This window comes from Pseudorasbora parva, chromosome 20 (genome assembly GCF_024679245.1).
Source record: "Pseudorasbora parva isolate DD20220531a chromosome 20, ASM2467924v1, whole genome shotgun sequence".
Classification (NCBI taxonomy): Eukaryota; Metazoa; Chordata; class Actinopteri; order Cypriniformes; family Gobionidae; genus Pseudorasbora; species Pseudorasbora parva.
This window is the reverse complement of record NC_090191.1, coordinates 28,975,391-29,047,239: the sequence shown is the minus strand read 5'-3', so window position 1 is coordinate 29,047,239 and position 71,849 is coordinate 28,975,391. Positions and strand designations below refer to the sequence as shown.

Below are 71,849 nucleotides of genomic sequence, written 5' to 3'. Positions count from 1 at the left end.
TGAAATATTTGGACATTTAACACATAATCACATTAAAGGTGCTGTGTGTAAGATTTTCACTTTACTAAAGCATAAAAATAACTTATGCTTGCAGATATTTAGGAAACATGTTAAATTCATCTACTTGTTTCTCAGAAAACCAATGCTACAGCCAGTTATTCTACTTGTGAAATGTTAGAATGTCTGTTTATTTATTTTTTATCTGTGTGAAACCACACTCCGCCAATTTACCCAATAGTTCTTCATTGCAGCCGTGGAAGCCGACAAACAAAGAGATCACAGATTCTGCCCAACCTAAAAAGCCTCGGCATCCATCTAAAAATCTCGATGAGCGAGAGCATATCAAAACATGGATAAATCATTAACTTACTCTTGATGTGTGTAAGTCTCTCCAGCTTTCATTGTCAATCGCACTCACTCCTGTTGCGTGTCCTCAAACTGGCAACCTGTGCGAACGTCGAGCGGGACAGGGGAAACAACGATCTCCAATATTTAGAATTTGAACAGCAATACCTATTTCAACCACTAGCTGTCAATCCTACATATCGCACCTTTACAGATGATAGAGAATATATGTAGGGTAATTGCAAATGTGTGAACTAAGCTATCAGGCCAATTGCTTCTCTGTATGCTATGCTATAAGATAACTAATATAGACATAAATTGTCATTATAACATAGGTAAAACAGCATTTATCATAACATGATTTTGTAGGAACAGTAATCAGGCACTAAAGAGAGTGTCTATTAATAGCAATTTGAACCAGAATGCTTGGTCTTAGCCTGGATGCCAGCTCCAAAAAAAGAAAAGAAAAAAAAAGACATTTGGGGGGTCAAATTTGCTATTTTGGCAAGGTTGCCTGCAAAAATTTGCATTCCTGGGTCTATAACATAATTGAGGTCGCTTCAACCCATGGACATGGTAAACAACCCTCGGGAAAACCGCAGACTTGGCAACACAGCGCAGTTGAGCTCTGTTGACATTTGACAACTAACGTTATGCGTTGCTCCGTTGCTCTGATTGGTTGTAGCTCTATCTAATTGAGGTCTTTCCTGGTTCGGTTGAAACACACCTCATAATCAGAGCCCAATGGAGCAGTTTCAGACTCATATTCTGACTAGAATTGAGTATGACCACGTCAGGCTAGCTTGGTCCTAAAGGTGACCTGATTTCGAGGGGGACCCAGTTTGTCGGAGCAGACTGTGCAAATATGCACATGCTGTCACCGTTTTTACAGATTCACGTTTTTTTTTAGTTTATACAGAGACGATAAAGGTCTTGTTTACTGCATTTTTAAAGCCCCCAAAACAAATCGCCATATATCATTGGCGTTTACACTCGTCTGAGTGAATGAACTGCAAAAACGCTTTGAGTTTTTAAAGCCGCACTTGGCTACTTTTGCTCTCGGGGTCCCCCTATAGTTTGGAAAAAATAATGTCCTCAACTACTGTCGTAAGAGCTGTCATCCTACAACAGGGGATGCCATCGCGCGTGCATTTGTTGACATGACAGCCCTGATAACCCTGAACTAGTGATGCGCGGGTCGTCTCATAACCCGCGGACCCCGTATGTCTATTTAATGGTCGCGGGTGCGCGGTGGGTTGTAAAAATATATACAGTGGTGCGGTGCGGGCCAAATAACTCCATAAAAGTGGCGCCGCGGGTCGGTGCAGCGCTAACAGTTCCCCTAAACACTGCAGGAGGAGTTCAGAGTTCTTCTGGCGTCGCGTGTGAAATGTCTTCATCCCAGGTAACGTTACAGTCAGTGGCATATGTTTCAGCATGTCTTATGAATATAATTTCATGGGTTTTATTTTTTTCAAACGCCAAATAATCATGATGCTCACGTTTACAAGCCAGCGTCATTATAGTAGTCTATTGGTTAGCGTTTTACAGAATCTATATGATACTTCAGTTCAATGTTTGAGCGGTAGGTAATCACCATAACAAGCATGACAGCATCGGTCGGGCACGCCTCCTTCAGCTCACGCCGACGAGCAAACACTGGTCCAATGTTGAGCCTTGTTCTGCCTTTAATCCCATCACTTTCTCGTTTCCTCTTATTGCTTTCCTCCAACAAAACCTTTTCTTTCTTATTTGTCTGTGCTGCTTCGGACATGACTATATTATCCGACGAACAAAGTTGGGCTCGCACGTCCGAATTTAAGGAAGTGTGGGTGTTGGTGGAAGTGACGTATATGCCGTAAAGCAGTCGCATTTTGTAGTTCTTTTTTTTCTCGGGTTACTACCCGAAACCTGAAGTTTAAAAGTACGATTAAAAACGATACAGACCCCATCAGGCTATGGCAGACGTGTCATTCAACCTATTGTAAGTCGATTTATCATCACAAGAGTCTTAAAAAATATATTATGAAGGTTGAAAAGTTACCTAGCGCTGCTTTAAACAGTGTAGTGTAAACGACCCCTTATATGTTGTGAACGCCTACTGCACCATCGGAACAGACAAGTGTGCCACACAGGTCCTGAAAGGTGAAGCCAAAGCATCTCGATTGCCGGCAAGTGGCTGGATGCAGTATAGGTCATAAACCCTGCCCTCTCCATGTAATGCAATGGGACATCGACACACTAAACAATCACTTCAAATAAATGTTGTGCCTTTTCATTTTAGGCAGTTTTTATCACACAGATGTTAGTTCAAGTGTTCGTTCTTCAAATAAGTTTGGATTTAATTAGCTATTTGATGCAATAAAAATGGGGGTGTGATGTTATGATTGATGGCTGAGATTGACAGCTCCTCTGAGCAAAGTATTCACTGAGGCACCAACAGACTTTTTCCAAGAACGTCGCGAGGAGATTGGAGTTTTAACTTTAATTTCTACATTTCCATAACTGGACGCTGGTGGCTTTACTTACCTCAATGGAAGAGAGTGAAGATGCATCGTCCATCTTTTTTTACAGTCTATAGTACCAACATTAATCAACATATTATTGCATCTAAACCATCTAAAGGTTCAAGGCAAACTTGAAATGCTCCCCCTTCAGATCATTTGATATTATTCCTGAATGAAGCACCACCATCTCAACCTCTACTCAGCAGGCTAGGCAGGTTGAGCCAGACAGATAACACTGGCAGGCATTGTCTCTGTAGAGACTGAAGAAGAAAAAAAAAAAAATCCCCTGGTCAGTGGGTTCACACAGACAGGCAGGCAGACGGCTCCAAAGAAGAGCAAGTTGGCAGAGGTACAGTGAATTTAAGTGCTGCCCAGTGCGGAGCAAGGAGAGAGAGAAGGTCAGCCTACTGCATCAGACCCGCTCAGACACACAGCAAGGCATCAGCACAAAACCCACTGTATTACTTTACATGTAGCCATCTCACAGTACCAGGGGGTTTAATTCATTCATTCTGTAAACACGATCTTGTGGTTTGAACTCAGCTTACTGTTACTCTCCATTCACAGCTGTTGTGGAGAAGAACCGCAGTCAGAGGGTTTATCCTTAAGTACTTATAGAGATTGCGTGACTTCTCTCAAATGATACATGGCTGTGCATACAAAGTAGGCCTAGATTACTAAATAAAAAAAGGAAAAAAAAAAGATCTATCCAACTAAAAAAATGTTCAGTGACTGAGTCCATCTAAAATTTAAAGTTGGACCTTAAACCTGCACTCATTAATTTTTTGTTTGGTGTGCTGGCCAGTATAACATTCGTCTTCGGACTTATTTAGGCCTACTTGATACTGACACCTGGTGGCATGAATGTAGCAGTCACCCATGCCATTGCAGTAATGTTCTATCCAATATCAGCCACAAACTTTTTATTTTGTGAGCATAAGTGCCTAATAACAGGGGGTGACCATAATAGTATGCAAGTAGTATTCAGCTAGTCAAGTGATTTCAAAATGGTCACCTCCATAAAGTGACCGCTCCATGTGAAGTCAAATAGCTGTTTAACTTCTCAGGTTAATATACATGATTTTAATATTATTATTAAATAGTACTACATTATACTATACTTTAAAATACTTAAGTGCAAACTGAATGTAATGTGTTATTTATTTACAATTAAATTAAAATGTATTATAGTTTCAGTGAACCCAGTTTCAGTGTTTCAGTGTATTATAGTTTCAGTGAAAGTGTTTTTGACCCATTCGAGTAGAATTTTAGTACATCTTTAAATGATGTTTGATGCATTGATGATTATTCATGGTATTAAAAATTTACTTTAATGTATTTATATATATTTGTAGTTACACATTTGTAAATGTATGACAAAAAAATCTTAAAAGTTTTTTTTTAAATATACTTTTAAGATTTGAAGTACACTAGAAGTGCATATTCAACACCATTAAGTGCACTTCTTTGTCAGAAAGATGGGATTTGAACCCACGAACTTGCCATTGCTGGCACCATGCTGTTCCAGTTAAGCCACAGGAACACCATGGTACTGCAATGTCACCAACGTCAGCTTAGCTGAAAAGTCCTTTAAGGAACTTACCTTTCATTTGGATTTGCTGAAGAGTGCATCTCTAAAGAATTTTGTGAAGTTTTTTTCATCCCGTACATACTAATTAGATTCATTGTCCACTTTTGCTCAGCAAATATACAATCCGAGTTCTATTAAATAATGGCCTGACTCTTCCAAGCTTTATAATGGCAGTGAATGGAGGATGAGATTTTGAAACCTAAGTGCATCTATCCACCATAAAAGACATCCACACAGCTCCGGAGGGTTAGTAAACACCTCTTGAAGCGATGCGTTTGTGTAAGAAAATGATTTATATTTAAAATATAAATATTTAAAACCATATTTAAAACTTTAGAAAAGGATTTTTTTTCATATTTAAGTTTTAAATATGGATATTTTTGTATCAATTTATGGAGAAAGAGTAACCGTTGACCCGACGCACAACTTGATGAACGCAGAAGCGCAGCAGATAGCAAACACTGTGAAAATAAAAACAAAAACCCCAGTCATGAATTAGTCGTGAAAACAAAAACCCCAGTCATGAATTAGAAGTCTAAAATGTGAATTTTTCAACAACAAAAAAAAGTCTATATATTTCAATATAAGAAAAGAAAGTTGCCCAGCCCTATATATTTGAACCACGAGAGGCGTCAAAGCTTACGCTACTCCAACATTGCGTCAGGGGTTACTCTTGGTGTAAGTCGGCTTGCGTAAGCTGTCTGCCAGAGGCTAGTTATTTTAGTTTATAAAGTTGTAAATATGGATATTTTCACACACAAACGCATCACTTTTCTTCAGAGGGCTTTTATTGACCCACTTTCATTAGCCGTGTGGACGTTTATGATGGATGGATGGATGCACTGTTTAGGTTTCAAAATCTCGTCCTCCATTTACTGCCATTATGAAGTTTGAAAGAGCCAGGGCAGAACACCAATTGTATTTGTCTGAAAGACGAAAGTGTAAATCATGGAGTAATTTTCATTTTTTCTGCGAACTATCCCACTATACGGTGTCATTTCATTTTATGTCACATCCCATGGTTAAATCTACCTTGATTTCTTTTCTCCAGAAGTGTCAGATCAGCTCTCCATGTGCCATATTATAGCAATGGTCATTCAACGATATCGCTTACCACTAAATGAAGCCTTGTCCTGCTGGCCGACCCACTGCAGACACCATCAGTGAGCATTGTTCTTTGATGAACACAGCAAGAGAAAACATCACAGACATGTCTGTGCCAGTCTAACTCCTTTGCCCAGTGAACACTGACCACACACAGCAGGAGGTTGTTGGGTGGTTTCAAAAAGCTTCCAGAATCAGTAATTCCAGCCATTTATTAACATGTCCCCCCACATTGACTACTGTGTCCCCCCTAACCACTTTTCTGTAAGTGTGTGAGAGAGACTGTACTATGTAAGCACTTCTATTGGCTCATCTTGCAAACTATGAGATGGTATTAGTGGAGAGAAATCTTCTCCCAAGTCTCAGTGAAAGCACTGTCTGTTCATCGAAGCAATGAGAGAGCTCATTCCTCTGAGGTCAGCCAGACCATACTTTGACAAAACTTACTCAAGAAGCCAGGCTAAGCATCAATCATCTAGACAGGAATTATATCAAATAAATACTCGACAACCCCTTTTCCACGGATTATGTTATTGCAGTGTTTTACACATGTATGCGCTGATGAGTGTGGATAATGTGGTTCAGTTTCGAAATCAAATCAGATCATTTTATTGTCACATCACCGCAGTGATAAATAAAAGTCTTGGGTGCATATTCCAAAAATAATGCAGTGGTGGTAGTGACAGTTCAAACCAGAATATGCACAATGTGCAATGTAGCTACCGTATGCATAATAATAGGCATCTAGCCTATATAGACTACAATAAGTACAATATACTCACGTGTAGAGACCGATAATCGGTTTGAACTGATATTTTTTGTTGCTTTAGGGGATCTTTTTAGGGATTTTTGTTACCTTTATGGGATCATTTGAGCATTCCCATACAGTCTGTCCAGATCCGGCCCACATCTGGTAAACGTTGAATACACATGATGTGGGCAAACACTTATGTTGCTTTCTGGGTTACAGCATTACTTTGCGTTCTGCATAATACAACTGCCTCGAATTAAAGCTGCAGTCCATAACTATTTGCGCACTAGCGGTTAATACACAGAACTGCATGCGTCTTGCGGAAGAACATTGTAGCCGGAGCTACTTCTCTCTGTTTATGTCTATGCTAAGTCACGCAGGGACTGTGCTCCTCCGCAGCGGTTCCTACCAGACCATTCTGAGATAGTCCCAATATAAACACTTATAATTATTCAGGGTAAGACACAAACATGGTTTGGAAAATGGATTAATGTTGTACATTGTCATTATAACATTTTTGTAAATCTTGAACACAAAAAAGTTACGGACAGCAGCTTTAAACTTTATGTAGCCTAATGCCCAAAACAAATAAAACAATTCTATGTATTATTCATATTTTTATTATTGCAGTTGAATTACTTTGTTGAATTAAAATTTAGCAAAAATAAAATGACATTTAATGAAGAAATCGATTATGTATATCAGTTTATGGGAAATTGCATAAACTGACTGAGTTTTTTCACTGTGATATCTATCTGAGATCGATGGATATGAAGGAGCGATTTTCAATCAAATAAAATACTAGTTATAAGCTAGTCAGAGTTTTGGAAAAGAAATGGTGTTTGTCTGAAGGACATCAGTAGAGTTGAGGTGCTTGACTATCAGACTCAAATGGGACATTACCACTTTTAGATTTAGATTTGATAAAATATAGTAAATAACAAGAACTTTAAGTTTTAAAATATTTTTGCTAATGAGTAGGCTAGTAATTGAGAAATTCCTTTAAAAAAAGTTTGTCTCTTTAAATGTATAGCATAATGCATACACTGACATGTATGATGAAAAAGACACGCCTGGGAGTGTCTCTAAATTCAACTTCTGTCCCTTTCTAAAAACTCACCACTTTCTCTTACTCTCCTCTTCGTTTTCATTCTGCAATGCAATCTTTTCTGTTCTGTTAGTAAGTCCTAGAAAGATCCAAATTCAAGCCTATTCTAAGAAACAGATGACGTTATTTGACAGGGTGCCCAAAATCCTTAATGAGTAACTTAGCAAGAGGAGAAGGCAAATGCTGCCCCAGCTGTTTCCTGTTGAAAATGTCTCTGTAATGTAGATAAATGTGAGGGATTTTCTCTCCAAATCCGTCTCCCGTTCGCTAAATCTCACTTCTCCACAACGAGCCTGCGCAATGGAACAAAGTCGGAATATTGAGATGTGACATTGCCCGCATCTCATCCTCTTTCTCGCTTTTTAATGACTTCAAACAAGTTCATTTTTGCTGGGCTTTTGCTGGAGACCCATGGGGATGTCTAGCGGTCATTTCTTCCAGGGGCATTGGTGTGATGCCTTTAAGGTAACTTAACCTATTTCCTTTGAAAGCAAATAGGCAGCTTAGACTAACCATTATTGATTTCTCAATGAAGCAATAGCCTATAATACAGATCATATATATAGACTGAATTACAATTTTCACTCAATTTTAAACATGCATGATAAATGATCAATCTGCATCTTTACGTAATTTGCATGGCATTCGACTGCGCATGCAAAAAAGTATTTCACATTAAAGATCTGACAGCTGTATTATGGCAAACTTTTGAGACTTACAACAGATTGCATGATGCGTATGCGTCATATCATGATGCACCAGGGAGTTAATTTACGCAGTGCACAAGTCACCAACTTGTATATCACGACCCTTAAAAGTAAATATTGCTGAGTCGACAAGAATAAGGGCTTGGGCATAGGGTTTTGCAGCACACTTGTGCGTTGTGTGGTTGCGCGTTATATTCTCTTTATTATGCAAAGCGCTTCCTCTTTGGGTTTGGCGGCTTTGCAGCTTTCCAGTTCCACCTATGCATGTTCCAAATGCATGCTTTACAAAAGCGCTCTTCTTTTAGCGGACACTGCTCAAGCAGCAGTATCCTATTGGCACGGGCGAGAACTATGCGCTTCAAAGCGCGCGCTGGAGACATTTCCGCGCGCATTTGTGGAGAAGTGCCTCGAAATAACGCGCTCTGTTTTAGAGATTGTGTGCGGACAGAGGTAGGACATTGACTTGTAAAGCCACCACAGAAACGGAGTTATATATCTGGTTGGGAGACGCAGTTCAGTAAAAAGCAAGCGCGCAAAAGTACCCTAGATGTATGGACAGGTGCATTGATCAGCTCAACTTTTGTTTGCATTGAATCGTGTCTTTCTTTTTCTTTTTTGGGGGGCAATTCGTATGTGCAGTGAATGGATGATGCTTTTAGTATATCCAAGCACCTGTCTAAGCAGGATATTTGATATGCAACAGCAGATTTTAGAAACATGAATGATAGTAACCTTTGTGCAGATGTATAGATAGATAGGCGAAAAGAAAGAATACGAGGAATGAAGAAATCAAGGAATTCAATAAAATAAGAACAACAAAGAAATAAAAGGCTAATAAAATGCACATTAACCTCAATTATGTTTCAGTGCATAGATCTAATGTATTTCTGTTTCCCCTGTCTCTGGGATGCAGTGTACCATGCGCTGTCTCTCGTGCACCCACACCCTCTCACTGGTGCTGTGCGTCCTCGCGTTGACTCCCGCGACACTGGAGGCTGGGCCGGAGACGCTGTGCGGGGCGGAGCTTGTAGACACGCTGCAGTTTGTGTGTGGAGACCGGGGATTTTATTTCAGTAAGTGCACATTTTATTTATTCATCAACTGCTGCTCTTTCTCTTCCTCTCTCTCTCTCTTCCTCTCTTACTCTTTCTCCATGCACTAATGCGCCACTCATAAATAAGAAAATGTCTTGCTGTCCAATTTTCCAAAATTTTTCCTCCTTTCTGCTTATATGGATCCACTCTCAGAAAAAAGGTACCTGGTGCGGTACCATAAGGTACAAAAGTAAAAAGGTACATCTTTGTACCTTACTCACCCCTAAATGGTACATATTAGTAGCTTAAAATGTACATATCAGTACTTTAAGAGTGGGTATTAGTAGCTTAAAGGTACATAGTAGTACCTTTTCAGTTTTGTAACTTAGGGTACCGCACCAGTGACAGCAATGTACCTTTTGGATAGAAAGTTTGCAGCACTCTAAATGTACACTACATGTCAATATGTTTGCTTAATTAATCAGTGCATGTTATTCTAAATCTAAATGTTTATAAGCTTTTATTAAAATATAGGCTATTAACTGTAAATATATTGCTCCAACTCTAAAATGACAACATTATAAATCCCTCACGTTTCAAACATTCCCATCATCCGCATAGATGCAACCCGGTATGTAACATCCACTTTTCACGATCCATTAAATTCTCAAAGGAAAAGATATATGATTAAATATCCTTGTTCACTCTGAAATATGCCATTATGTCGAATGTAATGTGAATGCTTCACGTTAGATTGCTGTAAGGTGAGCAGTTGCAATTCCAAAAGAGGCAGCTGAAAGAAATCCTCTGACTGATGCTCGTGTATTACATTTAAAGAAGATCAGCCAGATGCTTTGCCCCCAAAATGAGGTTGCTGGAATTTTTGGCGGACACGAATAGGGAGGGCAAATAAATGTAGTGCACATATTATTTCCAGCTGAGTATGGTGGACTACCCAAAGAAAACCATTTTGAATCCTAGACTTAAATCTCTTTTTTTTCCACAACCCATGAGAGTTGCTGAGTCTTGAGTTGTCCCATTCAGCAGCAGGCAGACAGAGTTCTTGATGGGTCTTGCTTTACACTAATCATGCAATTATACATTTAATCTGTATTATTTATTTGTTTTATTTTAATTTATTTGTTTGATAGTGATCTATTCCGATTCCTATAAGTTTGTTTTGTGCTATAGCTTTAAAGGTATTTTCACCCCATTTAAAGGTGCACTGTGTCAATTTTAGCAGCATCTAGCGATTAGGTCCACTGCTCACCCCTCTCTTTCGAAGCACATAGAGAAGCTACGGTGGACAACACAGGACAAAGATGTCGTCGTCTGTGAGCTGAGGATAGCTAGCACTCTGTAGAGCAGCTTGTCCGTTTAGGGCTACTGTAGAAATATTGGTGGCGCAAAATGGTGACTTTACTATAAGGGGACCCGCGGTGTATGGAGATGGCTCATTCTAAGGTTATAAAAGCAAAATGTTTCATTTTGTAAGGTCTTTATACACCACTGAAAACATAGTTATATACATAACTATGTTTATTGCATTTCTGTCAATACATACTCATAAATATTACACACTGCACCTTTAAATTCATTCAAAACCCATGTTTAATGTTTGGTCACACTTTAGAATAGAGTTCAGTCTCACTATTAACTACAACTTTTGCCGCAATAAACTCCTAATTACTGTTCATTGTTATGTAGTAGGATTAGAGATGTAGAATAAGTCCATGCAGAATAAGGCATTAATATGTGCTTTATAAGTAGGCTACTAATGAACAGCCAATCTCCTAGTAATATGTATGCTAATAGCAACTAGATAACAGAGTGTTGGACCCTAAACTAAAGTGTTACCTAATTTTTTAAAAAGCGATTTGTATGTCAAGCTAAATTAGTTATTAACAGAAAATCTCATCTTCGGGCTAATCAAGATATGATACGCGGGAGAACTTTCCTAGCCATCCTTCCCATGTTTATTCAAGGGTGAATCAACATCATGGACCAATGTTGAATTACTGTGAATTTTGTTTAGACTTTTCCAAATCAACTGAACATTGCTATTGTGTTGATTTATATGCATTTTGTTAACCTTTTTACAACATTTAGCATCAAACATAATTTCAACATTGACAATTTTTTTAAATAATGTGTAATGCTACATAGTTGTCGACATCTACTTCAACCACATTTTAATGTTGAAGGTCAGTCACATGCCGGGCTGAGTTTTTTAGTTTTTGCATACCATTAAACAACATGGCATACGCAGAACAACATGACACAAGAACTTTCATTTTTGAGCGTACTCTTTAAGGTCAGTTAGCGTGAAAGCTCAAAATGGATAAGTATTTTGCAATGTCCACTCAGCAGTAACTAGATCAGAAAATGTTTCTTATTTTAGACATTTCCTGTTGTCCTGAAAAATCAATTGCCCTGTCTATGATATTTGAGCTGACCAAATGAGACCAGTTACATCACTGTGTGCAGCTATGCTGTGTTAAAGTTTTCCACATACATCGCTATCTGTTTGAATTACCCGATGAGATATTTACGATGTGCAAATGGGTCGAGGAAGTATGAGAGTCTCAGGGCACCGATGATAACGTATGAAGTGATTATTTTGACAAGTGGACAGAACCCACTGATTCTAAGGAGACACATTTTATTCACTTAAAGCAAAGCAAGATTGAACTTTAAGTTAGAGTTGACATTTTAAGTTTCCAGTCAACAACATTTGAGCTTTTAGTGGTCACAAAGGAGCTGGCTGGATGGATCGCTCATGGTTGTCAATGGCCATGTGTTTGTTTTGTCAGTACAGAGCCCAAAATAAATATGCTTATGCTAATCTGAACTTTCCGTGAAATTATTGCATCAGCGTGACAGATTCGATGAAGAGCAAATAGACGATTTTATACAGATCATTTGACTTTGACCTAGTAGTATAAAACTTAAAGAAATTTCTTGTGCACTCCAACTTTTTAACTCTTGTTATACTGGATATCATTATTAATATTATTAAAGTTACTTTTAATGGACTGGCATCAAACACATAAACCTATAAACAAACCGGTTTCAGTGAAAACGTGTATTTTATTGAAACAAAATGCGGTCTTTTGAAGACACCGAAAAGAGGAAGACGCAAGAAGATGAAACTGACAGTGTAGTCAGTTTTTCCAACTGTTAGCCTGACCTAGAAATGTCTTTGAAATGCCTCAGCAGCAGTCTCATCCCAGATTGTCTTTGGTTCTAAGGGGTTATTGGAGAGGAGCGGGACTCCGGAAAGAATCAGACAGAGCTGGGGCAAATCATCCTGCTTATTACAATGGGCACTTCGTGGCCAGGAGTGTTTGTGCTGACATAAAGCTGCCCTTTCCCTCCATGGTCATTCAACTGTGTAGTCTCTTGGCGTCTGCCAACAACCTGAGCGTGTACCTCATGATGCATTCCTGAGACACAAACACACCAGGAACGTGGAAAGTTTTGGCTCAGTTTATGCTGTAAAATCACAATTTGTCCAGAAGTGGGTGCACGTCTCCTCTTACTCATTTGCAAGAATCTCTCCAATGATCTGGCAAGTGAATCTCTGCTGAAAGTTGCCTCATTCAAAGTTATGTGTAGGAGTTATACAGCATTCAAGTCATTTTGGGAGGGTCCTACTTACGAATTATGACCTATTGTGCGTTCAAGTGATTTTGGTTGGAGTAAAATACACAGTAGGGCTTTTCACACTGCACTTAACCCCAGGTTATCATCTCTTATCTCTGCATTTACCGTAAAAGAAAGCAATCTGGAGCAGGGTTAGCACCGCTTTTGCAGTTTGAACTCTGCATTGCAGTGCCAAACTCGTACAGTGTGAAACAATGCAGTGTTGTTAGAATGTTACACAACTAAATGCTTAGCACCAACAACCAATCACATGCCTTATATTCACCTGCTTTGGGGAAGTCACGGAAACACTGCGCAATGTATACAAATGCGACAAGTGGAGTAAAGCAGAGACCATGTCATTCTTACATTTATAGTTAGAAAAGTTCACGCAGAAAAAAACTTGATATTACTGTCAGTAAGGAGTGTGAAATATGAAGCAAGATAACCAAGGAATCTGTTTACCCGGGGTTTAGAATGGCTCAGGGTTACCTATTTTAAGTTTAAAGCTACACTGTGTAATATTGTCCCCCATCTGGCGGTAAAAAGGTATATGACCATCCAGGGAATAATAGTTTCTGTTCCTCTCAATTCTGATTTCGTTTTAACTCCTGCGGTGGCCCATTTAGTCCAAGATTAACATGGCAATCCCCCTCTTCACATTCGAAACGGTGCCACCGAGTGTTAAAACAAGAAAGGCGAAGCTTGAATTTACGGGTATGTCCCTCTTTGGCTAATGTACTTTCAAGATGGAGGGGCAACATGGCGACCGGCATTTGAACCCCTCACCCGTATGTATTTTCAATGTCATATTATAAACTTACGAGAATACTTTATTACTTGAAAGAAGTAAATATACATTAATGAGCACATTTGTGAAAGAACTAAGTGTTTTTAACTAAGAATAAACTAAAAAAGTTACACAGTGTAGCTTTAAAAAGCCATTTTTTGTGATCAAAACCAACTCAGCTTAGAAAGTTGCAAACAATTCTGAACTTAAAAGATGTCCAACGCAGCCCTGACATCTAGACTTGGCAAAATGTGTGTTTTAATAGAAATCTAACCATAGCCCAAAAATAAACTAGCCATCTAGAACAGGAACATGTCAAAGAAATGAAACCAAAACAACTTGTAGTCACTTTGCGAACATGATGGAATATCATACATCTCGCAAGTTATTTAGGCAAAAACGACATGCTACCAAATTCAAGGTTATTGTGGCTAGAAGTGGGTTACTCATAGCCAGACTATATCGGGTCTATAGTTAACTGAGTTGGTGAAATGATGGCTATTGCTTGCTGGGAACATTAGGCATTTAAGCATAATATTAAGCATTGCTAATCAATCAGTGATGAAAGATTGCAGGTGACCATTCAGTAGCAAAGTTTTCAAAACAGAATGGAACATCACTGATATGACTACCGTTGAGTTTTCTTGGTCTGGTTTCATTATATTTGAAGCAGCTGGAGAGAAGAACCCATCAACAGCACACAGTCAGGCTTGGCTCTTGTCCTAGAGCAGCAGCGGATTATAAAGGATTACAGGATGATCAAGATGCCCCCTGCCCCCTCCTGTCCCGTTGTTCTACTGGCCACGAACGCGCTGCAGAGGGCACTGGCTATTCTAGGTCCAGCACTTTTTTGGATGAGGTGGTTTTTTTTTAACCACAAGGCCCAATATTCAAGCTTTGGCTGTGTTTGATTTACAAGACACAAACAAAGGACTTTTCACCAAAGCTAAGCATCCTATACATATGCTAACCCGTAACCCTTTTTTTGTTCAGGTCATTTATACTCGGAGAGGATTTTCTTTCACATGAGTACAAATATGAGGAGAAACAAAGGCCACATTCCCTTAATCGTTAATCGCAATGATTAAAAACAAAGAATATAGTTTGCCCAAAAGATGTTGACATTAACAGCAATACATTCCTTGGCGGTTGAAAACCTTTAAACAGTTCATATTCAATCCTTAATACCTGCAAGAGCTAGCATCTCTTTGTATAGTAAACAGTGGCAAAAAGAGCCAGGAGAAAAAAAAATTGGAAGGAAACTACTTGCTATAAACTCTTTGTGGTGCCATTGATAAAGAGGTAGTTTCCAGGACTATAGCAGCTTTCATAGTCTCCAGTGAACAGTAAACTTCCTGACACTATGCAGGCAGCATATGGCAGCAGCTCCAAGAACTCCCTGTTCTTCAATAACCGTAGCATAGCTATAAAAAGTCTGCTTCTTTCCAGCGGTGTTCCTCATTGGAATGTCCTGATGCGCCTGCTTAGTTGGAAGCAAAGGTGTCTACCCAGAAGTGTGGGAACACAAACATGTGTGCTGTGAAACAATGAAACAGACGGCATATTGATCTTAATCACCCTAACAGAGATGTGTTTTGCACAGGTCTCACAGCTCTCTCACAATGTTGTGAATAGGTTGATAGTTTTACTGGGGGAGGGGATAGAAGACTGTCAGCTGAGCCGATAGATAATCTATCCAACAATGCTACAATCTTCAATAAATCCATGACCTAATCTGTGGACAATGTATGTGGACAATGAAAAACACAAAAGACTCTTACTAATCTGCTCATCATACTGATAAAAAGAACAGAACATGAAAACAGGCTTGCAGATCATAGCTGATCTAACAATAATACCTTATTTTAGGATTACAACTTTGACCTCTTAAAATTAAGCATTTCAAATCTCTGAAAACCGATTACACTGCATTACAAGAGCTGCTTTTGTTGTTTATTGCACCTGTTAGACCGCCACTCAATGGATTTCATGAAGGGTCATATGAACTATTGTGAGGAAAACAGCAGATGTTAATTTTAGGAGGATTTTCTTTAGAAAATGACTAGAAGAAAACAATTTGACCAGTTTGAGATTATTTAGTGTGTGTGTGTGTGTGTGTGTGTGTGTGTGTGTGTGTGTGTGTGTGTGTGTGTGTGAAATATCAGGACACAAATGTGTATAATGACATGGATATGACATAGGTATTACAAGGAGAGCGTGAAATATGAGGACATTACCCATGTTCCCATTTTTCAAAATGTTTAAAAATCATACACATGAGTTTTTTTTGTTTTGGAGAAAGTAAAAATGCTTTAAAAATGTTTCCTGTGATGGGTAGGTTTAAGGGAAGGGGCATTGTAGGGGGATAGAACATACGGTTTGCATGGTATAAAAACCATTATGCCTATGGAATGTCCCCACATTTCACAAAAACAAACGTACGTGTGTGTGTGTCTTGTTTTATATGGCACTCACAAATATAAATGTAATATTAAGTTCAAGATGTCAATGATAACGAACAATAGGAGACTTAGGTGTGTTGCTTACAAGTCAAAAGCCTGGGTGTTCAAAAATAATCTGGACATTATACAGGCACAAAACACAAAAAAGGACACTGTTTCAATGCAGAAACATGATGGCCATCAAGTGTCCAATTGAGTGTGCAAACAATTTAAGTATACTGTAACAGCGCCCCCTAATCTCCCCAAAGTGTTCCACACCCAAGAGTCATGCAGTCTGCAGGGATGCATGTTTGTCAGAATTAGAGCACCTCTCTTTCCAAAACAACACTGTCAGAGTGCAGCAAGTGCAAAGCAGAAGTTAATGCATTTTGTCAGCACTGGCAGTCCTGCAAGCCAAGAGCTATTAACTCTGAAAGGGAAAGGCATTTCCTTCTTGTAAATGCCATATTAAATTATTATTATTATTTCATTTGGTAGCAGGGAAAAGCCTATCAGAGCTATATTGCCCTATGTAAGTGGTGACTTGTAAATGGAGAGTGGGATCTTGTATTAAGGCCACCGTGATTTGGCGACAGGGTGAAGAAAAATGTCTAAGTCAATGCTAACAATTATCCGTTGATTGGGATCGGACAACCCAAAACCCAAATTCTTCACATGTAAGTAGCCCAACCTCATAATGTTTAGGAGGACAATATATAATAGTGCATTGATCTTATTTGCAGCGCACAAAATGTACACCCATGAGGAAGTTTTATTTCACATGGGTAATTATCACCTTACGCAGCAACATTAACAAGCACACGGGTAGGTTCATGGTTCATCCTGGTCTTCTACGAACATCGTTATTCTCACGAGTTGTGCTGAGCGGGGAATTTTTCTCCTTAGGTTAATTTGACCCCACAAGGACCGAACTTGGCCTCCCAAACCAGTGGGCTTGTTTAAAGATATCAGGTTTGAAACTGCAAAACGTGATATCCTAAACATTTGGGGCAGTGTGACCTCCATTTAACTATAGGAGGCTTGCCAAGAAGGGTCCACTTTGTGCAAAGTGATACCCTGTAAATTTCACGCTGAAGAAATTCATGTCATTAACACGTCCATATATCTGAAGAGTCACAGCTACGGTCTGGCTGCTACACTGAGCTATTATAGCACTCATGACCGGGCTCTTAGCCACAGGTTACTACCGAAAGTTTTAGAGATTTAGCATTTCGGAGCATGACCTTGCGGGCCGTAGTTGTTCCTCATGAGCTAATGCCATGCCAAGAATAAAATAGATAAAGGGCTTCAACTCCATGTTGACAGGGTTTATTTAGCATACCTTAGATAGGACAGAATTTGAGCTCGCCATTAAGCGCAGGTCCTCCCTCGCAGGAAAGATTTACAGGAGTGCTTTTGCTTTCCGTATGTGTATCAGATGTTCTCGCTATACAGAACGCTATTTATTAAAGGGGCTCTTCAGTGCTGGGAAGATGAATCTGTATTTAAACTGGGTCATTAATGTAGTAGAAATGTGAAATTATTTTTTTAATTTGGTGCTTTCTAGACTGAGAAAATACAGAAAATGTATTTTTTGTCTCATGGGGATGAAAGACTACAATTCCCAGAATGCTTCGCTGCCCTGTGAGGCCACTCCCAAAGCCACCGCTACTGAATCACTGTGACTGGATCCCTTTCCCTTTCCCACTGCAACCGCGTTCATTTTCATAAAATCAGCTCAGTTAGAGAGCAGAAACTACAATTAAAAACTAAACGTGTGTGTTCAATATGTGATTTAGCCACTGAGGGAGTTTCACACAGCACAAACACTGCAGGAGTCAATTTACATACATTCCTATTGAGCTGGGGTAAGAGGTCTCATGATGAGAGCTGAGGTAAACGTGACGGCACTCCACTCGCGGCATAGATTCACAGCGCGTGTTCAGTCTGGCGCGTTTTCAGTTCATGGCTTTGGAAGCTTAACTTTCATAGGAATTAATTAGAGAAGTTAAAATGCTTACATTGCTCTGCCGGCCACACCGTGTCCTTGAATGCCTGAGGCTGCGAGCTGAGTGCTGTAAGTGCGATCTCCCATACCCCATGTACGAGTTGAAAACATGTGGAAATGGCTCCCTCTGCTGACTGTAGTCTTTAGCCTCTGGCCAAAAATTCCTCAGGTAACGGGGGGGGGGGGGGGGGGGGGGGGGGGGGGGCGCATACAAAGCCATATGCTAATCGCTGAAGTAACCCTTTCATTTTATTCCTGTGCCTCCAACAGGCAAACCAACAGGATATGGGCCTAGTTCGAGGCGGTCGCACAACCGCGGCATTGTGGACGAATGCTGCTTTCAGAGCTGCGAACTGCGGCGCCTCGAGATGTACTGTGCACCCGTGAAAACTGGCAAAACTCCGCGATCCCTACGAGCGCAACGGCACACAGACATCACCAGGACAGCAAAGGTGTGCAACCACACTGATGATGTCACAAGTGACCCTCTGCTAAGCTCCGCCCACTTGGTTATTGTAATTTGTACCATTATTGTAACATTTTTTTAAGGTGGGGGCAAAATTGTATTTGATACAATCTTACATTTCTTGGGATAAATATGAGCAATTTATGAATGTATTCAATGCTGATGCAACATTAGTTGACTAATTTGGTTTATATTAGTTAATCATTGTACTGATTGTGTTCACCTGCAGAAACCTCTATCTGGACATAGCCACTCTTCCTGTAAGGTAAGTCTTCCCTCAGTCTTAGAGCGAACTATAATTAACAGTGCTGCGCATGTGCATTACAGTGAATTATAACAACATTAAAGGGTTAGTTCACCCAAAAAATGAAGATAATGTCATTAATGACTCACCCTAATGTCATTCCACACCCGTAAGACCTCCGTTCATCTTCAGAGCACAGTTTAAGATATTTTAGATTTAGTCCGAGAGCGTATGCAAGTGTATGCAAACTATACTGTCCATGTCCAGAAAGGGAATAAAAACATCATCAAAGTAGTCCATATGTGACATCAGTCAGTTAGTTAGAATCTCTTGAAGCATCGAAAATACATTTTAGTCCAAAAATAGCAAAACCTACGACTTTATTCAGCATTGTCTTCTCTTCCAAGTTTGTTTTCAAACCTCAAATTAAGATTCAAATGATCATGAATCAGCGGACTGATTCATGATTCGGATTGCCAATGTCACGTGATTTCAGCAGTTTAACACACGATCCAAATCATGAACCAATCCGCTGATTCATTACCATCACTCTGGGTTCTGGGTTCCAAAATTCCGAGCCCGGAGCCCTCCCCTGGACAGCACGCCAAATACGCATAATCTTTACCCTATTTAATTAGATGCAAGTGTGAATAAGTTAATTGAAAATACACAGGCCAGTGTGCTGAAGCAGGTTGGAAATAAACTTTGCAGGACAGTGAAGCAGGGTTGAAGACCTCTGCAATAGTGTTGAGTGAAAAATAGACCAAAATGTAAGTTATTCTTTGCTGATAATCTTGACATCCACTTTAAATATTACGCAAAGGAAATGACGATGTCCAAACTAATTATTTTGTTTCACATATTAATCAAATTCAGTCTTTCTGCAAGACATCATCCAGTTCAAGTTCAACTCATTGACTCAATGATACAGTTGTAGTTATCCAGCTTTTACCATCTCACTGGCAGGAACGTTAAGTGACTAATGACTTAACCTTTGCTAGTATATGGTTTCAAAAGACTTTTTGAAGCCGCTTTTATGATGCTTTTTCTGTTTGAAGCGTGAGAGTTTCAGTCCCAATTTATTGCAATTTCTTTACATGGAAAAGAGCAACCGATGCATTCTTAAAAATGTCTCTTTTTTTGTGGTCCACTCAAGAAAGATGTCTTGAAACGGATGTTTAAATGATGACAGAATTAGTATTTTTTTGATGCGCTGTGCCTTTACGTCATCTCAGAACAGAGCGAATAATGCCGGTACGTACATTGTGCTGCGATACATCTTCCTTCACCCCCACTGCCCAAATGTGGGCCATCCTTTTAAGTGCTCTCAGTCGTCCTCTCGAAAAAGAAAACCATTAGCAAGTGAACTGCCTAAGTGGTTTTTGTGGTAGACCTGCATACGCTCTCCGCAGACATATTTCTGCACCCATACGTCATGCGCTGGAAGCCGAATCTAAGGTCACCTTAGATGTCTGCACGCTGAGTCGAGAGTCTGGCCCCCTCACGCCGGCCTTTCTCCTCCACTTCCTGCATGCGGTTTCATTCCCAGCTTAGCTTTCGTGAATTACACGTATTAATCTTTCTGCAGTGAAACCTTTGATGTGTTGCTTTGACAGTAGATTTCGGCATTATGAAATAACACTCCATTCACCAAACAGCTGTGTTGTTATGGGCAGCGACAGCCGTTCTGCTCTCCTTGGTTCGGCTTTCTGCTTTACTTCTCATCATCTGAACCGACATTTACTGCCTTTCTCTTTCTTTCTTTTTTTCAGGAGGTTCATCAGAAGAACTCAAGCCGAGGAAACACAGGGGGCAGAAACTATCGCATGTAGAGGACAGCGGGGGGAACGGCTGAGAGAGACCAGCGAAACTGTTGGACAGTGGAAAAAAGGGGATGAAAGAAAGACTGGTCTTCCAGGGATGTGATCCACTGTAAAAGAAAAAAAAGAAAAAAGAAAAAAAGAGAGATACTGGATGTTTAAGCCCCATGATCAGACAAACAAACTTAGTGAAGAAAATCTGATGAATTCCATGCACTGCACCATTTCATACTGGGGGAAAATATTAAATTAGCTGCTATAAAGAGTCAAATGATAACTGTTTATCCTCCTTGTGTGAAAGGCTGCATGTAATGGATGCCGAAAGCTTTTTATAGTAGCAAAAAAAAATGTCAGAGCCCAAATATTGGCCCTACTCTAGTTCGCAGCACCAATTTATGGTCCATATTCCACTGAATTCTGATGGATGGCCACTGTAACAGAGGTAATAGCTGACTATTGGTGCCCCACACACATTGAATTACTTATAATTCGTATCACAAATTTGGATCTAGTGGAAGAAAGTTGCAATATTTTATCTCAAAAACAAATTTTGCAGGCAAATGTGCTGCCTTTATGCACAACGTTACTGCCAAGAGAGGAGTTCGCAGTGAGATCACGGACAAGAAGTGTTGACAAGAAAGGCTGTCTAGACAGTTTATACCAGATGGGACCCTTGCGAAACTGAACTACGGCTGCACAGAAAGATGACGTTTAAAATACAAATCAATCTTTTCTTATTTGATTCATTGCGCAAGTCCAGATCGCGGGAGATTATACAAAAGACTTATGCAGATGTGCTCCAAAGAACACATTTAGGATTGATGGAACATGACGTACATCCTGCAAAACACCTTTTGTGTGTTTTTTTAATTTTTATTGTGTGCGAGCGATCTTTGCTTCTTTTAAAAAAAAAATGTAACTGCATGGTTTACCTTCTTCAGAAAATGGGAGGTGAAAGCCATTCACTCGAACAGTTATCCGCATGCATTTACACCAGTGTATCAGCACACACAGGAAAGACAGAGGGAAGACAACAGAAACCACAACAGAAACAGAAAGAAAATTACTAGCAATTGTATGGCGTAAACGTCAATAAGAACATAATCTGGTTCGGCAACTACTTTTTATCCAACAGGAAGTTGCAGATTTGCATTTTTATAGTGAAAGACTGGTGACATGAGCCGGACTGCAACTCACTAGCTGTATTACAGGGATATTTCACCCCCAAAATAAAATTCTGTCATTATTTATACTCATTTTACTTTGCCTTCTCATGGGTTAACTTCCAATGTAACTTCCAAAATTCCAATTTGCTTTTTACTGCTCGTATAAAATAAAAAGGCAATTGCAACTTATTCGCGCAATACGACTTTATGGCCCACAATGTGACCGTTTCTCATTTTAAAATTTCTTACAATTAACTTTAATAGGCATGTATAAAGGTAAAAATGATTAGTGAACAATTACATGGGTTCCTGCATTTTACACTTAAAAATAAAATACAGGAATTGTGTTTTATCACGTTTGTTTTGTCCTTTTGGAGCTTTATAGAGTGCACCCGTCGGGTTCCAGAAGTAAAAACTCTTTAAAGACTGTGAGCTATGAGGCTGTTAATCGATAGCATTTGCTTCTCTTGAAGTCGTTGGCCTGCATTATTTCAACTTAGTTTTAAAATAATCATGCCTAACAGCTGAATTTGTGGTGAAAAGGATAAGCCATGATGCTGTACAGAAAACTCTACCAATCAGAGAGCCCAAAGAAGTAAAACACGCAAAAAGATCTCTTTAAACCTTTAACAGACACTCGCTACATATTTAAAAATATATGGATATTTAGCAGTACACTTCAAAAATATATATGCTGTTCGCAATGCTTCGTGGGATTGTGGTTCTTTCCCTCACTAAAACCCTTAAGTATTTTTACTTTTACTTTTGTATTTGTACTTTGTATTTTTGTCCCATTTTCAAATACTCTTTTTGTTTCTAAGTTTGTAATGTTATTATGATCCACCTTGTTGCTGGTTTGCTTGGTTCATGGCTTATAATGCTTAAAAAAAGACTTTAATGAAATGAAATTAATGGAAAAAATACTTCTGGAACCAACGCCACTAAAAAAAGTGGATGGGACCTGTTGCACTCTATAGACATGGTCACTGTCATTATAAAGAAAATGTTCTCCTTCTGAAAAAGAAACAACAAACAGGTTGCCGATGACCGTATACAAATGACAGAATTTGTGTTTTTGAGTGAACTATCAACACACCACTTTAAGTGACTGTCAGAGGGGTCTCTTCAAGGCGCTTTCCTCTTTCCTGAACCCATCGGATCATGTCATCCCACACTGTTTACTCTGTATCTATATTCAACCTATATTAACCTTTGCATTCTCTAACCATAATCGTATGTGATGGCATCATATAGCGGAACCATATAAAAGATCAACCCACTGTATAATGGTGCTATTTTGTAGTTTGTTACTTGCAGGGGTTGGCTGAAAACATAGGTGAAGGCTTGAGAAGCTCAATGTTGGAAGTCTTCGCTTTTGCACAGCCTTGTGGCCACCATTGTTATAATATTCTTTTATTTTTAAGCTATTTCAATAAGGTAACAGTGTAAGCGAGCGAAAGTATTTTTGTGAGAGCTGTGAATGCATGGGAGAAAAAAAGGTGGCCCGAGATGGTTAATTGCCGTTTTTTGTTTTCGCTACATTTTTTTTAAATTATTCATATTTTTGAAACAATAATGTCCCTATGCCAAATAACTTGACAGAGTACTGTGAACTGCAAATCTCCAACATTACCAAGATTCCGACCATCACAATGTAGCTTTTCATGCACACGACATTCATTTTGACATCTTGGCACTGAGTCTACAACTCAAGTAATTGTAACTGGCAAGGAAATGGGGCGAGACAGTCTTCAGTGTAATACAGAGATGAGAAAGACTCTCTCCCCTTGAGTAATAATAGAGTTACAGTACAGTTCTAGCAACAGTGTAATTTGGCTAACACTGTGCAAGTCTATTCAGGACCGTTGGTTTTCTTCTCACCTGCCTGTGTTTTTACTTATTGATATGTCTAGGGAAGCTAATAGGGACATTTCACAAAAAAATTTAATTACACCAGTGCAAATAACAAAAGGTATTTATGTTTTACATAACAGCACATTAGCCATCCGAAGATAAATCATCTACAGTATAAACAAGATGGATGCCATTTTCAAAAAGGCAACTATCCATTTTTTGACAACCTACATTTGTGTCTTAAAGTATTTGTTTGTAAAAGTGTGCATTTCTTCTCAGTTAGCATTACGAAACAATAAAACTATGTAGAGTCATATGCAATAGCCACCCAGAATATCTATGTAATGTGCACAAGTTATCTGATTGTAATAAACCTCCAGCAAAAGGTCCTCACAAAATACCAAAGATTTGGTTTGTTGGTTATAGCTTTGTAGCTAATATCATGGGCAGCACTAAAGATACTTTAATTTTCAATTAGACATATTAAGGAACATATTGTTACAGAAATAGTATGGTTATTTTGAAGTGGTTCTGTTTCCTTTTAAATTGAATGTAGGATTTAAGATCGCTGCGGAGATGTGTGGCACTATACTTGTGTTTGATAGTTTTCATCAGGACATGTCTACAGAAATCCAGAGACAGAAACGACATGGAATGACAAATAATAGAGGATTCTGGGCATTGATCATTAAAGCATTTTTTTTTTTTTTTTTTGATTGATTGATTGTGAGGCTTTCATTACTGGTGCTCAATTGCTTTCTGTACGAAATATGAAAATACTGACAGATTGTTCACCATTCCTGCTGAATAAACCACTTGTCAATACCTGAAGTCTCCGAGTGATTGTAATGACAGGAACTATACATTTGCATTTCCTTCTAAATAACATAACCACAAATGAAAATTAGCTGCTTGCTGAACAGTTTCATGGGGAATGGGCCTTCTAGAGAGCATTTGATTGGACAAAAATTGTTAGTGCAAGATGAGTCATCAATTTGAAGTTTGTTTTCCCAGAAGAGAAAGATGTTTTTTTTTACTCACAAGATAACAAAAATCTAAAAGCTTCAAAACATTTCAAAAGAGTCTTTCAAGCAGAGAAAGCAATGTTCTTGCCCCTTGCAAAGCACGTCGGATAAGCTACTAAAAGGTAATAAAGGTAAAGCATCTACCAAATCATACATTAATGCCCTAAAACTGCACATTTGCAGCATGACAAAGTGATACTTCCTAAAATATGACGTTCCGGCAAGACAAACAAATCAGGCAGTGGATGTACTGACAAGAAGGCTGCACATTCAGCTCTTTCTCTGAGGTACTCAGCGACGGGACAACGCTTATTGTATGCTGTCAGCACTTTTTAATGGATATATGGAACAATCAAGGCTTTTAATAAATAAATTGGCCACCTGGCTTATGCTCAGCAGACATAATTTGAAATGTGGAGCAGGCTGCTGGCAGATGTTGTCTCAATGTTTTTTTTAATGTTTTTTTTTTTTGCCATCAATTTTTCCAAATCAATTTTTATTATTATGCCCAAATACCTCCAACTTGGTCTGCACAAAAAAAAAAAAAAAAAAAAAAAAAAAAAACACATTCCAATAATTTGCTAATTGCATGTAATTTTACACTTTTGTAAAGCAATTATTTACTCAGCCTGATGTTGTTAAAACTTGTTCTCACTGCTCTTTTCCATATAGTGAAGCTTGTGACCAGAAATCCATAATGTCATAAAAAGAGCCATAAAATATACAATCAACAACTTATTTATACTTCTCCAAGTAAAGCAATACAATAGGATTCTGCAAGTAATTATCCGCTGAAAATCTTCCCTTATGTTGCAACTTTCAAATCGTATTTGTGATTTGAATATGCACACATAAAAATGTGTTCATGTTACCTAAAACTAATAGAAAATATATGTGTTATACTAAAATAAAGCTAAAATAAAATGAGTATTACAAACCTGATTCCAAAAAGTTGGGACACATTGTGAATAAAAACAGAATTCAATGATGTGGAAGATTCTATTCAGAATACAATGGATGACATGTCAAATGTTTAAACTGAGAAAAATTATAATTTTAAGGGGAAAATAAGTTGATTTTAAATTTCATGGCATCAACACATCTCAAAAAAGTTGGGACAAGACCATGTTTACCACTGTTTGGCATCCCCTTTTCTTTTTATAACAGTCAGCAAACGTCTGGGACCGAGGAGACAAGTTGCTCAAGTTTAGCAGAGGTGGACCAAGTACACAACTTCATTACTTGAGTAAAAGTAAAAGTACTACTGGGCAAATATTACTCCGTTACAAGTGAAAGTTGTAAAAACTTTTTACTTAAGAAAAAGTACAGAAGTATTTGTTTTCAAAAGTACTTAATTATCAAATGTAAATTTCCTTTTTTATGTCAATGCATTATTTTATTATTGTTGTATAAATGCACTTTATGCCACCACAGTTTAAGCCAGTCAGTGATGCTCCATCTGACGTACTAGCATACGACAAACTTAAACTCACTTAAATACGTCCTTGTATAAAAGTTACAAAACTCTTTACAAAGCTGTTGTCACTTTAAGGCCGAACGCACGGATCCAATACACTGTTAATGTCAATACTCGCCAAAATGAACATTTTGACATCTGTCTTCTTCCATTTTGCTATAAACTATAAATCAGTGTTCAAAAAATGCTGGAAAAATCATTGAACTTCACATGATTCTACAAGAGTGATCCCTAAAAGGCTTTCTGCAAAAACCCAAACACCTTTTAAAGAAAAAAAAATCATCCACTGACTTTTAAAGCTGCTACAGAAACGACTATCGACATCGAAGACCTTGATAGAAATGTAGTGGAGTAAAAAGTACAATATTTGTCTTTCAGATGTAGTGACGTTAAAGTCATAAGTTTCCAGAAAAAATAATACTCAAGTAAAGTACAGATACTCAAAAAGTGTACTTAAGTACAGTACTCAAGTAAATGTACTTAGTTACTGTCCACCTCTGAAGTTAAGGAATAGGAATGTTGTCCCATTCTTGTCTAATACAGGCTTCTAGTTGCTCAAATGTCTTCTTTGTCGGATCCTTCATCTATGCAGCCATGATGTTGTAATCCTTCTTCTATGCAGCCAGCATGTGTCATGGCATTGCCATGTTGGAAAATGCAAGGTCTTCCTTGAAAGAGACGACGTCTGGGAGCATATGTTGGTCTAGAACTTGTATGTACCTTTCAGCATTGATGGTGCCGTTCCAGGTGTGTAAGCTGCCCATTCCACACACACTCATTGCAAGTGCAACCCCATACCATCAGAGATGTAGGCTTCTGAACTGAGCACCGATTATTGGGTTTTCCTTGTCCTCTTTAGTCAAGAAAACATGGTGTCCCAATTTTCCAAAAATAACTTCCAATTTTGATTCGTCTGACCACAGTTTCCCACTTTGTCACAGTCCTTTTTAAATGAGCCTTGGCCCAGAGAAAACGCCTGCGCTTATGGATCATGTTTAGATATGGCTAGATATTTAGATTATATATATATATATATATATATATTTTTTACCTATAGAGTTTTAGCCGGCAACAGCGAATGGCACGGTGGATTTATTCACTGACAACGCTTTCTAGTAATATTCCTGAGTCCATTTTGTGATTTTCATTACAGTAGCATTCCTGTATGTGATGCAGTGCCTTCTAAGGGCCCAAAGATCATGGACATCCAGTATGGTTTTCTGGCCTTGACCCTTACGTACAGAAATTGTTCCAGATTCTCTGAATCTTTGGATGATATTATACCCTGTAGATGATGAACAAACTCTTTGCACTTTTTCTCTGAGAAACTCCTTTCTGATATTACTCCACTATTTTTGCGCAGCATTGGGGGAATTGGTGATCCTCTGCCCATCATGACTTCTGAGAGACACTGCCACTCTGAGAGGCTCTTTTTACACCGATTCATGTTGACAATTGACCAAATAAGTTGCAAATAGGTCCTCCAGCTGTTCCTTATATGAACATTTAACTTTTCCGGCCTCTTATTGCTACCTGTCCCAACTTTATTGGAATGTGTAGCTCTCATGAAATCCAAAATGAGCCAATATTTCGCATGACATTTCAAAATGTCTCACTTTAAACATTTGATATGTTATCTATATTCTATTGTGAATAAAATATAAGTTTATGAGATTTGTAAATTATTGCATTCCTTGTTTATTCACAATTTATACAGTGTCCCAACTTTTTTGGAATCAGGTTGTAAACTTGAGTTAAGAACACTAAAAATAAGTACTAAAATGACTAAAATAAGAAAGAAAAAAAAAGGATAAATAGAAATATTTAAAACAAACCAATTATAAACTATAATGACTACAACTTAAATGAAAATATCAAAATAAAGACCTATTCAAAATTATTAATAAATATTATCACAGCATAATAAAATAACACAAACCTTTGCTTTGTGGTTTGCTCTGTATATGTCTTTCCCCAGACTACGGCTTCGGAATACTTGAAATACAGTAATTTGGACTACTACGATGATGCTTTTTGACATTTTTGGAGCTTAAAAGGTCCTGGTCACCATTCACTTTATTTAGGGAATGCATTCATGTTCTTCTAAACATCACCTTTTGTTTTCCCTGATCATAAAGGTTTGGAACAAATTTACATTTTTATTTTTGGATGAATTATCACTTTAATAAGGGTTACAATTACAAAATCTACTTTCATAAAAAAAGTCAGCCAAGAACATAAACAATAAGTACCTGCTTGCACGTCCAAACCACACTCCATGAAAACACTTTTAATCCTATTAAATCTTGCACTGTTCCAAAGACATTCTAGTCTATTATGACAACAGCAATTTACACTTCTCAAACGTAAAATGTGCCAGTTCCACCATTCCATTTGCCATCCAGCAATGGTAACCAGCTGTTTGAAGGCAGAAGCTTCCCATCTGCTGGTCAAGTTCAGAGAGATTCTAGCTAAAAAGCAAGCTTGTGTATTTCCCCCCCGACTGGGCCTACTGTAGCTCTCAGAGTGCCGAGTGCATCTAAGGACACGGTTTCTGGACCTAACCCTGAAACTGAAGCTTCTAGCTCATTCAACTTACGTGTGCTATTGTCTTTTCAATGACCTTGTGGTCTAATTCAGTTCTCTCTCCCATTTCCCAAACTTCCCCACAGTAGTTTCAGAAGAAATAGAATTAATGTAGGGCTGAAAAGCCCTTTTTCCACTGCTAATGAATACAAAGCATCAGTTAGCCTGCTGAAAAGACTGGTGCATGAAGATTTGCAAAAATAAATTATTAATGTAAGTATTCTTAAGGGAGCAGCAACTATTTAAACAGTCTTGACAGTTTGTTTCTCTCTCTTTGTTTTGGGCAGGTGCACTGCAACATCTGGCAGCTTCACAATACGGGCTTGACCAACCATTGATGAATCGCATTCATTCCAGGTGTTCAGGTGTATACTGGAACATGACTGCTTTGTGCTGTTTTGATTACTAGACAAATACATAAGTGACAGACTGCCAGTTCCTAAAGGTATAATAGCAATTCTGATGGGCAATAGCAAATCCTAAATATAATAGCAATTCTCCCATTTTCGTCCATAGCATCTCTTCCTGTTTATATACAGTACATAACATATCCTAAAATGAAAACTGAAAATGTAAAAACAATATATTACTATAATAGTACATAAATAAATACATGTACTGTACTGAGTCTCATGCATGATCCATATGTTAATAAATAAATACATATAAAAGATACAACGTTTTCCAGTGATCAAACCTCATCCAACGTTCTAACAAACAGTTCACACAGCTAACCCACTGTTCACAACCCAATCAAATCCTGATGGATAAAATCAAGTCCCAACTTACATTATTTCAAGCTGCATGTGTTGCATCACTGAACTGAAATGCATTGTGAAGGCCATTTTATGAGTATTAGCAATTAAGAACTGTAATGCTAGAGAACAAAGTGATAATAGTGATAATACAAACCAAACTCTTCATAAATCTCAAAGGTCAACACACAACCTACATGCATGCATGCGGTAGCAGGCGACATCCACACCCCTACACTCTCCCTTTCACCCTCTACCTCTAGATCGCTCCCTCCGTCAGCAGTGGAAATTCACTGGGAGCTGATTGTGGCAAGGGAGTGTTGGCTCAGCTGCGAGCTTTAAGAACCCATGATGTCAGACACATATTTTCCTTGGAGAGTTTCTCATCAGCTGCATTGTTCCTGGAAACCATGGTCTGCTCTCTGGGCAACAAAGAAGCCAACCCCATCTCAGTCCACCATGGTCCCGCTTGAGCCCCCATTGGCCCCTTCAGCCCTGAACCCATCATTTACTACACCACCAAACAACAGACGAGTAAAGAAAATAATCTGGTAATACGATCAATGGGGAGAGCATCTTGGAATTGTGACCGTAAATTCTACTGGTTTCCCAAAGGATGATCAAAAGCCGCATTTTAACGTCTTCGGAAAATGGAAATGTGTGAAGAGAGAAGTGCGTGTAGACGTGCGTAACAAAATAGGACCGAGTAACATGCCCGTTCTTTTTGGCATCAGTTGGGAAATATGGTGATGATACAGGTGATGTCATCAAGCCAAGCATCCATGTTGACCACAAGACGCATTTGACCACATTACAGCAGTGCCCCCTGATATGAGAAGCAAAGGAACTAAATGTTCCCGTGAGATGCTCCCTGACAAAGTGCTTGGTTCATCGGTCCCACTGCTTAAATCTTTCAGTCCATTTCCACAGTTCTTTTTTTTTTTGATGCATTATTTAAAACTCATCACACAGCTCCAGTTTTGTTGAAGAATTAATGATTTTCCTCGAAAGAGAAGCATCCACATGTGATTTTTAATTCAAACCGGCAATGAGTGGAATATCTTTGAGTCCGGGGCCATAATTGTATGTAACTTTATCCCACCAAAAAAAAAAGACCTGTCATTCAGACCACTCTCTTGTTTCCATTACTGGGTATTTCAACTGCCAATTCTGGAGTGGATACATGATCCATCAATGGCAAATACCGTGAGGTGAGAGATGATGGGGCCGTGGCGGTATCCAGGGCCAAAAGCGTGATTCTGTGTAAAGGAAGAAAGAGCCAAAATTCTGATGTCATTACATATCTTGTGTCACCTCTGGTAATTCCCATGCAAAATATTCAGAGGACACAAATGGATTTCCAATAGTGCAACGCTTAAATTACAGGATGCTCACATCTCCTGTTTTGCGGCAAAAGGATAGATTTGCAAAAAAGCAAAGCAAAAGTCCCAGTAAGTCTGTACTCCCAAAGTACATACTACAAATTGCAGAGAGCTTTTGCAGTAGTATGAAATTGAATAGCAGACATGAAATACCTTTAGAAAGCTGACATGTCCTTCAGTGCCATGTGCTAAATGCCATCTAAAATTAAACTACAGAGACGGGCAACCTATCACACACCTAAAATATACATTTTCATATACATTTTTATCTAAAATCTTGATGTTGAAATAAATAAATGCACTGCAACTGAAATAAATTTGAATACCCATACATTATCTCTTTAAAATTCCATTCCAGCTTGTCAACATTATTCATGACTGAATTGCTTTACATAATTTAATAGAGATCAGCTCTCAGAACAATCAAAACAAAACAAAAAATTAATGTGACAAGTATGGAAAAGTAAGACTGATGTGAAGGATTTATTCAGGAGAGGGACAGGAGTGGAGTATCACAATCTTCCATTTTAGGTGAACTTAAGTCATGTCTAACTAACCAGCAAATCTAGCTAGGTTTGGTGTAAACTTTGTGAAACTGCAGCACCTAGTTAGCTTGACTGTCTAGCTAACATTTCAGTTACACTGAGATCGAAGGTTCAAAAACCTGGCAAAACAATGAAGCTAGACCACAAATGTACTCCAAATGTATCACCAAGGTGGCAATTATGGCATAAAAAAAAATAAAAATAAAAAAATAAAAAAATATCCACGAATATTAGCATGAAATTGCCCATCAGAACATTAGATTATCATTGTGAGGGCAATCAAATGTAGGAAGAGGTCTCTCTGAAGGGTGAGACACATCAGAAAGAGAGAAAGAGAGGTTAGAATAACAGAGCGTCAAACTCTGAAGTTCAGTTGTACTCTTGTTGGAACAGACGTGTCTCTATAGACCAGTTGAGTCCTTCAGTAGAGGCTCTCTCACTCCAACACAAATACTCACTAAATAAAGGCTGAGTGTTCCAAGTAAAATCACTTCAGCTGAGTTCAATAACTATTATTCATGTCCCATTTCTTCTTGCCTGTGCAACAGCCTCCATGATATTAATAAGGAAAGCCCTTAAGTTTTCATAAGAACTGAAGAGGAGCCTTGGAGCACAATGCAAACACACTTTTGATTTCTTAAGGACCCTATAGGACTCAAAAAACAAACAAAAAAAGTTTTGAACAGCTTGAAAACAGTGTTTTCTGTAAGCCCTAATGATCTATACACAATAGAAAGACTCTTATGAACAGTTTCTTTTAATGAGTCAATCAAAAAGATAGAGGGAGATGTTTTAAGCTGTGTCTGAAACCGCCCCCATTATCTTAAGGTGCAAAATTTTGCAGGCAAAAAAGAAATTTTCACTAGAAATCTGGAATTTGGAACAGAAAGCTGCTTGGTTTAAATTAAAGTGACTTTTGTGTGAGCAGTGCTTCATGCGCTATTAACAGTGGATAAGGACATTTTTTGCTGCCGAAACATTGCTAATGTTATATACTGTGCTTAACGTAGTGTTATTGACATTGTAAACCACTTTTAACCCTGTGTAGAGGAAAGTTTTACATTAATTTAGGGCATCACTTTCTTGTTGAAAAATATTGTCTTGAACGTATAATTGAGCAGTGTAGACATCTTAGGGATCTTAACACCAACCTACCTCTCACATCTTTCTTCATAATGTCTTTCCCAGCGTACTGGTCCTTTGAAGGCGGCCACCAATACACGTAGTCCTTTTTTAGAGAGGTCAGAGTTCTACCTACGATGAAATTACATATAATCCAGCACTGACCTACAAACAAAAAAGGACAGGAAGATATTAGAGGATGCTGCACCAAGGGAATTGGAGTTGTCTGATGGATGACGATGTCTCAACAGGCATTCTCCCTTTATCGAGGCTCATGCCTTTCATATTGTAAATGTTTGATTACTACTACTGCTTTTAGATATTATACAAAATGTGGCCACAGTGCACAACCTCTGACCCTCTGCATGAGCTTGACGAACAAAGTATGGTAGGGGTGCGAGAGTCATAGCGGCCCTTTTCTCTAGATTTACAATGAAATGTTATTTGGACTTTTACAAAGTCACAGTGGGGTCTTTTAGAAAATATAAAAAACATCAAATATATAATCCTCGTAGTTTTAAGCATTTCACAGTATCTTCCCTGCAGATGGTCTTCAACCTCTTTATGTCAAGGTGAACCACTTGAACCAAATGAGAGCCATCGAAGTCATCAATAACTCAAATAATAGATCAAAACAGCCAACGCATCATCATCGGACACTATAAAAGCACACATTTGCTTCTTAGCAGACAGGTTCCTGCGAGCAAATCAACCATCATAGCCCAAGATCATGGCATCTTCCAACATGCTCTTGGTTGCACTTGCACTTTTAGTTGAGTGTACTCACTCAACAATGGCTCTGCCCAAAGTGAAGATAGGTGAAGAACAGGCAGACCGAGATAGACTGATGTCGATAGCAGGAGAAGACGATATAAATGATATAGGAACTGGGCAGCTCACCTTCAGAAGACACCCCATCATAGAGGGCAGACTGGTGGATGAAGACGGGACAAAACGCATCTTCATACTTGCCGTAAGTTTTTGCATGTCTATTTAATGTTCCATTTGTTTCACATCAGACCAGCCTTGTCACAATTTTTTATTCATTGGTGTTACAGAAAATTATTTTATGTTATGTGCACTTTAAAGCACTTTGGTTAAACATAACCAAAGGTTAATTTGAGAAACAAATGCACGGTTTTATACAGGGCTTTCATTAAACCAGGATTAGGTTTTAAGTCAATTAAGGAATTTAAGCAGCTTTTATAAACATGCCTTAAAATGAAATAAAAATATATGTATATTACATTATTCAATCAGTTTTAAAGCAATGATTTGCCTTTAAATCGTACAAATTTGATTTTGCTGGTATCTCAAGTATCGTGGCCTTTCAACGGGTATCTAACAGAGCTTTCACAATTCAAGGTTGAATCGTCCTCACATTGCTACAATTATCAGTGCAGTAATGGAACAGTCGAAGAGGACTATGGGAAGGACACGGTCACAAGAGGGGAAAATGGAATCTATGGATAAAAGGGCCCACGGTGATATTGTGAAAATTGGCTAAGCGAGGCATGGGAAACTTTGTCGCAATTTGACATTTCTTCCATGTGGGGCTCCATCCACTGGATTTGCTCCAGTAGTTTGGGAGCAGTTATGGAGAGGGATCTTGAGGCTACCCTTGGGCGTGTGTTGTTCAAATGAACTTAAACATCTCCATGTGTGGTTTCAAACTTTCATTCTCTAGGAAAAAAATGCCTGTAGAGGGAGCAGTGTGTTGGGTTAGGCTGCTTCTGTTCAAGTGGTTGTCCCACGTTCTGATGTGTTCATTTAAAATGCATTTCCCTTTTCCACCAGGACACAGGAATAAAAGGGTCTCCTGGGAGGGAAGCAAACGGTGCCTTTTCGAGAAACTTCCCTGTACTGTCGCCACATGGGACGGATCATGCTCTGGATGGATTCGACATGAGTGATGAGCGGCATAGTGTGGATGATGTCATTCCTGTGAGCAGGAGGGACATAGACAGTAAGCACTGCCAAGTTTATTATCTACTTCCTCCCCACTGGTGAGATATTCTTACCTAGCATGAAAGCAGTCAGAAATTGAATAGTATAAAAATGCTTTTGAAGTGATGGTCAAGTTAAATTGTACATTTATTAAAATATAAAAACTTTTCACTCTGTGATGGACTGGTCATCCATCAAGGGCAGTGGTTCCCAAGCCTGGTCCTGGAGTACCCCCAACACTGCATTTGAGATCTCTTATCTGACACAAACCTGAAGTCAGAGTTAAAAGCAACTTTAAGGCAAGTGAGAAGGGTGCATACATACGACAGACATTTTACTATCCCATGAGGCCACGGGAGAGGATTTGTTAATGACAGTGGCACGACGCAACTGACACTGGTAGGTCAGGTGATAAGGGCAACATGGCGGCGCATGTAGTAGGTTCATGTTACAGTCATACTACACACATTCAAACTACAGAACAGGGGTGGGGAACACTGATCCTGGAGGGCCACTCTCTTGCGTAGTTAAGCTACCACCCTGAAAAAAAGACTCACCTGCCTGTAACTTTAGTAATCCTGAAGACCTTGATCAGCTTCAGGTGTGTTTGATTAGAGTTGGAGCTAAACTCTGCAGGACACTGGCCCTCCAGTGATACGTTCCACTCCACTTTAAGACACGCACTTGCAAACTTCCCTAAGCACTTCGCCTCGGGGGAATCCCCGCCGCCATTTTGAAGTGCGTTCCACTTCGTGAAGTGGACAAGGGAAGTTTATATGGACAGACCCTTGATCCCTCGATTTTGACCGAGAGAGCATGTCTACTTCATCTGTACACGTCAGGCAGCTTCATATAAGGAATATATAAATAAATACACTCCATAGTGGATTCCAAGTGATCAAGGGCTTAGGGTGTTCCAGTTCAGCTCATTGCGAAGGTTCCGCCAGTAGTGGACACTCATGCAACGTAAGTGAGTGAACGAGACAGAGGGAAGTTTGTGTGTGAAGGGCATATTAAAAACGAACTGGAACGCAGCACAGGATTAACGTTCCCCACCCAGGCTATAGCACATACTTTTTTAAGTGGTTGTGGAGCATTTACTTATTTAAAATAAGTACCTACTCAGGAGATTATGCAATTTCAGATGCAGCCCATCTCTTCTGGAGTGAGCTGGTGAGTTGAATCAGGCATGTTTGATTAGAGAGAGAAATCTAAAATGGTAAGTGCTGGGGGAACTCCAGAACAAGGGTTGGGAACCACTGATCTCCTCAAATATTACTCTGGAAGATCAAAGCCCTGCAGAGTTTAGCTCCAACTCTAATCAAAGACACCTGAACAAGCTTATAAAGGCCTTCAGAGTGACAGATAGGTGAGCCTAATCAGGGTTTGAGCTAAATTCTGTAGGGAAGCGGCTCTCCTGGGCTGGATATTCGGAGCCCTGATCTAGGGTGTTTTCCAAAACGCTGAGATATGCTTGTGGCATGGGTGCCGGAACCTAGGACAGGGGGTGCTTCTCATTTCTTATTTGTGCATCCTCGTTTCCTTTCCTTGCATCTTAGCTCCACCTCCTTAGGAAGCGAGGGAAGGTTACACCCGTGTATCTTCGCTCACCTCCTAGCGGTGTAATTAGAATTGAGATGCCCTTAAAGATGGCTGAGTTGGAGTTTCCAGGTCACAGGCTTGAGGACAGAGAAGCGAGGAAATGAAAGCATCAGTTTGAGTATTGAGAAGCACCCAAGTAGTTTGAAAAATTAATGGAAATCATTTTACAATATACAGTAAAAAAATTAATTAAAATGACATTACCAAGTGGAGCAGAATCTTTGCTAGAAACCAGTGGGTAAAAAGTAAAACCTGACATCCATAACTTTCTGGAAACAAAATAGATTACCAGAAATATATATACCCAGACTAATATGATTTTCTGGTTCTTATAAGCTGGTCTGAAAAGTGTTCAAAACCCATCTAAAACCAAAGCAGTCCAACAAACAAACTTAGGTTGAATCTTTGTTTCAGGAGAGAATATGCCCATGAGTAAAAAAAAAAAATATTGTCTACTAAATTTGTTTTGTTCTTTCTGTTCTCTTTACAGTGTTGAGGTGCATGATTGGAAGAGTATACAGGCCCTGCTGGCAAGCTTGAAAACAGAGCAGCTGACAAAGCATCTGCATGATTTTCCCAGCTCTCCCTTGATCCTTCAAGATACTCTAAATATAAAGATGACAAACATACTTGTATGTTTAAAAAAAATGAAATAAAACTTTATTAAAATCTGCATATTATGAGTCGTGTTCAAGTAGAGCAGAAAGCATACATTATGAAATGTACTCCAGTCACATAATCATCAACTAAAATGATAAAGTTAAATCCCTGCCAACTCAATCTTCACCTTTACGTCTCAAACATGCACACACACAAATATATACACACCACGTAAGAAATTATATGCAGGAGAGTTCCCTCACTTATGCTGATGTGATTGTGAAGGTATATTTCATACCAAAAATAAAAGGTTTGGAACAATACATTTCAGATGAACTTTAAATGCATTTAGACTCCCATTAAATAAAATATGTGCTTGCTGCCAAAACACAGCATCATTATCAATAAGAGATCATGGAAATTATAGTCTCAAAAAGCCAGTCAGTTTGCCCTGACCAGCAATGAGCTTCTTGCCGGCAGCTTTACCGTTCCTTTTCCCCAGGCCTCCAGCGGGAGCCTTGGCAGGGGGTCTTTTCCGAGGGGGCTGGTTCTCTTCTTTTCCCTGCTCAGCGCACTCTCTATTGGCGAGCTTTCTCTTCGAGGTCCCGGTTGCTTTTCGGAGCCGTTCTGGCTGAGTCTCCTTCCCACCTGTTCGGTTCCAGGCATTTCCACTATGTTCCCCCAGAGTGGATTGGCCGGGACCTTCACACCTCAAGTTAGTGGCCTCTGGGTCCACATCCACAGAAAAAACAAGAAAGGGGGGACAAAAAGAAAAACATTGGGCTTTGAGAATACAGTGAAACAATGAGCAGGAATAAAAAGGAGGGAGGGCTGAGGACGGAAGGGTAGAAAAGGTTATGATGAAATTGCTGACGTTAGTCTGCACTTTAACAGGCGGCGTGTTTATTTTACAGCGCTGAAGCTGAACATTTGTCATGTAACCTGGTGGAGCAAAGCCTGCGTTCCCACAAAAAGCGAGCAGGGGGGGGGAGAAGACGTGTGCTCTTAGGGTTTTTACAACAGATTTGGGGGCGGCCAGGTTTTATGGGATGGGGAAACGTTTAAAGGTTGATCTTAAGTACCAGTCCCCAAGCAGGGACTGGGCAGGAATCGAGACCTGGGCTGTGGAGAAGGACCTGGGCATCTTTCCGACCGCGTGGCGTCAGAAAAGGGAAGCATTTGCGTGTGCGCGCGCAGTTAACAGACCAAGCATGAAGGTTATTCGGTACACTAAGAACTGAGCCCCCTCTTGTTTATATATTTAAAAAAAAACTAATAAGAAAAATATTTTTAAAAAGCCCATGAATGAACACAAATCTCTTGCCAATTGGTTACACAGGGAAGAACTCTCTCTAGAGAGAGCCCTTGATAGGACATGAACCTGTCGCATCAATATTTTCACTCAGGAATTTTAACATTTAATATTTAATTTTGTCAACTAAGAACAACAAAACTATTTTTTGATTGAATGAGGTCTTTAAACTTGGCAGAGACACTACCTTCGAGTCTGCCGTCCATCCCAGTGGAGTCACCCTCTTCCTCCACAGATGCATGTAAAGAGATGGTTCTTTTGGGTGCAGGATGCACACAGGTGGGAATTTGGCTACCACTTGGAAACTCCAACACCCGGTTGAGGGGCAGCTCATCATCCTTGTATGTACATGCAAACTGAGAGCGGATTGTTGGCCGCACAACCTGAGGTGTTATAAGGAAGGTTTTTTTTTATAAAAATACATATATGTAAATCTAAAATATTGGTGAATGATAAGGTTGTTTAAAGAAGTTACAATTAAAAATGGTCAGATGCATTAACAGTGGGTACAGAAAGTATTCAGATCCCGTTAAATGTTTTACTGCTATATTGCAGCCACTTGCTAAATTCATTTTAAGGGTTAGTTCACACAAAAATGAAATTGATGTCATTAATGACTCTAAACACCCTAATGTTGTTCCACACCCGTAAGACCTCCCTTCATCTTCAGAACACAGTTTAAGATATTTTATATTTAGTCCAAGAGCGTATGCAAGTGTATGCACACTATACTGTCCATGTCCAGAAAGGGAATAAAAACATAATCAAAGTAGTCCATATGTGACATCAGTTAGTTAATTAGAATCTCTTGAAGCATCGAAAATACATTTTGGTCCAAAAATAGCAAAAACTACGACTTTATTCAGCATTGTCTTCTCTTCCGCGTTTGTTTTCAAACCTCAAATAAAGATTCAAACAGTCATGAATCAGTGTATTAATTCATGATTCGGATCGCGTGCCAAACTGCTGAAATTACGTGACATTAAAAGTCTGAATCATGAATCAAGACGCTGATTCATGACTGTTTTAATCTTTATTTGAGGTTTGAAAACAAACACGGAAGACGATGCTGAATAAAGTCGTAGTTTTTGCTATTTTTGGATCAAAATGTATTTTTGATGCTTCAACAGAGTCTAATTAACCAACTGATTTTACATATGGACTACTTTGATGATGTTTTTATTCCCTTTCTGGAAATGGACAGTATAGTGTGCATACACTTGCATACGCTCTGGGACTAAATGAAAAATATCTTAAACTGTGTTCCGAAGATGAACGGAGGTCTTATGGGTGTGGAACGACATTAGGGTGAGTTATTAATGACAAATTTCATTTTTGGGTCAACTAACCCTTTAAGTTCTTTGTTTTCCCTTCTCATTAATGTACACACAGCACCCCATATTGACAGAAAAACACAACTGTTGACATTCTTTGAAGATTTATTAAAAAAGAAAAACTCAAATATCAAATGGTCCTAAGTATTCAGACCCTTTGCTCCCTTTTTTTGCAGACCCTGAAACACCCTTTTGATCTAATACAGCCATGAGTCTTTTTGGGAAAGATGCAACAAGTTTTTCACACCCGGATTTGGGAATCCTCAGCCAGTCCTCCTTGCAGATCCTCTCCAGTTTTGTCAGGTTGGATGGTAAACGTTGGTGGACAGCCATTTTCAGGTCTCTACAGAGATACTGGACGAGATAAACCTAATTGAGTAAGTCAGGGCTCTGGCTGGGCCATTCAAGAACAGTCACAGTTGTTGTGAAGCCACTCCTTTGTTATTTTAGTTTTGTACTTGGGGTCATTGTCTTGTTGGTAGGGTGAACCTTTGGCCTAGGTCTTGAGCACTCTGGAGGTTTTTCGTCCAGGATATCCCTGTACTTGGCTGCATTCATCTTTCTCTCAACTGCAACCAGTTGTCCTGTCCCTGTAGCTGAAAGACACCCCCACATCATGATGCTGCCACCACCATGCTTCACTGTTGGACTGTATTAGACAGGTGATGAGCAGTGCCTGGTTCTCTTCACACATACCGCTTAGAATTAAGGCCAAAAAGTTCTATCTTGGTCTCATCAGACCAGAGAATCTTATTTTTCAACCTCGGAGACGGGTTGAAAACGATTGAACGGCCAGCTCTGGGAAGTGTTCTGATGTCCCAAACGTCTTTCATTTAAGGATTATGGAGGCCATAGTGCTCTAAGGAACCTTAAGTGCAGCAGAAATGTTTTTGTAACCATGGCCAAATCTGTGCCTTGCCACAATTATGTCTTTGAGCTATTCAGGCAGTTCCTTTGACCTCATAATTCTCATTTTCTCTGACATGCACTGTGAGCTGTAAGGTCTTGTATAGACAGGTGTGTGGCTTTCCTAATCAAGTCCAATCAGTATAATCAAACACAGCTGGACTCAAATGAAGGTGTAGAACTATCTCAAGGATGATCAGAAGAAATGGAAGGCACCTCAGTTAAATATATGAGTGACACAGCAAAGGGTCTGAATACTTAGGACCATATGACATTTTAGTTTTTCTTTTTAATAAATCTGTAAAAATCTCAACAATTCTGTGTTTTCTGTCAATATGGGGTGCTGTGTGTACATTAATGAGAAAAAAAAATCAACTTAAATGATTTTAGCAAATGGCTGCAATATAACTGTTTGAAAATGTATGGCGGACTGAATATTTTCCGTACCCACTGAACAAAGATAAGCAATTCACCGTTTTAAAACTGAACAACAGCTGAAGATATACAGTATATAACATTTATAAAATAAAATAAAAGCTACTCAGTCCCAAGAATATATTGCCAAAAATATTAAAGTAAATCACAAAACAAAACATTTAAGTTTGCAAGACATGTATATGGTCAATGAATGATATATGACAATGAAGAGTCCCATCAACAACCCAGAAAGTCTCTCACAAGTTTCTCTGGTCATCAGATCATACTTATTGTTCAGCCCTGCTGATACAACATGGGTAGAAATGACCGCGTCTAAAATATTATGAGAATTTTTTTAATATTATTATTTAAAAAATAAATATTGCGGTCCGGAGGCCATGAGGAGCATGAAATTAAGGAAATGGTAGCTTGCACAAGCATAGTGAACCTCTAAGGTCTCAAGGGTCTCAGAGAAGCGCTGATCCACCTTTTTCAGGGCCTTTGATCCATCCCTGCTAAGGATTATCAGGATTCAAGGCTCTCTCCCTTTGGGCTAGCCGGCCGCAGTAGGAGAGTGGAATTCAGAATACTGCAGGCATAGTTGGGTGGGACTGCAAAGCGTAGAGAAAAGGGGGTGGTGGGTGTATGCAGGGGGGGTTGGGAAGAGAGATCAAAGCTTGAGTGCAGCTTTTCAAAGCACTTTCTCAAAAGAGCACCAAAAACAACCGCATCGCTCAGACTGGGTGCTTTCATATGGGAGGCTTATATGGTACGTTGGGCAGCCCTGACTGCACGCCAACAGAGAGCCCAAGAAAAACTTCAGCAGGCTGGGTCCACCAGCTACTTCCTCTGATATGAACGTCATCATTAAGCCTTCAATAAGATGAGGGGTGGGTCTGCGTGTTTGTGAAGCATACAATAAAATGACGCATGATTAAATAATACCCGTCCTGGGAAAAGCTCAAGGAGACAGCTGATACAGCTCCATTAGCAGTAAGATCAAGTCCATACTTACATATGGTATTAACATCCAATCAACTTATAAGTGTTAGCTGAAACGCATCACTGTTAAAACTTGTCATCACCCGTGACCCGTTTGATAGGGAGGCATTTCAAATGACTCATTGTGTTACTGTATGTTGTAACTAACTTATTGTAAAAGGAAGGTATATTTATTCTACTCATTAAACTCTCATTTACAAATCATAAGTATAATCAATATAATATTTTTGACCCTACATAGGACAAGACCCAAGACCCTATGATATCCTGTATAGGATAAGAGTTGTTTTAGAGGAGTACCTGTATTAAATGAAAAATGTAATTTGTCTAATATCAAATAAAAAAACAGATCATTTACACCTGTACTCGGACCATTCACTTGAGATTGGGTAACTCAATGCAGATCTTAATACCACAGGACTGTTTTGAGCACAATTTTTAAACGGTTCAGCTGGAGATATGCCAACTTCATGTAAAAAAATAATTAAAAATAAATAAATAATAATTTGTACCATCATCTTTTTTTTGGTATAAAACTGGCCCTCAGAGTACCGACACTGGGGTTCATTATGTACGTTAAACCTTACTACATAACTGCACTCACAGAATAATCCCTCTCTGCAGTCGTACTGCAGGAGGAACCTCTTGATCTCTCCCTCTGCCAATCGACGTCAGTTTGTGATGAAACTATTGGAGAACAACTGGATAAAGTCATTCTGCAGACAACAGGAAACAATAACCTTTCAAGTTCCCCTTGCTAGCTGAGTAACGCCACTGATATGGCATGTTCAAAGTGAAATTGATGCAGAAAGCTTCCGCCCGTCCAGTTCAGGAAGCGGTGAGCTGCCCGGGGACCATTACCACTCACTAACACAGGAAGGCAGCCAGAAAGTGGAGGTCTAAAGAGACATCTGCTAGTGCAATCAAATAAAGAAGCCTTTTAACAAAATGTGCCTAGCATACATGTTCACAGAGTAGAGCGCTCACCATTTCTTGGTTGAAGATGGCCATTCCTTAAAAAATAATAATAATTCAAGCACCATTCATCACCATATTTAAAATGTGTTAGCAATCCAGAGACTAGTAAAAGTTGGTTTCAGAAACAAGCCTCTTTGACAGGCATCATTTAGTTCCTATTCAGGCAGTTGTTTCATATTAAGGGATTTATTCCTTTCAAGAAGTTTATGACCAAATAGTAAAATAAATCCTTACAAGGCCAGAAGACAATACTAAATTTTTAGCACATGCAAATATAATCTCTCTTCTCACAGCCCTCCAAGATCAGTGAGGCATTTTAAATGTTTTCTGGATAAAAGTGTGTAAGCGTGCATCACTGTCAGAGTTATTGGTTTAAGTTTGGAGTGTACTCTACAACACTAAATTTCACACTCAGTGGTAGTTTTTATATAACAGGAAACCTGCAGCACAATCACCATGCATAAAAAACAGCTGTATAAATTTGCACATTACAAAACAGAGGAAGCAGATGATACAGCTTGTGAACGTGCATTACTTGCTGTCTGTTTTAAAAATCAAGTGTCACATTCAATTTTTGTTTGACCGCTATTTGAGACCGGGGTCTCTGCTTACAACCTCGGTGATTCTTTACCTTGGCCTTGATATGTTCTTGTTGGCTCAAGACGCGGTTCCGTAAAGGCTTTGGAGAAGATCCCGTAGGAGCTTCTGGAGATCTATAGGCACAAAGTGAAACAAGAACAAGTTGAATAACTGAAGAATAAAATAATGAATATGAAAAAAAAACCTGCAAAAGACAACAGTTTTAATTAGGCCAATAAACAGTTGAACTTTTTTACCAAATCTCTCGAAAGGTGAGTGAACCGCAGACTGTAAAAAAATATGGACGTAGTGTCCGTGACGTCACTCATTGAATTCCGATAAGCCGTTCTGAAGCATAAAGTAGAGACGAGCTGGCCGTTGCCATCTTGTAAGCGCGTCTTTGCAAGTCACTCCCGGATAACAGAAAATGGGCAAAGGTGGGAAATGGGCGGAGCTTAGGTGACGCAATGACTATAGAGCTATAGGCTACCCACCCATCACTCAAAGTAACCACGCCCTTAATTATGCAGAACTATAAGGCTTTATATAATGTAAATATAGGAGTTATAAAAAAAAAAAAAATTCACCCCTCTCACAGTTGTCATGAAGGGCAAAATTAACCTTATAGACCAAAACCACAATTTGTACCAGGCTGTAAACATGTTTTTTTCTGCTGTAAATTTGGGAATTTTAACATGGGGCTCAATGAGATTCTGCTCCTTTCTGGAGCCTGTCTCTAGTGGCCAGTCAAGATATTGCAGTTTAAATTACTTCTGTATTGGCTTCAAGAGAGATCGCGGGAGGCTACCGCTTGAAGTGAACTGCTAAAATAGACAGGAAATATCTAACTCTCCAACAACTTTAATTACTAACTGTATTTTTGCATTAAAGAATAGTAAAAATAATAATATACATTAAAAAGGCAAGGAGCCATTTATACTATACATATAATGCGTATTACATGTTCAATCTATAGGTGTGTAGTGTTTCTTCATAAAGTGGCAAATCAATCGCTAACTACTGGCCTGGCAGCAGAATACAGTGTTTTTAGTCGTTTTAGTATCGTTTTTATAGGAATTTGATGTTGTTGTCTGTACGCAAAAACCACAAAGCAAGAACTTTTTATTCTCTATTACACCATTGTCATGTAAATGTACTGTCAAAGTGGTGTAACTCACTTGTACAGGGTAAGAAGACAAGCTCCAGCACTGCCATTAAGAACAGCATGATCTTCAGAAAGCAGTTCTGCCTTGTTCCTGCAGGGCGGGGCTAGTGCCTCTTCATCCAAAAGTGCCATCAGAACCTTCACAGTATCTCGACCCCCATAGGCAGTAGAGTGGTTAATAGCATACGCTTTTGGCTAAAAAGCAAACAAAGTGTGTCTTATGAATACTGCCTGTTTGGAGAGATTCAGAAAATAGAGCATGCCAACTATTTTACCCTTGCTGGACTAATTCCTGTGCCAACCACCGATTGCGTTTGCATGGTGTGTATTTGACTGATTCTTTCCTTGAGACTTTTGGCGGTGTCCTCTGCTGCAAGGTATACTGGGTCTCCACCACTGCGGCCTTTGACCAAAGCAGCTCTAATACTAGACACCAGCTTGGATCCAGCTTCTCTGTTTGGTATGAGACAGACAATTAACAAATCACATTTTCAGATTTCACCAATCCTAAACTTGTGGTCACAAACAAGGAGAAAAACTCTCCTTTGAGCAGTTTAGTGAGCAAATCAACACAAGAAGCTGCATGGTTTGCAGTGTTGCGGGACACTTTTGTACATTTAACATTCTGAACAGATTTTTCAGGGATCCCAAACCCTTAAAGTGTAAGTTAACCCAAAAATTAAATTGCTGTCATTAATTACTTACCCTAATGTTTTTCGACACCTGTAAGACCTACGTTTATCTTCGGAACACAAATGAAGATATTTTTTGTTAAAATCCAATGGCTCAGAAAGGCCTTAATTGACACCAATGTCATTTCCTCTCTCAAGACCCATAAAGGCACTAAAGATGTCATTAAAAAGCCCATCTCACTACAGTGGCTCTACAATCATTTTATGAAGCGACGAGAATAGTTTGTGTGCCAAAAAACAACAACTAAATAATGACTTAAATAGTGATGGGCCAATTTCAAAACAAAGTTTCAAACCAGTATGAATCAGTGATCAGCGACCCGTTAATGAATTGTTACACTGATTCATAACGGTTCAATGACCAATCACTATTCTCATCGCTTCATAAAATTATTGTAGAGCAACTATAGTGAGTTGGGCTTTGTAACAACGTCTTTAGTGCCTTTAATGGGCTCTTGAGAGAGGAAATTACATTTTTTGTCAATGAAGGCCTGTCTAAACCATCGGATTTCAACAAAAATATCTTCATTTGTGTTCCAAAGATGAACGGAGGTCTTACAGGTGTCGAACGATAATAGGGAAATTATTGACAGAATTTTCATTTTTGGGTGAACTAACCCTTTAAGCCAATGAATGTCCATGAGTTTTAGTTTTTTGCAGTTAATAGATTTAAAAGAATTGCTAATGAAACATACAAACAACCAGTGCATGGACCACTTCACTCACCTATGGTTCACAACAACTATGGCTTGCATGCAAGTTTAATTCTACACTACATCATTGTGTAACAATATATCGTGCCACAATAAAAAAATAAAAATAATATTTTTTATATATATATATATATATATATATATATATATATATATATATATATATATATATATATATATATATATATATATATATATATATATATATATATAAAAATAAATGCAATGTGTCGTAGATAGTGAAACTATATTAGGCATAGCATTAATCACTTCACCTGTCCGTGGTCATAACACTGATTTTGTAATCATGGCACCGGTTAGTGGGTGGGATATATTAGGCATCAAGTGAATTTTTTCCCTTCAAAGTTGATGCGTTTCAAGCAGAAAAAAAAAATGGGCAAGTGTAAGGACCTTAGTGGATATGACAAGGGCAAAATTGTGATGGCTAGACGGCTGGGTCAGAGCATCTCCAAAACTGCAGCTCTTGTGGGGTGTTCCCGGTCTGCAGCGGTCAGTGTTTATCAAAAGTGCTCCAAGGAAGGAACAGCAGTAAACCGGCAACAGGGTCATAAGCGTGGGGTAGGCTGGTCCGTAAGGTCCGATCAAACAAGAAGAGCTACTGCAGCTCAAATTGCACAAGAAGTTAGTGCTGGTTCTGATAGAAAGGTGTCAGAATACACAGTGCATCAGTTTGTGGAGTATAGGGCTGCAGACCAGTCAGGGTTCCCATGCTGACCCCTGTCAACCGCTGAAAGTGCCAACAGAACAGGCACATGAGCATCAGAACTGGACCACAGAGCAAATGGAAGAAGGTGGGCAGATGAATCATGTTTTCTTTTACATCATGTGGATGGCCAGGTGTGTGTGCGTCCCTTACAGAATGCATTATGGGAAGAAGGTAAGCCGGAGGAAGCAGCGTGATGCTTTGGGCAATGTTCTGCCGGAAAACCATGGGTACTGCATCGATGTCCAACAACATGAGTTTGAGGTGTTGACTTGTCCTCCTAATTCCCCAGATCTCAATCCAATTGAGCATCTGTGGGATGTGCTGAACAAAAAAGTCTGATCCATGAAGGCCCCATCTCACAGCTTACAGGACTTAAAGGATCTGCTGCTAACATCTTGCAGCCAGATACCACGGCACACCTTCAGGTCTGTAGAGGAGTCCATGCCTCAACACATTTTTCATAATGTTATGCCTTATCAGTGTATATTGTGTATAGTTTGCCCAAAATGAAAATTAATGCGAGAAAAAAAAAGGTCAAGTTTTAGTATCAGTCCTACATTAAACTACTATATATAAAAGTTGACTATAATGTATAATAATGCAATGGGATATTATTTGTGGGTCCTGATAAATGCCAAATATCATTACAGGTGGAATATATATATATCTGGTCAGTGACAGAGTGCAACCATACTTGTCTCTAATTCTGTATTTTCAGCTTCAGAATCATGAATGTTTTTATTCTGTGATTTTGTCCCGTGCATTGGGTTACCAGCATCAAGTCCAAGCCTATTAATTTCCATCTCCAATGTTATACCAAATTTAGCATTTTAAATCAACTGTACAATTTCTCTCAACCTTGGAGTGTCGCAATAATATCATATGATATCGAATTGTGATGTTAGGCTATCATTACACAACTAGATCAGCATCTATAAATTGCATAAATAATTCTAAATTAATAATTGGCAAAAGTTATTATTACGGTTCCACTTTATATTAGGTGGCCTTAACTACCATGTAGTTACATCAAAAAAATAAGCACAATGTACTTATTGTATTGCAAAACACTTTTGCTAATATTGAGGTGGGATACAGGTAGAGTTAGGGACAGGTGTGGTGGTATGGGTCAGTTTAAGGGTAGGGTTAGGTTTAAACGTATCAGCATAATTATAAATGTAACTACAGAAAATTAATTACAGATGTAATTACATGCAGGTCATTTTAAAAATAAGTACAGCGTAAAAACATATAGAAAATATGAATGTTTCAATGAGTTCTCTAGACCTTTTAAAAACAGAGTTTTAGGTTTTCCATGACTGTCAAACTCTTGAATATTAATTGTTTGTTATATAAAGAAGACATTTGTTGCTGAAAATTTTTGCATGATTAAAATCTAGTGTGACCACTCTATGACTCATGTAAAAATGTGGTCTAGGAGGGTCCAAGAAGTTTGTGCCAGACCAGTGCTATTGCTGTACTCCACCTCACTTTATGTGTGAATATATGAAGAGATTAATAAATGTAAACATTTGGGCTGCAGCGGGAAAGAGGCCGCCCTGAATCCCTGACCTTGCTTTTGTGAAAGGGAATTACAGTAACAGAATCATCTGGGAAAACAGATGTTAGCTGTACGAGAGACCCCGATTCCTCCGTAAGGAGTGTTTGTGTGTGGTAATACAGTACTCCATAAGGTGCTGGGAGGTGGGGAACTGCACAGGCAGGGTAGCAGGCCGATGAAAGACCCCTTTTGGCTCAGCACTCGCACTCATCAGAGAAAATAACGTGGTGGTGAACAGGACCACATGCGGCAGGTTTAAGGCACTTCTATCAAAAATGAAGTTGATGCACATGATGCAGCGGAGGAAATTATCTTTCGTCCTTTCTGAATAACTCAATCATCTATACAATTCAGCTCCATGTGTTGTGCTGCCAAATGTCTAGTGGAGATTTGCTTGGATGTTTTGAAGTGCAAGTTATCATGGCAGAATCTCAGTGTTATGACGTTTAATCAGAGTTATCAAACTAAGGAAGGACAAGTCGCCATTTGCTGATAGGTACAACACACTTTGATGTTCCTCAGATAAACATGCTTGAACAATTCAGGCGATTTCATTAATACTGGTGCAGACGTCATTAAAGGTTGCGTTTGAGGGAAGCGGAACATGCATCGATAGATGGCAGGTAAAAGACGAGAGGATCTTTTCAAGATAGGAGGGGACCAACAGATCCACAAATATAGATAGCAGGGATATTTTCTTTAGGCAAAGCAAGGTGATACAAAATCTGTATAAATCAAAGGCTTCTATTCTCTCATCTGGGGTCATGCACTAATGATAGAGATGCAAAGGAAGTCAAGGCCAGGTCATGACATTCCTTGCTACTGATTCAAAGCAATGGCTTTTTGAATGGTATACCACTCTCATACTACTGCTGCAGTTAGTATACAGCATGTACGATATGCAACATACAGGAAGCCAAAGACATAAAAGAAGACAAAACTGAAGAGATCACACTTTCAGATAGATGGCTTGTGTGCATGTGTCGATGCGTGTGTGTGTGTGTGTGTGTGTGTGTGTGTGTCAGACAGCGCAAGACTGCAAGGAGTTGTTTTAATAACTCGTTTTAACATCAATCAAGTCACATGAGTAAGTCGTGTGCCCTGTCTATTCTTTGCTAAATGTGTCGACCTAAAACGTACACTTTGCACAATGTTGAAGTAACCTATTAAAATCATTCAGATATTATGTGCCGTTGCAATATGTACATTTGCGATATTTCGATATATTGCACAGCCCTAAATAGAAGTAGTCTAAATATTAATACGCACATATCTTCTGTGGAAGTCTCAGGACCAAAAGACATTTGTCCAATCATGATGGCATGGCAACCCACGATGTTCACCCAGACTCTGGATTTATGAGTTTCTGTGGCAACACTATCAACTTTATTTAAACTAGCCAAATCAAATTTGGTTGCAATGTTGTCCTGTTTAACACTGTGAAGCTGCTTTGAGACAATCGTCATTGTAAAAGCGCTATATAAATAAAGTTGACTATCAACCCCGAAAAGAATCTGAGGCAGTCAGAGCTCATTTACATTCGTTATTATTGTAAGGTTATGTGCTTTGAGAAATTTAACCGGGATGTAGTGCTGTCAACGAATATTCTAAATTCGAATATATATTATCGAATATATATAAAAAACGAATTTCGAAGGTGAAAATTAATATTCAAACGCTAAGTCTAAGCACAGAATCTTAGGACATGTGGTTCACCTCACAGCCGTTGGAAAAGAATGGGGATAGGACTCAGGCAGAAATCATGTTCATGTATGTGATTATATATAACGTTACTGTAGTGTGAAGCAGAGCAGGACTGAATGTTGAAGGAACTGAGCAAGGCTGCTGGAGAGATTGTTGCACAACACACGGCTCGTGAGCAGCTTGACTTTTATTATGACGGGACACAGTCGCCGGCGCCATTTCCGCTTCTCCGGTCATGAGTATGAGGTAACGCAGCTCTGTTTATCATAGTAGATACATTTAAGTGTGTTTGAAATTATGTTATGACGTTACTCTGTGTGTTCGCTCAGCGGCTGCTGTGACACTTGTTGCACACTGCTAAGAGTAAAGCACTTCTGCAGAATAAAAAGGGAACCAAGGTTAACGCAGAAATGACGCAAATGACAGGCGAATCCCGGGTCCTTGGTTAAAATAGCAATTCTCTCACAATTTACAAATAGTTGGAAACATTTGGGATATTGTAAGAATTCAATTAAACAAAATATATAGCACTGGCCTGGTGGTTTTTGGATATTTTACTGCAAAAATACTACATAGCACACCTTGTAATATAATTACAATAATCACATAGAAATAAATATATAAATATATTGGGTTGGTATCTACATTGCAGTTGTAGATATTTGCCATATACAGTTCCTATAGAGTTCCTATTCAGGCCAAATAACGCATGAAAGCGTACCTTGGATTGGGGGTCTCTCCTAAAACGTCTTGACACTGGTCGACAAAATTGATAAATTCCAATAAACCCTTTGTGTGCTTCCTTAAGGGGTGAGACTCAGGTGGGGCATACCCTTTTCCTCCCAGCTGTATGGCCCTGACAAACGAGGTCACTGTCTGAACATACAAAAAGGCAATAATTAGCATTCACATTAGGCTTAAAAAGATGTCTATTTGAACATAAATGTGTGCAAATTAAATGATCTATTTAAAAAAAAGTACAAGTGATTGCAAATTCACCAAAAAAAGAGACGAGCTGTTGTGGCATGCATCATGTCTCAGGTCAGTAAAGGCGATGTGGCCCAGAGAGCGATCAGGGTTGTCCAGAGTGTGCGCGAGGGCCAGGTCATTCTTAGAGTTCACCATAAGGCCCAAATAAGAACAGAAAACTCTCCTGACAACTCTCTGTATCTGAAAGAAAAGTTGAAAAAGAATTTTCAGAAGAAGACAACAGCTTAGTGGGATAATTGGGCTTGTGCACAAAACTCATATAAATTTAAAGAGTAAATGGTTTGTTTTTTTAAAAGGAACAGTTCATACTCTTACGTTCTGCAATACTGAGGAGTCAGATAGCTGACTTGGACTCATGTTGTATAGAGGACAGGCTTTTTCCACAACCCCTTAAGCTTAAACTGGCCAGGCTCATAAACTTCATCACCCCCAGTATTACAGTGGCAAAGCCCAAAGTCTACTCGCACATAAATAAATCACAGCCCAGCAGAGCAGCTGTGAACAGAACTGGGCAAAAGTAGCAGTAGTTTCAAAACAATATACAAAGTGCTTTTAAAACATCCTGTTCTCATTTCTTGTTTCTCAATGACATGATATTCATGTTCTTCTGAATAAGAGGCACATCCCCGGGTGTGAAATTTAACAGGAACCAAAAGGGAGACTGACAGCCAGCAAAAGAAAACTATGATCTAAGATCTCGACCTCAATCAGAAGAGCCAGAATCAAGATAAATTAACCCTTTGTTAAGCTCTGCCCTCCTTAGTTTCGGTTACTAGGTCCAACAAGCTTTATAAATGTTCCATGGGATACTGATATGCAGATTAATTGTGCCACTTAATGGTTCACATTTGCTTTTTTGACGTTATTGGTTGATAATATATCTATCCATCTAATGGATTCAAGCACATTTAAGTCAGCCATTTCAAAATGGCTGTGTAAATGTTTATTAAATGCCCTTAAATGTATCTGAACATACAGTTTTAAAGTGTCCGAATTTGGTGCATTTACGGTAATTTTCACATTTTTAATTAAAAATTAAATAATTTTAAAAAAAAATTCTCAACATGTTCATAAAATAAGTAAATGGAGAAAAATGTGTTAAATTTCTTACAGAAATTGTGTTCAACTCATTAAACACAACTATTCAACTATCATGTTAATCCTTCCCCAGTTACCTGTGGATTACAGATTCCAGCCTTGTTAGATGGAGTTGCGGGACACACAGGAAAAGATTCCAATTTTTCCAAACTCTCCAGTTCACCAATGAGAAACTGAAACAGTTGCATCTAGATATTGAGATAAAAGAATACCCCATGGATTAAAGATATTTCTGAAAGATGAACGAAAGAACAACTAAATCTGAGGCCCACTGGCAGCACTCACCGCTGTTAAGGGCTCCTTAGTGTCTTCATTTACCCGAAGCTCCTTGAACATAATGAAGACGTCAATCAAGTCCACAGTATTTGTGCGTTTCAAAAAGCAGTCATAATCTTTTCTGATGAGGTCATAGTTTTGTGGAAGAGGGATATCGTTGTGGGATAGCTGGAGCTTATCCAGAAGGAAGTATTTCCATGCAGCCAAGACTTCACTCAAAGCAACACCAAAGTCCCCATATTCCTGTCAGGAGCAGAGCAAAGACAGGAACGAGCATATTACGCACAACCAATCCACAGAAAAAGTACAGATATGGAACAAAACGTATGATTCAAACTTGTGACTCATTCTTTTCCAAACTGCTACATGTATAAAGCTGAGTTTTCAGCATTATTACTCCATTTTACAGTGTTACATGATCCTCATATATTATTCTAATCTGGTAATTTGCAGCTCAAGAAACAATTCTTATTAATCGGCTACATTTTTTTAAAATTACTTACTGCCCAGTAGCATGTGGGGCAGCAACAAAATATTAATAGGAACTCTTTAATCTGTAGTATAAATTCAAAAGAACGGTAAGCAACATTTTACAATATGGGGTGCACTAATATGAACATTCTATATTATAAATAGATTAAGTAATATATGAATTGCTATTAGTATTAATTAAATATGACATGTATTAATTCCCTAATAACATTAACTAAAATGTAAATGAATGCATTAATTACCACAATAGGTCAAAGCTATGCATTTCAACTTCCATTTGTCTGCATTAATTAATCATTAGCTAACTATTTGCAAAGGTATTATTTATGTTATGCTTTACTTGTTGAGGCACAGGAATATTAACCGAAACACATGGCTTCAACTATTGTGATAATTTACATAATGTATTTACACTAGGTAATATAGTGTTATTAGGGAATTAATATGACATTAACTTGTAAAAAATGTAATTATTACTTTATTAATCATGCATGATGTTTATTAGTTGCTGATGCAGTAATCATTAATAAATGGTTTAGCTCTTAATGAGTCATACATTAACTGTGTATTAGTTAAGTATGAATTAATGCATATTAGTGCACCTGTATTGTAAAGTTTTACAGAACGGTATTTATTTATTTAAAATGGAACTCTTTTGTAACAAATATCTTTACTGTCACTTTTGATTAATGCAATCTGTTTCTCACTGGCCCTGGTGCATATGCATTTACAGACTCGAGAAAGCGTCGTGCTTGGTGACTAAAAAATGCTTTAATTTTTAAACATTACCTGTTTGTTGACCCCAGCCATAGCAAGTTGTAGGACCATCAGCATCGCATCAGCCCCTTGGATAGTGGTCCTCTCAGAGTCCAACACCCTGTGACATTCTCTCCTGAAGACCCTGGTCATTGTTCTCAAGCTTTCCTCCATAACCACCGTTATTCAACCTTTACAAAATGTACTACGGTGCCCAGAAAATTGAGCAGGTCAAAAGAAATGATTATGAGCAGGAAGCAGAACATGCATGCAACCCAACCAGCATCACATAAAGCTTTCCAACTCTACCTCACTGATCTAAAACAAAGTCCTAAGACGTCAAGCAAATCACACTAATAGTCAGGAACAACTTCAAGAGGAGCCCCTTTGCACTTTATTAGGAACAGAACCTTCAAACATCTTAGGTCAACTTACCAACACTGATATTTAGACGCGTCCTAGGTCTGTAATGTGAAACATATGGGAAAACAGACGCCAGTAAATGTAAATTATTATAAACTGGTGCGCAGCCTGTAAATTTAAATCCACATGCCTGGACGCCTGGACCAATCACAGAGCGCGATGTTGGTCACGCCCCAAACAGGAAGTCAAAAGCGCAACGGAACTGTACCGTTTTTTTTCAAACTGACATCTATGCATGTAGCTTGAGAAAGAAAGAAAAACCTCATTGTCATGTGGAAGAATATGAGCGCTATATCCACAATTTCTTTAAAAACACAGTTTATATGAGTGCAGGGCATTTCCCCAGGGCTATAAATCGGAGTAAATAATTCCACTTCGTTTATAGAAACTAAAACATACTCCCTACTGGCAATAAACTTAAGCATGAATCAGTGCGTTTTGCATTTGTTTATATCGTTTGTGTGTTTTATTAAGCATATTCATAATAACAAACAACATAAATTATTATTTATAAGTTAACAAAAGTTGTGCATTGGGTAAACATTAAAGCAGTGCATTAATACATATTTTCCCCATTATAGCAGGCACACAATCTTTTCCTGATATTTATATGGGCTTGCGTCACGATTACGTCACTAACCTGGAAGAAAACAAACGCAGTCACGTGACCAGAAAGCGCGCTGAGAACAAGAGCCGCATGAGCTCAGCTCATTCATTCGACCAGACGAACTTCATAAAGTTATCCCAGGTTTGTCGCATAAAGCTTTATTATTTATTTCCATGCGCATGAATCGGCTAGGCTCTCTGCACGTCACTATGCTGCAAGTGTAGTTCACTTTCAACTTCGACAGAGAAGTGTATGGATCAGTGTGAATAAATAAGTAACGTTAGTATTAGTAATGCATTCATTATTGCATAACATGATATGAGGTACAATAGATATTAAGTTCTAGAGTTTATTATTTAATTTGGAAGATATTTGTCTACACAGTATCTTATACATTTCATCTTAATACAGCACTTAAGTTATACTGTACTTTTGTAGAACATTATGGCATTTTCCTCCAAATAAACTGAATTTTCTTTTCTCCCCTGTTACTTATTTAGAAGGGAAAGTAACCCCTTTTCATCTAAATAATAGAATCATTTGATGGAAGATGCCAGATGAAACAGTTCGTTCTGCAACGTACACAGTGCCCTGCGAGGACTATGTTCATGTAGTGGAGTTCAGTCCATTTGCCTGCGGCTCACCTGCTTCACTCCTGGCCTATGGAGGAAACCAGTATGTGGTCGTAGGCACTTGTCGTTTTAAGGTAAGTTAAGAACAGTTGTCCACCAAATTGATCAGTCTGTGGTAAGAACGCTCTATAATCTGTAACCTTCTCCTGTGGAGCTCTACCTCACTACAATCCATCTCCAGCACACCTGTCTGTGATTTGAACATTGATGAACCAGTTCAGGTGTATTTGATCACAGGTGGAACTAAAAAGTATTCAAGATAACTTATCTAGTGTCGATAGGTACCCTCATGTCACATTTCAATACATATCACAATGGCATATTATTGCGATACTCCAAGACATATGATAAAAGGTTAACAAAAAAGTGTACTGTTGATTAAAATGCTAAATTTGGCTTTGCATTGGGGATGAATAGGCTTGGACTTTTACTGGTAACAGAACATCTGGCATTACCAATCACAAATATCTGCCCATTGCATTATTATACATTATTCAACATAATATATACTATTTTAATGTAGTACTGACACTAAATCTCTGTAAACTAAAACAATTTTTTCATTTTGAGTGAACTAAACACAATACAGATTGTCACTATCCACGATACATATTGCTGCATTTTTGTATTGCAATATATTGTTACACTACTGGTGGATAGTATGCGGGTGCAAAGTGGACAAAACCACAAGCAGTTTTACTGACAAAAACATCTATGCTTACATGAAATTCAGAGGCTGTTAGGAACAGAATACTAGCGTACTGTGCAGTATAATCTGACTGAATCCGAAATAACCCTCCTAAACCCTAAATCGCTATTCCCTGTTAATCTACTAATACAGTTCACTTGAAGGAGTGAATGAAAACAAGTGAGAAAATTCAGACAACCGTTAATTGTGCATCAGTTGTACACTCGTTATTGCAGAGCATGTGGGGTTCAATGAGTGCACGTAATGGTTTTGGACACCACTACAAATGTCTTCCCTTCAAATAATGCCCTATTTGAGAGTGTAGGGGGTGAATTTGGATTCAGCCTTTAATTAAAAAAAACAAAAAAAATGTGTCAAGACTCCTTACCGTGGTTCTGTAGGCCAAATCAGAAACCTTTCTGGTTTCTTAAAGTATCATTTCCTATTGACTGCCTTTCAGAATTAGTTGTGTATATTGACAGAATATTTTGCAATCAACTATATTAGACATGAAATAAACTCTTAAAGCAGCTCTTAAAAGCATTATATTGCTTAAAGGATTAGTTCACTTTAAAATGAAAATTACTCTATGATTTACCCACCCTCAAGACATCTAGGTGTATATGACTGACTTCTTTCTGATGAACACAATTTAAGTTTTAAATATCCTGACGCTTCCAAGCTTTATAATGGTAGTGAACGAGGCTCATGAGTTTGAAGATCAAAAAAGTGGATCCATGATGGAGGATGCATATGACGTTTATGATGGATGGATGATCTTCATTTGGTGGAGGGGGCCTTCTGAAACTAAGTGATGCATTTGTGTAAGAAAAATACCCATATTTAACACATTATAAATGAAAATATCTGTCTTCTGCCAGACTGCCTTCTGTATTCAACTTATGGAAAAAGCGTAACTGATGCAATGTAGGCAAGGTGTAAGCATTTTTGAACTGCGAGAGGAGTTACAAATGCTTCGTAAGTTGAATACAGAAGGCGGTCTGGTGGAAGCTAGATATTTTACTCTATAAAGTTTTAAATATGGATATTTTTTTCTTATGAAAAACCATTGATTTGCTTCAGAAGGCCTTTAATAACCCCCCGGACCCTTGAGGATTACTTTTATAATGGATGGATGCACTTTTTTAAACTTCCAATTTTGGCGAAAGTAGCTGGTTGTCTGGAAAATTTAGATGTTCATAAATGTGTATAAGTGCTGCATCCGGTAATGCATACTTCCCTTCTATAAAAAAAAACTGTGGGAAAAATAGTATGTCCGAATTTATAGTATTCATAAAACTCATGCGAGGCCACAGGATAGGATTTGTAATGTAAGTAAAGTCCTGCTGTAGGTCATGTGATCTGCATTGCATTCAAACTACAGACATCCATACTACATAAAATATACAAAATATACTTTTTAAATGTGGCAAGGAAAAATAAGTACCTACTCAGCGTATGCAATTTCACATGCAGCCAAAGTACATAGTATTCATCCTATAGAAATAGTATACTGTTATGTTTACAGCCATCCATATCTATCTAACACTGTTTTTATAAGTAATGTCTGTATGTCAGCATTTGAGTGATGGTGCCCACAGCCTAGTGATTTCGTATTTGTGCAGGAGGAAGACACAGAGGTCGACGGTGTAGAGTTCACCTCTCTGCAAGTGTTTGTGCATGGAGTGCGTGTGGACGCCATCGCATGGAGCCCCGAAACCCGTCTGGACAAGCTCCCTCCGGTCATCAGGTATGGCTTTGAACATGCACTGCTTTTTTATGCAGAGGTGAAACCGAATGAGACTGATGGATTATAATGTGACTTTGGTTTGTAACAGAAGATGTGGAATTATGATGATCTATAGAGGGAGCACAGGTCTTGATGTCAGCCACCATAAAGTTCTTCATCTACAGCCGGCTTTCTTCTCTTCATTAGAGGCTCAGACACCGCATATGATAATTGATTTATTTTACCACACAAATCCTGATATTCTTTTAAATGTTACATAAACATGCTTTCTCTGAATTGCACTATTGAATTTCCCTTCCTAATTGATGTCAGAGTCAATTGCGATATTTGAGAGTTGAGATATTTTACCACACATGCACAAACATACTCATTTTTGTTCAAATAAATGTGCTTTCTCAGAACATGTTTTTATCACTGAGAGACCTATTTTCCAGGGATCAATTCATTACCTAGATTTGTATGTTCATTTCAAGCAGTGGAAAGTGTCTGTCACAGCTGTAGTTTGATCTGGTTTGTATCAAGAGTCTAATAAGATGTTGTCAGTCTGACATGTCCTTCCTTAAGCTGTGAATTTGGGAGGGTTCTGCTCCCGGTGGGGAAGTTCCCTGTAGCTTTAGCAGCATGGGAGGGGCAGAGTTATTTCCTGGCCATGCTGTGGTCAGGGCGGAAGGTGTAGCGTGCTTAATTGTGTGCACTGGCCCTTATTTGGGTTTATTTTCTTCTTCCCTAGCTATACATCATGGGAACGGAGTACTAGAGATCTTATTGAGGTTTCCTGGGCGTGTGGGTTGACACAGAGTCAGAGGTTATTGACAGGTTGACTGGTTTTCTGCTGGTACTTCTGCCATGTAAATGATTGGTATTGCTGTGATGTTATGCCATCTGCGCAACAATCTAGCCAAAGACTGTCATGTTGATAGAACTTTGTAATTGGACCTTTTGTGGCAAGAACGCATGTGATTGATAGAGGGTGTAAGAAGAACACTGTGTGTGGTATAGGAACATTAAAATGTGCGTGCGATTCTCTAACTAAAAGTGTGAGTTTGTGTAGTTGTATGAAGAATTGCTGCTCCTGATTAGTGGCAGAGCTGTTTTATTAGGTTTGTTTGGATTTTGAACAGACAAATGTGAAAATGGCGTGATGAAATTCTGATTTTAGTTGTTTCTCTTTAACATTATTAATCTCTCCACTGTTTTATCTTCTGACTGTGGTTTATTACACACCCACATACATGATGGTGACAAAATGCAGTTTTATTGTATCCATGTTTTTTTTTGCTCCTGTTTCAGGTTTTGCACCACAGCTGCAGACAAAAAAATCAGGCTGTGGACATCCTATCTCCAAAACAGCTGTGAAGTAAAGGTAGATCTTTTATGTTGAAAATTCATAATATATTCACAGTGATTTTGCTGGTGATATAAAATTAAACAATGTGTCAATATCGAAATGTGCTTTTTGAATGTGCTTTTAATTGGCTGTTAAATTTCAGTAACAAATATGGCAATCAAATTGGAAAATTGTATTAATTTCCATGAATCAGCTCAAATGGTAAGGAATAGAAGATCTATGAACTATCCATGAGCATCACACTCAAAAAAGGTTTGCAAATATTGTCTCAAGGTGTTGACTGTACACCCAACTATCTGTACGGAAAAGTTTGTCTTTGTCCTTGGCCGACATGTTCATTATAGGAATGTTGTTTTCCAATTTTTGGATTTCTTGTGTTGCCTAGGTGATGGAAGGCCACACCAGCTACATAAATCATCTAGTGTTTGAGCCTGCAGAAGGAAAGCAAATAGCCTCTGTCAGCGATGACCACACTTGCAGGTTAGTTGCACTTTAGTGTATGAGTATGAGAAAGCGAAATGTGTGTGTGTGTGTGAGTGTGCTCTGTTCTCTGTTAATGATGCAGAAAGTCTTGACCAAATTTCCACACTGAAACCCAACACTAAACACAACACGGCTCGCCGTTGCTCTGTGTAAGCGTCAACCGCCAATTGCTCGCACAGTTTTTCTTAGTAATTGGTTAAACGTGGAAATCCAATCAGTAGCCGTGGCTTTTCCTCTCCACGGCCACAGTTAACGAGCTCCTTGAATGTGGCCCCACCAATCAGCCACTGAGGTAAGTGCGGTTTCCTGGCAGTCAGAGGTAATGTAAGAGAGCACTCCTGGAGTCTCGGGTCTTCCCTTTTGCGTCAGAGCTATGTAACTGACACACCTGAATGTTGTAGTGCTGTGGCCTGCCACAACTCAATGGCCAGGCTTTAGTCTTCCGAGCTTGCAAGCCTTAATGACTTCAAGGTGGATGAGGACCAAGACGGCAATTTTCCTTTATAGACATCCAAATTTCAGCAACTGGATCCTTTATGCAGACCTTGCCATGAAAGTTTTATGATATACGTTTTAAAGTTTGGATGGTGTAACCATGTTTTCTCAACATGATCAGGTGATTTTGCCCTTTCTGTGCAATTTGCCTAGTAGATATTACATCCTTTGTTTGATATTAACCATCATCTTTCCCATCAAGTCTGTGCTGAAATCAGCATGCTTGAAGCTCTTCTGCGAATCCAGTGAATTTCTTGGTGCACGCAGCGCCTGTGAAACCGTTTCAGTTTGCAGCTTCGGCAATCATGGGCTTCTTCTCTGCTGGAACCTGGATGTGCTGAAACCTCTTTTGTAATGACTAACAGCCATAAGACTGGCCCGGTTAGAAGCAGCTTATTATTTTGATTAAATAACCATTTCTTATGAATAAATCATGGCCCACCCAACAGCACAGTAAGGTGCAAACCACTGCAGTTACCATATATCTCTAATCCTGAGCTGCCAGCTCAAATGAGAGATTCGATATTATGATTTGAGATTTGGTGTCTCGTTGTGGTCATGCTCATAAGGAAAACAGCCAAATGTTAACCATTGTGCCCTCCAATACCATACTTTACACATGCCCATCAGAATTTAGTTGCAGATAGTTTATATATTGCTCTGGTCAGTAGATTTTGTGTCAGAGATAGTGTGTTTGGTTGGAGAGGAGAGGGGCCAAGGGATCGAAGCAGGAAATATCCGCCATAAGCCTCAGTCTCCCTCTTCTGTGGAGCCAGAGAAAACAGTAGAGCGCTCCATCTGCAGAAAGATTTAAATTCTGTCACGTTGAGAAAATATGGGACGCAAGAGGAACAGCGAGGTGGAACAGGAGAAAGATCAGGTTAATATAAAGAGAAAGAGTGAACCTTTTCCAGTCAGGCCACACAAACTGTGCTTTTGATACAAATGTGGCTTTCAGCTGGAATGGTTTTGTATGTGTGACACCTTCCCTGCGGAAAAGACCAACTTTTCTATTTAGCAGCATGGGGATGCTGTGGTCATGTCCATACAAGGGTTCTTAACTTGCTTATCCAGCAAGACTCAGCTGGTCTTCAGCCTTATCAGAAAGCATGGAAGTGCGCTGTGTTCTTTTACATATGTATTTAAGCTTTATCTTTCCTGCCTTTTAAGATATTGCCATTGAGGTTTAATTGAGCACCTCAATCATAGAATCACCCTTAAAATCAAGCAGTTTCAGATCTTCTCTAGTGTTACGTAATTCTCTCTCTCTCTGTGTGTGTGTGTGCGCGCACGCTGAATAGAGAGTGCATCTTGTTTACTTTGATTACTTTTGGGAGAGCAGGTCACACAAGGAAATGCTGAGTTGACAGAGTTCATGTAGGCGAATGAGGCATACCTGCAGTTCTAGAGAATGACAGGTAATGCAAGGAGTGTTCTGTTGTGTAGAAAAGTGGTTTGATCCAGAATAGAACATCATAAGTAACTTATTTAAAACATAGCTACTCCACTTGACACAAATAGAACTCGCGTAATGGGCACAGGAGATTTGACTACAAATTAAATTTAAGAGTGCAGGGGGTTCCAGTTCTGCTACTAGAGGGCCACCTTAAGCACAGGTGTGTTGAACTCTGCAGGATGATGGTCCTCCAGGAGCAGGTCTGAACAAACCCTCCGCAACAGAGTTTGGCTTTACTATGCAGCTAAGCTGACACAAGGTACCTTGGTTGGAAGGCAGCAAAATGTTGTTGCTTATGGTTTGAAAAAACCTTCCGAAGGTGCATGTGACACCTTAAATTGTCTATATTGTCAGAACGAATGTGCAAAAATACTTTAAGGGGTGCAACAACTATTATTGTGGCAGCCCTAGTGAAAAATAAATATACTTAAATATAGTTGCAGGATATTTGAAGTACATCAATATACATTTATCTGTAGTATATTTAGCATATACTACAAATACATTTATATCGATGTACTTAAAGGGTTAGTTTACCCAAAAATAAAATTTATGTCATTAATGACTAATGTTGTTCCACTCCCGTAACACCTCCGTTCATCTTGGAAAACACAGTTTAAGATATATTATATTTAGTCCGAGAGCGTATGCAAGTGTATGCACACTATACTGTCCATGTCCAGAAAGGGAATAAAAACATCATCAAAGTAGTCCATATGTGACATCGGTTAGTTAATTAGAATCTCTTGAAGCATCGAAAATACATTTTGGTCCAAAAATTACAAAAACTACGACTTTATTCAGCATCGTCTTCTCTTCCGGGTTTGTTTTCAATGCTCAAATAAAGATTTGAACGGTTATGAATCAGCGTATTGATTCATGATTCAAACAAGTATATACAAACAAGTATATTTATTGCATTTTTTATTGCTGTATTTAAAAAACTTCAGCACTGCTTTTGTACAACTAAAATGCATTTAGTGCATTAGTTGTTCCAAAAGACTTTAAGTATACAAATTTATAGTGTGACAATAATACATTTAGTTATACTTAAAGGTGCACTATGCAACTTTCCGTCCACTGGAGGGCGCCTATTCAAAACAAATGCGTAGTTTGATGACGCAAAGTGTGAGCGCAGCATCTTGGGAGATGTGGTCTTCTCATCACAGCCGGTGGAAAATAGGACTCAGGCAGAAATCACGTTCATGCATGCGGTTATTAACGTTACTGTAGTCTAAAGTAGAGCAGGACCGAGTGTTGTGGAGCTGAGCACAGCTGCTGGAGCGATTGTTAAACAAATACCCGCCTCACGAATACCAGGACTTTTATTATGACGGGACAGGACACAGTCGCCGGGCGCCTGCACACTGCACAGATCCGCTCTTCCGGTTATGATTTTGAGGTAATGCAGCTCTGTTTATCATATTAGATACATTTAAGTGTGTTTAAAACAACGTTATGACGTTACTCCGTGCATTCACTTGTTCACACTGCTAAGAGTAAAGCGCTCCTGCCAAATAAAAGCCGAAACCGAGGGTAGTGCAGATATGATGCAATTGACAGGCGACTCCCTCAAATGAAATGCTGAAACGTCCCTGTCCTTAGTTAAAATAGCAATTTTCTCACAATTTACAAATAGTTGGAAACATCTGGGATATTGTAGGTACTCAACTGAACAAAATATATAACACCGGCCTAGTGGTTTTTGGATATTTCACTGCAAAAATACTACATAGTGCACCTTTAAGTACATACAAATACATTGTGCTTAAGTATACTATTTTGTTCACTAGGGAGTACCTTCAAGGAGACACATTTGTACCTTCTTAACAACGAATGGGTGCATATTAGTATCTTAGAATATCTACCCTAAAGATAGTCATATGCACTCCTATGGTACTACTATGAACCAGTTTACTTGGTTTTAAAGCCAAGCCATTATGTTCTATAAAGTATGTCTAGTGACGATGGTTGTTTAGGGAGTTCGTCTTGTAATTTCCCTCATGACTGATAAATTATACTAGACCACAAAAAAAGGTTCATTTTGGCTACTGAGAGCACCTGAATGTAAAGAAAACTACTAACACTGTTGTTTTAGGTCCGGTCTAAACTGTTATTCACATCGTATTTGACAAAGAATTAGGCCCTGACCTGGTCACCACCATAAATGTTTGTTTCAACAGTTCTTAACTCAATTTCAGCATTTCTCACCCCTGCCTCATCCTAAAAATCACATCGCACACTCAGCTCAGCTTCCCGGTTGTGCAGTGTGGGAAAACACAGACAAGCCAGACAGACCCTCCCCTTGTTTTCCCTCTTAGATCTTCCATGACTTCAAACACTTCCATCGCTTTCAACTTGTATTGTACATGGCTGTTGCGTATTATCCCACAATGCTGCGTCAGTCATTGAAAAGCCTTACGCAATAGCAGGAGCACATTGTCTGTGATGTGTCCCGATTTTTTTTTTATGTGCTTGGTGTCTTAATCCTCATTTGGCTTCTTCAGGGTTGTAGAGAGCTGACTTTTCGCCGCCTTGAATACCCTGGTGGTTGTCAGGGCTGGTGGTTTTGGTTTTGCGTGCAATTGAACTCTTGCTTGGCGAGGGGTTCTGAGTAAAGGGGTTTTAACCATGTTTGTGTGGTGTGGTCTGAAACCTCACTCAAAGGAGCTTGATCAGAGCAGAGATGCCCCAGACAAGGGGAGACAGTTCAGGAGTTCCTGGCAAATGTGTTGGACAGAGCTTGGGTACTTACAAAGACCCCTGTCTGTGAGCTGTTGAGCATGAGGCATGTCCTCCAAGTACCACCCAGCTGAAGATATTAATCTACCCAACTGCACGGTTGACATTCAGACAGGCTTTGGACTGCTTTTGGCCTTCATTCGATGAAGACTTCTCAGTGACCTCATCTACCGAGCGGTTGTGCGTCTTTCCTATTAATGGAGGGCTTCTTTTTTTCCCCCTCTCTTTCTCTGCCCCCACGCTTTCCCAGAAAACCTCCACGGTTTCAACTCATTAGAGGGAACTTGTGGTTCTCTTCACTCGCGCCCCTGTGATGTGGTAAACCCAAGATCTGATCTCCAGTGAAACCATCCAGAATCTGATCTCCAGTCTTCTCCGTCCAAATGATTTATTGCATCTGCTTGCAGGCCTCTTGCTGTATCTGTACTTGCCCTAGCGTGCCTTTACAAACTTCGAGAAGCATATTTGGAGTGAAAGGCTTCTGTGCCTGGGAAGAAAAGACTGGGAGGTATTGGCAGTCCTGCTTCTCCAGGTCAGCTGCAGGCAAGGGTTCCTGCAGTTCAACTGGTCGAGCATGGCGCTAGCAACTCCAAGGTCATAGGTTTGATTCCCAAGGAACACACATACTTATAAAATGTATACCTTGATTGAAGTGCCCTAAATGTTAGTGTACCACTACTGTCTTATTCTCATCTATAGGTCAAAATCCACATTTGTTGAACTTGTATTCAAACTCTGTAGACTTCTGTTATACTGTTGTTTCATTTTAGGTTAGTGGTGTATGGTTTTTCATCATCAAGTTATTTTTAGCATCTGGCTTTTTTTTGTGTGCTTAATTGAGCTCTTATTAGGATTATGCTGCTTTTGATTAGTGTCTTGTTTCTGACAGGTCTTTTTTTAGTTTGTGTGTGCCTTTGAAAGGGTAAGAACGCATGAGGACAGGGATGATGTAATAACCCATTCATGACCTCAGTATTTTTTATTATTATTTTTTTTACTGTTGCTGGCCTATTACCTCTGTCACTGTGATCTCAAACTTTATTGCACCGCTTATAATGTAGATTAAAATTTCTTAACACCGGAAATTAAAGTAGGGGAAACAAAAAAGACTTCCACATAGTTAAAAGTGCACATGGCTTGTTTCACTCCCTAGTAGTTTTACCAGAGACTTTATCCCTGTTTATCATGTAAAATGTAACCTACAAAATACTATCTTTGTACTTTATCTTATGTGGACAGCTGTAACATAATGTGTCACAAAATCTATCTCTGCATTTTTTTTTATTGTATTTACCTGAAGATTATATTGTTGTTTTCCTTTTTGAAGATTGTGGGACCTTGATGGTAATGAAACCACTTCATTCAGACTGCGTTCCCCTGGTGTAAGCGTCTGCTGGCACCCCGAGGACATCTGTAAGGTCAGAAATTTTATTTCATAATATTCATCCTGTCGATTGTTTTGATTGAGTCCCACTGTGGTTTCAGACTTAAGGATCCCACTGTATACCAAAATAAATAATTATATATCTTTGTTTGATACAGTTGATGGTGGCAGAGAAGAAAGGCACTATACGGTTCTATGACCTTGTTACACAACATGCCATTCTGTCTCTGGACAGTGGGCAGATGCCGCTCATGTCAGCTGACTGGTGTCTCACAAACACTATTAAGGTTGGAGCTGTGGTGGCTAATGATTGGGTGATCTGGGACATTACCCGGTCCAGGTAAACACACTTTTGTCTCTGTGGTCAGTGTCATTGTTCATGATGTGTTATGTTGGTCATGATGAGTTACTGTTAAAGCAGAAATGTTTTGTGTGGTCAGCATGACCCAGACATATTGTCTACTATCTACCCTGTTCTAGGTCGTTTATCTTTCTGAGAATCAGGATTTGGTCCATAATTTGCAATACACATCAAACTGAGACCAAATAAATAGGCAAAAATAGAGAATCGAGCCTTAAAACCTTTTTAGGTCTTACATGAACTCCTCCACACTAAATCACCATAATGACATTCAAATGAGCAGTTATGTTGACCATGATGTAATGTGGGAGTCAATTAAACTGTCTGTAAATAATACTGATGTGTTTTTCTGTAGTTATCCACTTGAAAAGAGGCCAGCTCATGTTGGCAAGGCAAGACATTTCAGGTAAATTGTTACTACAGATCCGATTATTCATTATTTGTTGAAATGTGTTCATGACTATAATGTTGGTGGCCTCTTCTACAGATGGTCAAGGGCAAATGAGAATCTTTTCACTACCACAGGCTATCCGGGAAAAATAAACAGTCAGTTATTGGTGCATCATCTGGGCCATCCACAGGTTTGTAAAATTACGTACTTGTCTGTTTATGTGTTGCCCAACTACCTCAGGCCTCATAGTACACAATTGTCATTGCAGCCTGTGATGATTGGTTCAGCATCTGTGGGGGCTGGTCTAAGCTGGCATAGGACCCTGCCTCTTTGTGTTGTCGGTGGGGACCGAAAGCTGTTCTTCTGGATGACGGAGATGTAACCTGGATAGAATTCAAATGGAGAGTGTTTCTGTTTTTCTTTTTCAAAAAATAAAGTAATATTTTTCATGTGCTGTCACTGTATTTACTCCACTGTGTCTTATTTTATAAGTCACTTGGGTTAGAACTCAGACTAACAATTGTGGGAAACGAGACACTTTTCTCTCTCCCCAATTTTTTTCCCTTTTTCTGCGAAGCATTGTATCAGTGTTTTTGGTGTGGTGTTCGGCCAAGCTGGCTTAAAGTTGAGCCAAAGGTCGCCAAACGGCAGGAGCTGGCAGTTTTTGTTTCAGAAAGATTGCGTGCTAGGAAAAAAAAACTGTACAGGTGCTAATATAGACCATCTCATTAACTCCACCAGGATAATAATCTGCAGTCCCATTCCTAACACAACAGGGGAACTTCCTCCACTCGACCGTGACGCATGTGTGGTGGGGGAGACAGACGCAATGCTATTTGGGCTTCAGCAGTTGAACCCTAAAGATGAAGACAAGCATGGGAAACTAAAGCGCAAGGGGGAACACAAGGCGGCGTGAGCTATGCTTTTCCAAGAAAAGCACAGGAGTCTCAAAGGGGGGAACAAGGGTTCTCTCAGGTCAATTGTGCTAAGCATGTGTGGGCAGGAAGGTATGAGGCCAAAAGGTAGAAAAGTTGGGTCAATGACAAATAAGAACATCCACAATTAAAAAATAAAATGCTTCAAATTGATTTCTTGTACTGAATATATATATATATATATATATATATATATATATATATATATATATATATATATATATATATATATATATATATATATTACAGGTATTTCCTATATTTATGTTGTTTTATCCTTACCTCTAAATACATGAGCATACAAATCCTATATATTCAAAGATAAAAAGTGTTATTTACAATTGTCGTTTGTTATCAAATCATAAATAATTACAATGGAGAACTGCACCTCATAAATAAATTCTAGTTCTAAGTTCTGTCATGAAACTTAATGGCAAAGGCTGATTGGTCCTTAACTCTGCTTGCGATCACATTCTCTGTATGGCACAGCTGATTGGTACCTGCTGTGTCAGCCAATGAACTCTGCTCAACTTTCAAACATCTTGGGGTGCGTCTCAATCAGCTCCTTAAGTAGTCAGGGCATTGTTTAGGGATTCGGCCATTTTAAGGGCTGTCTTAATCGCAGAATCCTTCCAAGCACTGGAATGTCCCATAATGCACCATGAAAACCAGGGTGCACTGATGCTCACTATGTTCTGAAGTGCGAAACTTGAATAAAGTCACTATACACAATGACACACAATAGATGTTTTTAAAAATACAATTTTTTAAAATTATATTTCAGCATAAATATATAAATATAATCGCCAGATAAGTAATAAAACATAATCTGTCTAACATTTATAATTTATTTACGGCTAAAATGTTGCACATATATGTCAAACGCAAAGTATTTATCATAATGTACTTAAAATAACACTACAATGATGTCAGAAAGACATTTGCTCTTATGTTGTTCATAAATAAAAGTAATGATGTTGTAAAATGAGGACGTTGCTATCCAGCATCCTCGAATTTGTGAATACAATATACTGATTCATGACTTAGGGAGCAAATGGAGACTTCATTGGCCACAATTTGCTGTAACAGTGCATTGCACTTTCAGAAACCCTCCACCTTCCTCAGCTCCACCTGTATAGATCTGCTACGGGTAATTCCTGTTTTATATATTGTACAGCAGCAGCATGTCTTACTTGCTCACAGTAGTGTTTTGTGTATGTATTTGAAGTAGCAAGTGCTGTACTTGCTCTGCAGCAGCAGCGTAGTAGCCTAGATCTGTTCCACCAAGACCATAAACATATCAAAATTGTCATATTCATCACCATGCCAAACACTCAGAGAGTTGTCATGACATTATTTTATTTTAAACTTGTTATTCACAAGGGGTGAAGAGGTCGTATGGTATCATTTCCTCTTTTTTCTCTGCATTCACCTCATGACTTGCAAATTTTCTAAGAAGAAATTATGAAATATTATTTTAATGAGACATGGAAATTAACAAGAAGTGTTAGCAACCCTGGAAAAGTTTTTCTGCAATTCCTTTAACTTTTGCATATGCTCCATTTGTAACAGTAGGGTATATTGTGCCTAGGTGTTAAGGTGTGATTGAAACGGGTGCAAGAAATGGGGAGACATGAACCTATACTCTTTCAAACCCTAAAGACAAGCCTGTATGATTCTTGGAGCCCAGAAGCACACCACTATCCGCAATCATAACATGCTATTGCTCTCCTGGTCTACTGGCTTTGTTTGAATAAGTTCAATGTGGTCTATAACGAGGCTTTGGTAGTGCTGAACGGGGCTGGTCCTGGACCAGCTGCATATAGCTTCGAGAAATCAATGTCAGCCTCTTCCCTCACACAAGGGACACTATTCCAAAATATACAATAACTTTCTGACAGAAAACTGAGAATTCCTGAAAAAAGAAGGATTGTTAGGGAATATAGTAAAGATCACCTTCCCAAAATCTACCTTCAATCATCAATAGTTCATTGCGCACAATTTTTAACCCAAGACTGCCATCTGGTGGCTGGAGGCATTGCATTATTAAGGGCTCCAAAAGTATTTTATTCAAAATGCAATATATGATTAGAGTATACATCATATAGGAAATGATCTTTTTATTTATTTATTTGTAATATCATCCAGTGTCAGCCTTTTATAGGAAAGATGACACAACAGAGGCAGTGTTGCGATAGAGTAGGCTAGGCTACACTATGCATTTCATCAGCAGATGCTCTCTGTCATTAAGAATAAAGCCTACGCAAGCCCTCCTTCAAAGGCTTAATGCCTTAAGCCTTCAAAGTTGGCGAGTAGTTTTAATGACTAAATAAATCACCATGATCAAAGCAGCTCCAACCAGGTTGAGAGCTTCCGCATGGCTCAGAGGCATAATCCGATTCACTACGTACAGACAAAGCAAAAGAACAAAAGAAAGGAGTGCTCTTTTTGATTCCAGGAGATTTTCATGAGGGCTGTCCTGGATAAAATATTTTGAAGACCAAGACTTATATATGGCGTATATATGACACGCGCTTGGGTAGGTTTAGGGTGGTGGGGGGTTCGTATGTATAATACGCCATAAAATGCGTCTCATATGCACGCGAAAAACAGCGTGCCATAGACACGCCAAAATGAGTTTTGGCGTATATATTCCACGACATTGCACACTCGTACTATTTATACGCATTTTTGTGAGAATACCCTGATTATACAATGCCCACAATATTACACTTTCTCAGAAAAAAAGGTATAGTGGAGGTACAATTTTGTTCCTTGGAGAAAAAAAACATATAGGCTAACAGTACCTTTAATTGGTTCTTAGGGTCAACTATAGGCCTACCATCGCTTTCCTCAGTTCGGTCCAAGTGAGTTGCTGTCAGAGTTTGGTTCCAACCCTGAAAGACATTTATAGAAAGAGCAGAGAATTAACAGAGGTTTAGATTTTGATGTTTCATTGAAAGTGTTTGGTTACCATTATGGAGATCAGTGTTTCCATTAGTTGGGCAGTTTGACTTAGATTTGTAAGTAACTTTGTGTTTTTTGTTACAGTGTATACAAAACACATAATTGTTCAAAACAAAAAAAAGCCATAAACAAAATGTATCATGAAGAATAATGTTTGACTAAACTCATCACTGAATATAAATAATAAAAGAATAATCACAAAGATCATAAAATCATAAAGATTTTAAAAAACATTCTAAGGGGGGGGGGGGGGGGGGGGAGTTAGACGCACACAGATATCAAGAATCAGCGGATGAATCACAACAACGGCGACATACTGCGATGCTGCGATGCATGCTGGGAGGCATACGTTTTATACTGTGGTGGCTTAGAAGGGTTGGAGATAAACTCTGGAGGACATCAAATCTCTAGGACTGAACTTGCCTACCCCTGACTTAGAGGTAGAAAAATGTACCCATATGGGTACAGCCCCAGTGACAGACACTTGTACCTTAAAAGGTACAATTTTGTCTGTTCTGATGTGACGTGATAAGCATTTGGGATTTGTGTAGAATTTCACTGGAAGCATCAGTGGTTATTGTATTGCTATGGCAATGCACATTTGTTTTGTATGTAATGGATTCAGATCCAAGCTATAGTTTTCTGAAGGATTTGTGGATTGTGTTGAGCGGCGTGTAAAATGAGATGTAATACGAGAGACGATTAAGTTTGAATTTGGTTCATGAAAGCAGATGTCTGCTCCTCTCCTCTGTCCCACATTTATTACATTAATTTCCTGACAATCTCTCTCTCTCTCTCTCTCTCTCTCTCTCTCTCTCTCTCTCTCTCTCTCTCTCTCTCTCTCTCTCTCTCTCTCTCTCTCTCTCTCTCTCTCTCTCTCTCTCTCTCTCTCTCTCTCTCTCTCTCTCTCTCTCTCTCTCTCTCACTAGCATGTTCAAAGCAAACAAAGGCCAGCCAGCTGATAGAACCTCATTTAACCCTGAACTCAATGAATTCCAGGACAGAGTGACCTCGTTGCTCATTTTATGGTGTATTTGATTTGCCCTGTTGCTTTGGCCAGTGGGGAGGAATATGCTGTGACCTGGTAGCCTAATCTTTTAGTATGAATGGAACAGTTGCGTAGTTGTTCCGACCTACACCATCTGTAGTGCAACCACAAGCTGTCAATCTGTTAAAAGTTGGGTTAAGTTGGCTTTCTTTTCCTGCTTGAGCCAAAGCAGGAAATATGATTCATTTATGATGCATTTAAGCAATATCATACTAGCAAAACAGTTTTACATATATTTTATATATAGACATATGTGGTCCTGGAGCCCAAAACATCTCATAAGACACACGGGTATGTTTGTGGCAATAGCCAACAATACATTGAATGGGTCAAAAATTATAATTGTTTCTTTAGTATATTTAGATCATGTTCCATGAAGATATTTTGTAAATTCCCTAGCATAAATGCATTATTAGTAGTAATATGCATTGCTATGGACTTAATTTGGACAACTTGAGATGATTTTCTCAATATTTATATTTATATTTTTTGCACTCCCAGCTACCAGATTTGTTAATAGTTGTATAGCTATCGGCTAAATATTGCCTATCCTAACAAACCATACATCAATGGAAAGTTTATTCAGCTTTCAGGTGATGTATAAATCTCAATTTCAACCTATATGAATAACCTTATGACTGGTTTTGTGGTTCAGGGTCACACACACACTCACACATACACACACACACACACACACACACGCGCGCGCACATGTCGTGTTTCCACACTGTAAAAAATTATTTAGAAAAAAAGTTACCTGGTTGCCTTAAAATTTTGAGTTCATTGAAATTAAAATTTTGAGTTAATACAATGAA

The 71,849-nt window shown here is 38.9% G+C and overlaps 4 protein-coding genes across 6 annotated transcripts; 3 read left to right on the top strand and 1 right to left on the bottom strand.

The window, feature by feature from the left end:
* Positions 1-7,591: 7,591 nt before the first annotated feature.
* On the top strand, positions 7,592-24,406 carry igf1 (insulin-like growth factor 1). The gene is made up of 5 exons (XM_067426876.1): positions 7,592-7,871; positions 9,027-9,186; positions 18,302-18,483; positions 18,727-18,762; positions 20,514-24,406. Exons 1-5 carry the CDS (start codon positions 7,818-7,820, stop codon positions 20,571-20,573), a joined length of 492 nt encoding a protein of 163 aa, XP_067282977.1. The 5' UTR covers positions 7,592-7,817; the 3' UTR covers positions 20,574-24,406.
* An 8,769-nt stretch (positions 24,407-33,175) lies between these two features.
* On the top strand, positions 33,176-36,697 carry pmch (pro-melanin-concentrating hormone). Its single transcript, XM_067427291.1, has 3 exons — positions 33,176-33,446; positions 34,271-34,439; positions 36,513-36,697. Exons 1-3 carry the CDS (start codon positions 33,204-33,206, stop codon positions 36,560-36,562), a joined length of 462 nt encoding a protein of 153 aa, XP_067283392.1. The 5' UTR covers positions 33,176-33,203; the 3' UTR covers positions 36,563-36,697.
* A 10-nt stretch (positions 36,698-36,707) lies between these two features.
* On the bottom strand, positions 36,708-53,504 carry parpbp (PARP1 binding protein). Its single transcript, XM_067427292.1, has 10 exons — positions 53,358-53,504; positions 52,086-52,319; positions 51,878-51,988; positions 50,712-50,882; positions 50,434-50,588; positions 44,591-44,768; positions 44,329-44,510; positions 43,203-43,284; positions 38,122-38,317; positions 36,708-37,348 (listed from the first exon to the last, which is right to left on the bottom strand). The coding sequence occupies exons 1-10, from the start codon at positions 53,496-53,498 to the stop codon at positions 37,044-37,046; spliced, it is 1,755 nt and encodes a 584-aa protein (XP_067283393.1). The 5' UTR covers positions 53,499-53,504; the 3' UTR covers positions 36,708-37,043.
* Positions 53,505-54,376: 872 nt separating this feature from the next.
* On the top strand, positions 54,377-66,548 carry nup37 (nucleoporin 37). 3 transcript variants are annotated; one of them, XM_067427288.1, is made up of 10 exons: positions 54,377-54,495; positions 54,855-55,060; positions 57,300-57,424; positions 58,715-58,787; positions 59,158-59,252; positions 65,276-65,366; positions 65,491-65,672; positions 66,049-66,099; positions 66,181-66,274; positions 66,353-66,548. In XM_067427288.1, the coding sequence occupies exons 2-10, from the start codon at positions 54,905-54,907 to the stop codon at positions 66,464-66,466; spliced, it is 981 nt and encodes a 326-aa protein (XP_067283389.1). In that variant the 5' UTR covers positions 54,377-54,495; positions 54,855-54,904; the 3' UTR covers positions 66,467-66,548. The 3 variants fall into 3 exon arrangements, with proteins under 3 accessions (XP_067283389.1, XP_067283390.1, XP_067283391.1); XM_067427289.1 differs by having other exon boundaries at positions 54,383-54,495; positions 54,889-55,060; XM_067427290.1 differs by lacking the exon at positions 54,377-54,495 and adding an exon at positions 54,565-54,633 and having other exon boundaries at positions 54,889-55,060.
* Positions 66,549-71,849: the final 5,301 nt, after the last annotated feature.

Coding starts and splice junctions, on each gene's coding strand:
- nup37 (XM_067427288.1), top strand. CDS start 54,905: ATGCCAGATGAAACAGTTCGTTCTGCAACGTACACAGTGCCCTGCGAG. Junction 58,788..59,157: donor AAAACAGCTGTGAAGTAAAG/GTAGATCTTTTA, acceptor TGTGTTGCCTAG/GTGATGGAAGGCCACACCAG. Junction 66,100..66,180: donor GGCAAGGCAAGACATTTCAG/GTAAATTGTTAC, acceptor CCTCTTCTACAG/ATGGTCAAGGGCAAATGAGA.
- parpbp (XM_067427292.1), bottom strand. CDS start 53,498: ATGGAGGAAAGCTTGAGAACAATGACCAGGGTCTTCAGGAGAGAATGT. Junction 51,989..52,085: donor CTAAGGAGCCCTTAACAGCG/GTGAGTGCTGCC, acceptor CTCAATATCTAG/ATGCAACTGTTTCAGTTTCT. Junction 38,318..43,202: donor AAGAACATATCAAGGCCAAG/GTAAAGAATCAC, acceptor ATAACACCTCAG/GTTGTGCGGCCAACAATCCG.
- igf1 (XM_067426876.1), top strand. CDS start 7,818: ATGGGGATGTCTAGCGGTCATTTCTTCCAGGGGCATTGGTGTGATGCC. Junction 18,484..18,726: donor ACATCACCAGGACAGCAAAG/GTGTGCAACCAC, acceptor GTTCACCTGCAG/AAACCTCTATCTGGACATAG. Junction 18,763..20,513: donor ATAGCCACTCTTCCTGTAAG/GTAAGTCTTCCC, acceptor TCTTTTTTTCAG/GAGGTTCATCAGAAGAACTC.
- pmch (XM_067427291.1), top strand. CDS start 33,204: ATGGCATCTTCCAACATGCTCTTGGTTGCACTTGCACTTTTAGTTGAG. Junction 33,447..34,270: donor AACGCATCTTCATACTTGCC/GTAAGTTTTTGC, acceptor CTTTTCCACCAG/GACACAGGAATAAAAGGGTC. Junction 34,440..36,512: donor GAGCAGGAGGGACATAGACA/GTAAGCACTGCC, acceptor TTCTCTTTACAG/TGTTGAGGTGCATGATTGGA.